The sequence below is a fragment of the Juglans microcarpa x Juglans regia genome, chromosome 2S (genome assembly GCF_004785595.1).
Source record: "Juglans microcarpa x Juglans regia isolate MS1-56 chromosome 2S, Jm3101_v1.0, whole genome shotgun sequence".
Taxonomy (NCBI): Eukaryota; Viridiplantae; Streptophyta; class Magnoliopsida; order Fagales; family Juglandaceae; genus Juglans; species Juglans microcarpa x Juglans regia.
Window position 1 is genome coordinate 18413995 of NC_054597.1, and position 72089 is coordinate 18486083.

At 36.8% G+C, this 72089-nt stretch overlaps 1 protein-coding gene across 3 annotated transcripts; it reads right to left on the reverse strand.

Annotated features, from left to right (window-relative positions):
- Positions 1-26172: 26172 nt before the first annotated feature.
- On the reverse strand, positions 26173-33345 carry LOC121251638 (ATP-dependent zinc metalloprotease FTSH 2, chloroplastic). Of its 3 annotated transcripts, none has more exons than XM_041150929.1 (5): positions 33191-33345; positions 30827-32010; positions 30441-30754; positions 27006-27246; positions 26173-26611 (listed from the first exon to the last, which is right to left on the reverse strand). In XM_041150929.1, the coding sequence occupies exons 2-5, from the start codon at positions 32006-32008 to the stop codon at positions 26273-26275; spliced, it is 2076 nt and encodes a 691-aa protein (XP_041006863.1). In that variant the 5' UTR covers positions 32009-32010; positions 33191-33345; the 3' UTR covers positions 26173-26272. The 3 variants fall into 3 exon arrangements, with proteins under 3 accessions (XP_041006863.1, XP_041006865.1, XP_041006862.1); XM_041150931.1 differs by having other exon boundaries at positions 30827-32018; positions 33191-33334; XM_041150928.1 differs by having other exon boundaries at positions 30827-32058; positions 33191-33312.
- Between the last annotated feature and the right edge of the window lie 38744 nt (positions 33346-72089).

Sequence of the window (72089 nt, forward strand, 5' to 3'; positions counted from 1 at the left end):
TTGGCGCTCATGCATGAAAGAAGTTAGTAAACTCTTCAGATTCTACAGCAGAATAATGATGAGAGACATAAAAAATAAGTGGAAGTAAAAAGACCTATAAAAAAGGTCATTTATAACCGGCATCCATACACATGCTAGAGGGAGATCAAAGGTTATTTTACATTTTTTTAGATTTTCTCTTCTCTCGTATCCTCTCCATCTCGTCCATACCCTAGGAGATAGCTCTTAAATTTTCTCTCCATCCAAACATCCCTTAGAGTTTTTTTTTTTTAAATCTAGTCTTTAATGGCGAGATAAGTGAGGAGAAACCTCTTAGATGTTGTTTGGGCATAACTAGGGTTTCATGAAGAGTTTTACCTAGTCACCATTTGAAGAAGCACAATTTTGGTGCCATGCACTTTTCGACCACTAAGATTTGATTGGAGTAAAACCACACTTGTCAATACACACACATACTCAGCTACTAGGGTTTCACACAAAGATATGGAGGGTTGACATTATTAAGCCCTAGGGTTTCTCATGACATGTGTGTACATGTTTATGAAAATCACAAGAAAGGGGCTCATGACTGATTAGGGTTAGGAAGTCTAAACCATAGTACATGAAACACATGCTTGGTTATTCACTTTTATTTCACAAATCTAATAGTAAAAACATACACTTTTAGCTTGCTTGATCATTGGAAAATCTTTTTGGAGCTTTGTAAGTTATCCTCCGTTGAACCCAAGGTTTCAAGCTCCATATAATCATATATCTACATATGAATTTTGATGATAACAAATGAATTGAAACAAAAAAGAGTCTCAAGCACAAGTTTTCTACACAATGGATCCTAGCATATCAATGAATCAAACATGAGCTAGAAATGAATAAGCTTACAAATAAAGCTCTTAGAGTAATTTTGTACATTTTTTGAAAAATTCGAAATTGGATTAAGGTTCAAAAAGGAATATTTTCTCCTAAAGTATCAAATTGCATTTTCCACATGTGCATGATATATTTGAAAATTAGAAGTTTCAAATTTGAATTTTTGAAAGATAATTGATTGTCATATTTCACATGTGCATAACATGATTAAAAATTTGAATTTAAAAAATTTGAAAGATGATTGATTGTCATCTCTCACATGTGCATGATAAATTTGAAAATTTTCAAAAGTGATTGATACTCTTTTTTACATATGCAAAAGGTAGTTGCTTTTATTTGAAAATTTTGGGAAAAAAAAATATTGCTCATTTTGACATATGCGAAAAGTAGAAGATTTGGTTCGAAAAATTTGAAAAGTGAATGATATTGTCTTTGACAATTGCAAAAAGGAGAAACTTTTATTTGAAAATCTTGAAGTGAGTGGTGCTCGTTTTTTACATGTGCATCCTTTTAAATTTGAAAATAAAGTCTCATATACCTATAAATAGCTCAATTGAGATTTTCAAATTTACAACAAGAGCATAGACACATCAATTGCTAGCTTTACAACATTCATTCAAAGCTTTCAATCTCTCTTCTCTAAGCATTGACCTTTAACCCTTGATCATTTTGAGAGAGATATAGTTTGCGTTGTACTGTTATATTTCACTCATTGAGGAGTATTCTCTGATAATCTACCCACTATTAATTATTGTATCAGTAAAAGGGTGTGTATAACCTTTGTGTGTATAGAAGGTGTTCTACACAGGTAATAGTTGAATCACCACGTGCAAGGTGATTGTAAGTGTAGAGGGTGTTATACACGGATTCTTATTAGCAATACTGATCAAATGTGTAATAGGGTTCTATCTCCATCTGAAGGAGCTTGAATAGTGAATTTAGGAATTCTCAAGGGGTAGCTTGAGGCGAGGACGTAGGCAGTGAGGGTAAAACTCATTAAGATACTGAGTTTGCTTCTCTCTTACCCTTACTCTTTATATTTACTGTTGTTTCGTATTTTATTCATATTTTATATTGTGTATTTGGTTTATAATTGTTAATTTTTAAATACAACTCAATTCCCTTCTCTTGTGTTAGTCATCTAGGCAACAATTGGTATCAAAGCAATTTCTCTTTTGTAACATTAACTATCTTTTGAGTTAAGATCTTATGGCTAACATTATAGCTACCTTTGGTAATCGTCAATCTAGCAGTCGGCCTCCACTATTTTGCGGAGGTAATTACATATTCTGGAAAGATAGAATGAAAATATTCTTTCAAGGTCATGGTCGAGAAATTTGGAAATGCTTTGTAAATAGACCTTATTCCCAACAAAAGTTGTTGATGGAGTAAAGGTCAAAAAGGATGAAGAGTTGGATCATGAAGACGAGAGATCTCTAATATTTAATTCAAAGGTTATAAATTTCTTATATAATGCTCTCAATGGGAATAAGTTCAATAGAATAATGACTTGCAAGATAGCAAAAGAAATTTGGGATATGTTGGAAGTAACTTATGAAGGAACTTCATAAGTCAAGCAATCAAAAATTTATATTTTTACTCTTGAATATGAAATGTTTAAAATGAACGATGATGGATCTCTTTCTACCATGTACACTCGCTTTACTAACGTTATAAATAGCTTGATAGCTCTTGGCAAGGTCTATTCCAACTTGGAGATAGTAAGAAAAATTCTTAACTCTTTACCAAAACAAGGGAATAAAAAATGATGGTGATTCTTAAAGGTAGAGATCTTAAGAAACTCGAAGTAAATGAACTAATCAGGTCACTTACCACCCATGAGCACACATTGAAAAGAAGAGAAGAAGAAAGAAAGCTAAAAAGAGCTTAGCACTTAAAGTTGTTCCTCATGAAAGCGAAAGTGATGAATATGAGAAAATTGACGACAAAGATGAAGAAGTTGCGATGAAAACAAGGAGAATTAAGAGATTCTTAAAGAGAAATAAAGCTCCTTCAAGGAAGTCTTTTAAAAATTTTTCCAAGAAATATACAGATAAAAATGACTCTTTAACTTGTTACAAATGCAATAAGCCTGAACATATTAAGGCAGATTGTCTTCTGCTAAAGAAAGATTGAAACAAGGACAAGAAAGTAATGAAAGCTACATGGGATGATGATTCAAGTAGCTCAGACAATGAAGAAAGCAATGGAGAATCAACAAATCTTTGTCTTATCGTTAAAGATGACCTTGAGGTAACAAATCTTTACAATATTGAAAATTCTTCATATGAGGAATTGCAAAATGTTTTGGAAGAGATATATGAAGAACTTGAGAAATTTGGTATAAACTATATTACTTTGAAAAAGAAAAATTATTTAACAAACCAATTTTATCTTTTAAGAAAAGAAAACATCGTTTCGAAAGATGAAAATCATGAGTTAAAGAAGAAAGTGACTAATTTAGAAAAGATTGTTGAAAACTTAACAAACAAAAAAAGAAATTTTAAAAAATCTCTTGGTAGTCAAAGATGTGTTTTTGACAAAGTAGGCTTGAAATACATGTCAAAACAAAAATACAAACCTTACAAAAACTTCTTTGATAATCCTTCTAAATCAAAATCCAGTATTCAAAGTTTTTTTCACAAAAATAATTTTTTTTCAAAGAAAGATACTATTACAATCACTCAAGTTATTCATATATGTCACATGTTATCTGCAATTTTTGTAATAGAAATAATCATAATTATCATACTTATCATATTAGAAGAAAACATACAATAACTATTAGGGCCATATAGGTACTTAAAAATCTTGTTTTTTCTAATACTAATAAATGAAGGACTCAAAGAATTTGGGTAGCAAGAAAAATTATTTTAATTATTTTTGTCGGTATGCACGAAGTCCTCCATAAGCAAAAGCAAATGATTTTTAGATAGTGGATGTTCAAGACACATGACGGGAGACAAAACTAAGTTCATTGATCTTACATCTAAAAAAATTGGTAATGAGTCTTCTCTCATTATTGAAAATGATCTTCTTATTGAAAGTCTAAAGCATACTCTTTTAAGCATAAGTCAATTATATGATAAAGAATTTACGGTTACTTTCGAAAGGGATAAGGGCATTATTTTGAATGATCATAATTGCAAAGTTTGTTTTATTGCTTTTGGAAGCAACAATGTTTATACAATCAAATTTGAAAAAATTGCCTCACAAGATGCTATTTGTTTTTCAGCTCAAAATGAAACTAGTTGGCTATGGCATAGAAGACTAGGTCATTCCAACAAGGAACTTATTTTCAAAATTTCAAAAAATGATCTTGTGAGAGGTTTATCAAAGGCAATTTTTCTCAAAGATAAAATCTATGATGCATGCCAGTTTGGTAAACAAACAAAAACTTCTTTTAAAACCAAGAAATATATTTTTCCTACTAGACCACTGCAACTAATACACATGGATCTTTTTGGACCAAATAAAACTACAAGTCTAGGAGGAAAATATTATGCATTTGTTATTGTTGATGATTTGTCTAAATATACTTAGGTTATCTTTCATGCTCATAAAGATAAGGCACATAATGCCTTTAATAAGCTATGCAAAAGAACACAAAATGGAAATGGCTATACTATTTCAAGTATCTGAAGTGATAAAAGGAAAGAGTTTGTTAATAAAGATATTGAAACGTTTTGTGATGAAAATGGTTTTGTACATAATTTGTCTAGTCCTCGAACTCCTCAACAAAAAGGGATAGTAGAGAGGAAGAACAGATCTCTTCAAGAGATGGCAAAAACAATGCTCAATGAGAAGAACTTACCTAGTTATTTTTGGGCCGAAGCGGTAAGGACTACATTTTATGTTATTAATAGAGTTATGTTAAGGTCGAAGTTAGATAAAACCCCCTATGAGCTTTAGAATGGGAAAAAGCCCAACATTGGTTACTTTCATGTATTTGGATGCAAATGTTTCATTTTGAATGATAGAGATAATTTAGGCAATTTTGATGCAAAATCTAATGAATGTATCTTTCTCGGTATTCTACTAATAGTAAAGCTTATAGAGTCTTCAATAAAAAGACTTTGACTATACAAGAATCTATGAATGTAGTATTTGATGAATTTAATCCTCTACTTTCCAAGAAATATGTTGATGAAGAAACAGAAGCTATAAATAACATGGAAAGCCTCAGACTCAATAAAGAGAACACAACAGAGGAAGTCTAACATGGAGACATCAGGAAAGATCATCAAAACTTAATGCAAGATGCAACCAAACAGTGGAAACTTGTGAAAGATCCTCCAACGGAACAAATTCTAGGAGAACCATCACGAGGTGTAAGTATTCAATTATCTCTTAAAAATGTTTGCAATCACACTGCATTTTTATTTCAAATTGAAGCTAGAAATATTGATGAAACACTTCTTGACGAATCCTGAGTCTTAGCTATGCAAGAAGAGCTAAATCAATTGGAAAGAAATGATGTTTGGACACTTGTTCCTAGACCCAAAAATCATACTATTATTAGAACAAAATGGATTTTTAGAAACAAGAAAGATGAGTTCGGAGTCATCACTAGAAACAAGGCTTGACTTGTGGCCCAAGGTTTCAATCAAAAAGAAGGAATCGATTATGATGAGACATATGCAGCGGTCACAAGATTAGAAACTATTCGAATGCTTCTTGGATATGCTTGTTACAAAGATTTCAAAATTTTTCAAATGGATGTTAAAATTGCTTTCTTAAATGGCTTTATAAATGAAGATGTACATGTTGAGCAAGCTCCAGATTTTGAAAATCATATTTCTCCAAATCATGTGTTCAATCTCACAAAAGCACTATTTGGACTCAAACAAGCTCCTAGAGCTAAGCCTGAGAGACTCAGTGGTTTCTCGATTGAAAAATATTTTTCAAGAAGAAAAATGGAAACAACCATTTTTATTAAACACAAAAAGGATGATATTCTTTTGATTCATATTTATGTAAATGATATAATATTTGGTGCTACTAATGAAAATATGTGCCATAATTGTGCTATGAGTATGCAAGAAGAATCATAAATGAGTATGATGGGAGAACTTAACTTCTTTCTTGGATTGCAAATCAAGCAAGTAAAAAGTGGAACATTCATTAATCAGTCAAAATATATTAAAAAATTACTCAAAAAGTTTGGGATGGAAGGTGCGAAGGAAATTGGAACACCAATAAGCCCATCCACCAAACTTGATAAAGATGAAAGAGGTAAGCCAGTGACTCAAAGGTATACCAAGGTATGATTAGTAGTCCAATGTATTTGACAACAAGTAGACTGGATATTATGTTTAGTGTATGCTTATGTGCAAGTTTTTAATCTTCTCCAAAAGAATCTTATATGACTACAGTTAAGCGCATTCTTAGATATCTTATTGGTACAATTGACCTAAGGTTATGGTATCCTAAGATGCAGATTATGCTGTTGCAAAGTTGATGTAAAAAGCACTACTGGAATATGTGATTTCTTATGCACTTGTTTCATGGTTTAATAAAAAGCAAAATTATGTTGCATTATCTACTGCTGAGGCAGAATATGTTGCTGCGGGTAGTTGTTGTGCTCAAGTTCTTTACATTAAGCAATAACTTGAGGATTTTGAGTTCGTGTACAATCACATTCCGGTCAAATGTGATAATACAAGTGCTATAAATTTTTCAAAGAATCCAATACAACATTTTGAGACTAAGCATATTGAGATTATATATCATTTTCTTCGAGATCATGTGCAAAATGGTGATATTGTACTATAGTTCACAAGCACACACGATCAATTGGCAAGATTTTCACAAAACCTATGCCAAAAGATAGACTATGCATGATTAGAAGAGAAATAGGAATGATGCATGCCATGAATATCGATTAACTATTTTTATTTTATTATCTCAAATAACTTACAAAAACTTGAGACATTTAGCCTCATTTTTCAAGTGCTCTTCTTCTTCATTTATCAATTGTTATCCTTATATAAAGGATTAGACAGTGGAAATGAAGAGATGAGCAAGGATTTGAAATCCTTATTCTCTTGCTTTAAGCCTCCTAATTTTTTGTTAGACTCGTGAACAAGTCGTTGAAAAACATAAATATTCTTGTTAAGCTTTTCAACCTCCCTAACTCTGGACTGCAACAACTAGGAAAATGCAACAGTGGACAATGAGTATCGAGTACCAAGACTCACAAGTTCATAAGTGGTGTCATCATTTGATTTATTAGTCAGAACACTTTCATGCTGCATCATGGAACCTATGGCAGATGCGGAAATAACTGAGAATTGAGGTGAAGAATACCTCATATATTGATCACGAGGGTTATTGAAAGAAGATTCACGAGCCATTGCAAAAGAAAATTTGCAGAATAAAAATGCAGATGAATTACAGAGAATTGCAAAAGAAAATTTGCGGAATAAAGAAGATTGGATGCGAATTATATGAGTTGAAGACTGCTTTTATAGAGATAGAAATAAGAACAAGACAAACTATCATCTCTTCATATCTTACTTAGTTATAATTACTTTGCTAAGCTATCATCTCTTCATATTTTACTTAGTTAAAATTTGCATATTGTCAAAAGTTATTTTGCTAAGCTAGCGAGATTAATTGCATATTGTCCTTGTTTTTCTTGTTTTTCTTGTAGACTCTGAACCTCTGTTGTTATCTACTGATGTTGACTTTGTATTTGAACTCTCTCTCATTCCAACTCCTCTATTCGTAGTTGCAGGTCACAAGCATACCAGTCTACAAAATTTTTCAACTCCTTGTTTTCTTTCTTTAACCTTTTATTCTTTCTATCTTTATTAGCAAGCTTCTGACGCAATTCATATACTTGATTGTTAAGCCGATCAACCTCATTCACCATCTCCAATAACCTCCGAGACATGGTCGTAACAGAGGCAACATATTGAGAGCTGAGAGTTCTTGATTATGCAACAACCTTATAATCAATCCTACCATAAAAATGTATCTCTGCTCCTATCATGGTGTTGACAGCCTCAGGAGAGAAAATTGGTAGTTGAGGCATAAAGGGTTCTTGATTCAAATATGGAACATTAATGGAAGAAAGTTTATTGGCCATACTATCGTTTTGGATAAACAGAAACTAGGTCAATGAGCAATGTGAGAGTTTTTTCGTAAGTATCCAATTGGTGAAAATGGTCATTTTTAAATAGAAACTCAAAGCTTTCAAATCTTTGCAAAATTTCGTTTGTCAAACATATCAAGCGTATTTGAATCTCTTTCCTCACTAAGTCGATAGAGCTAGGCCTCGTAGCTTTGCAACACTTGTTGAGGCTCAAGCAGCTCCAATTATCCAACTCTCCATAGTTTCTACTAATGCACCGTTTTCATTTGTCCACTCGTTATTGTAGCTCGTTTTTAATGATGCCAAAATGGGGAGAAGTTTTAGAATAGAACATTAGCATGTTATTGCCAATGCTTTATTTATATTAACATCCTTTGAATTACTAAGCTTGTTATATATGCTTGAAATTATATTTATCTATTGCTTGAAAAACTAACGCATATTCTTAGGAGGAGCTCAAGTATTATACAAGCCTCAAAGTTTTAATAAGTATTTGTTATCATAAAATAGGAGGAGATTGTTAGACCCAAGGTTTAAAGCTCTATATAATTATATATCTACATATGGATTTTGATGATAACAAATGAATTCAAGCATAAAGGAGTCTCAAGCTCAAGTTCTCAACACAATGGAGACAAACATATCAACGAATCAAGTATGAGCAAGAAACAAACAAAATTACAAATAAAGCTCTTAGAGTAATTTTGTACATCTCTTAAAAAATTCGAAATTCGATTAAGGCTAAAAAAAAAATCTTTACTCATAAAGCATCAAATTGTATTTTTCACATGTGCATGATATATTTGAAAATTAGAAGTTTCAAAATTGAATTTTTGAAAGATAATTGATTGTCATCTTTCACATGTGCATGACATGATTAAAAGTTTGAATTTTTAAAATTTGAAAGATGATTGATTGTCATCTCTCACATGTGTATGATAAGTTTGAAAATTTTCAAAAGCAATTGGTACTCCTTTTGACATATGCAAAAGGTAGTTGCTTTTATTTGAAAGTTTTGAAAAGAAAATAATGCTCCTTTTGTCATATGTGAAAAGTAGAAGATCTGGTTTGCAAAATTTTAAAAAGTGAATGATGTTGTTTTTGACAATTGCAAAAAGGAGAAACTTTTATTTTCAAATTTTGAAAAGTGAGTGATTCTCCTTTTTAACATGTGAATCCTTTTAAATTTGAACATAAAGTCTCTTATGCCTATAAATAGCTCAATTGAGATCTTCAAATTTACAACAAGAGCATACACATCAATTAGAAGCCTTATAACATTCATTCAAAGCTTGTAATCTCTCTTCTCTAAGCATTAACCCTTAACCTTTGTTCATTTTGAGAGAGATATGGTTTGCGCCGTATTGTTTTCATTTCACTAATTGAGGAGTGTTCTCTGATAACCTACCCACTATCAGCTCTTGTATCAGTAAAAGGGTGTGTATAACCCTTGTGCGTGTAGAAAGTGTTTTACATAGGGAATAGTTGAATCACCATGTGTAAAGTGATTGTAAGTGTAGAGAGTGTTCTACACGGATTTTTTGTAGCGGTATTACCCAAATGTGTAATAAGTTTCTATCTCCATTGAAAGGAGGTTGAATAGTGAATCTGGAAATTCTCAAGGGGTAGCTTGAGGTGAGGATGTAGGCAGTGGGGTTGAACCTCGTTAAGATACTGAGTTCGCTTCTCTCTTACCCCTACTTTTTATATTTACTGCTGCTTCGTATTTCGTTCACAGTTTATATTCTGTATTTGGTTTATAATTGTTAATTTTTAAATAAAACCCATTTCACCTCCTCTTGTGTTAGTCATCTGGGAAACATCCTCTAACTTACCCTTGGATAACATACTTATGTCTCTGTGTAAACTTTGATTCTTGTTGTTTGTATTGAATAAACAAATATTATGCTCAAATGGTGCATGCTATGGTTGGTTGACATCTTTGAATATTCATGCTATGTTCAAATGATACTTGCTGGAAATTCTGGTTTAAATGACATATTTGGAGTTTTGGAAAATGATATATGCCATGTTGAAGTCTTCATATGTTATATTCATGTATATGTATCTAAATGTTCTAATTATTTCAAGCTGTTCACGTGATGCATTCTTGGCATATTGAGCACAAGTACATTGTTAGATGATAAGTTGCATGGTTTCATCACAAGTACATGTCACATGTTTGGGTTGTGCATTGAAAGAAAAAGATTTTGTCACGAGCCCAATGCTAGGATGGGGGAATATTCTAGTGAAACTCTTATGTCTACTTTGGAGTGCCTAAATTGGAGTGTTAACCCCATGGTTGATGAAATACAGTCAACGGACCTCGAATGAGTTCTTTTTAAATGATTCCAAAGTGAAGTAGCCGCACCTAACACTAATGGGTGCTACACATTGAAATACAATGAAGGCAAATTGTGAATTTTCTTATCATATTGAATTAGACGTACTCACACTCGGTCAAGGGACAACAATGTAATGTTGTACCTAGCAGGCAGTCCACGGTTCCTAAAGGAAGCCATGAGGTGTTCACCAACATTATTATATGAAATAAGATTACAAGTGATTAATAAGAAATGGAACTTTGATATTTTTTACATCATTACTTTGTTATATGATTACAAGATCAATGTTTTGAAAAAGGAATCTAGATGGGACAAAAATGTGTTTTTTTCAAGGGAAGTTCAGCTTCTAGCTCTCGGCCTACGAATGAGGATAATCTCAAAGATGTTGTGACCCTTACAGTAGGAGTACTAGAACAAGTTAAGGAAATCCGAAGGATTTTAAATCAGAAGGACAAATGCACTTGGAGAATGGAATAAAACAATGTTATGATACATTTGGATGAATTGTTTTGGAAAAAGGGTTGTGGTTTAGACCCTTACTTTTGTATTGGGAGATTTCTTAAACAATTACTTTTGGGATTAATAGTATTTCATTTGGTACCATATTAAATTTCTCAATCTTTATAGTTTTGAGATTTTTCCACTGCGATTATTGCATACTACTAGAAACTTACTAGGTGCATTACATATTAACTGTCATGAACGAGGGGTACGTGACCTTGTGTTACATGTCCTGAAACTTCAGTCTCCGTCAAATCCCAAGTGGGGTCTAGGAGTGTCTCAATTGTATTCATTATAGTAAATAAAACACCCTTACAAATTGTTTCAAAACACTTCCAATAGACATCTAGTTGCATGTGTGAAAAGAGCTTCAATAACTGTTTTGTCAATGCATGTCGTGAGATGGCTAGGCTCTAACGTCCCGAAAGGAATTCGATCGATGAATATCTTTAGATTTTAGAAACGTGATTTCATGAATTGAGCGATCGATTAGATTTTAGTCTGGTAGTGCAAGCGGATCTCGGTCCACTATAGAGTTGAAAGTGCCGTTTTATTTAATTGAGGAACTTAGAGTATAACTTTTTGAAATGAATTGCACCATTAGACTTATATAAATATTTAGGATTTTATGATACAATAACAAATTTCGAGTTTCTTGGGTTAATAGTAACCCGTCAAGAGGGAGTCGCGTGGCATTTGGTTCAAACATATGTCAAATTTTCATGTAGGATGTACAAATTAGCTTAGAATCATCAGAAAACATTTTTGGAGTATGGCACAATCTCCATCCATTTTGAAGATCCAATGGACACTTGTCAAGAGGAGTACAAGTGTGTAAGTGATTGGAGTGAAAACCAAGCAAGTGAATCAGTTTCTTACACAATTCACTATTCCATCCACTCTCAAGTACTTTTTAGCAAACCAAAAAGAGGGTTTTAGCCCTTATGAAATCCCAAAAACTTGAGGGGAAACCGAAACCCTAAATCTCTAGGGTAACCAAAATCCCAAACTTTTTCCAAACCTTAAATGCCACTCGGTTTTGATCAGGTGATTGCCACTTGGTTTAAACCACTTTCACAAGCAACCAACTACTCAAGTACACTCTCTTATACCTCATCCACTACCTAACCGAAACCCCATTGAAACCCCAAATAGAATGTCATTTGCTTAGCCCCTCCTTAGTACCACCAAAACCCCTTGTTCCCCCAAGCTTCTTCTACAAACTTTCCTCCACTTATAAGGCCATACCATGGCTGACTTCCCACCTCATGGTAAGCCCTAAATAATGCCATTAAAGAAGGTCAACCAAGCAACCACTTACACCTCAAAATCATGACTCAGTAGCAACAAAATCCAGCCCACTCCATCAGCTTTTTCATTCTCCTTTTCACAAGTTAATATCACTTCTTGTGTCATAAACACAACCATCAAGTAACACCTTATACACTCCACACCCCACCCTCATTTCTTCTCCCACACTTTGCAAAATTTCCTTTCCTTCCAAAAGCAAAACCAAGAGAGCTAGAAGAGAGTTTTTCTGCAGCTTTGAGTTTCTTTGTTCCAGCCCTTTGTAAGTCTTCTCTCCTATCTAAAATCTCTAATAGTTTATTAAGTTATGAGTCTTGATTACTTGGGAGAGTATTGGTTGAAGTTTTAATGGAGTTTGATGGATGAATGTTGTTGTTGATGATGAAAGGGTTCGGTTTGGATGTTTGTTGTTGAACCTTGGAAGTTTTGAGTTGTTTTGATGAAACTATTTGTGAATCTCAGTTCTATCAAGTTTTCACATGATTTTTTTGTAAGTCATGGTTTGATTTATAGCATATTAGGTTTTCATAAAACGATTATTCATGATCTATTAAGTGCTTAGAACCGATTCCTTCAAGTGAGTTTTGTTTGGTTTAGATTGTTATTTGAGCCTGAGGATCTTGAATCTATGGTTTTATTTTTGTAAATATTGTTCTTAAAACTTAGATATATGAATTAAGTTGGTTTTTTTAAAAGCGTTTTGGCTTAGGCCTTGTTGGATTTTTGATAAACATGCAAAGAGTATATTTTTAAGTATGATTTAGATGCTCTCAGGTTAGGTGTTTGTTTTGATGGATTATTTGCTATGACATGTTGATTTTGATGCTTAGATCAAGTTAGATCTTGAATTTGAGGTATATAGATGTATTGTTTCAAGACTTATTTCATGTAAATCAAGGATTTAGTCTCTGTAATTCTAGCCAAAAGCATGCAAGTTTCAGTTTCTATGATTTCATTGTAAACCGAGTTTCATTTGTTGAGTTTTGTGATTTTTATTCTTAGTCAAGCATGCTATCAACTAGGTTTGAATGGAGAATATGTTATAATTAAAGTTGTGGACTTTTGGAGTCATTGGATTTTAAATGAAAGTATTAGACCAAGAACACCAAAATTAGGTTCGATTTGACCTAATATTGATGTTTTGTGTTATTGTTTGAAGTGGTGAGTTTAAGTTTTTATAAAATATGTGATTTCTTGGCATGGTTTTTGAAATAAGAATGCGATATTTGAGAGTTGCCATTTTCGGCTAAGCATGATAGTGTGTTGAATGGACAAGTAGCAAGCAAAAACATAGTTTTTAGCCTAAGTGCGAATCGGCCTAGAAGATTTCTTATAGTAGGATGTATTTTTTGTAAATTCTAAGCCCATATTCGGATTTAGGATGAAATGTACATGAGGTATTTAAATTTTGGTAAGTTTTGGGGTCCATTTGCAATTTTCTTAAGTTTAGGGGTTAATTTATAATTTCTCAAAGTTAAGGGGTAATTTTGTAAATTAAGCCCAAAGTTGGTAATTATGTTTTTATGAGGATTAAGTAAGAAATTCTTACCCTACAATGTATCTCATTTCAACTTATGCTACACTTACGTTACACATGACATTCTGTAAGTTAGCTTCTAATTATTGTATTTTTATGTATGTAAGGTGGTAAGGTGCGCTATTTATATTCATATTTTACTTTATGCTTATTTAATTGTTTTATAACATGCCATGCCATGTCATTTTAATCTGTTACTTGAATATCTGTTACATACCATGAATATAATGTCATAAGCATACAAGACGTATGTCTTAAAAATATTTCAAATCATGCATGAGTTGTTTTGTTTTATCACGACCTCAAGTGATAGGATGGGAGACTATCCTAGTGTAACTCTCATGTCCACTCTAGAGTATTTTTAATGGAGTGAAATCTCTTAGGTTGACAAAGTACCGTCAGCAGATTTCGAATGGGAACTAAGTAACTGGTTTCCAGAACAAAGTCATGCACCAAACTCCAATGGGTGTCAAAACATGCTAAAAGTACAAGTTATGGATTTACCTTCGGGTAAAACCTTCATGAATGACATACTCACAGCTGGTGAAAGGACCTATGATGTGATGCGGTACTGGCACGAGCACACGGTCTATGAGGAGCAGTGGAACGTCCATTTTTAAGTAATCAAACATGTATATGTATGGATGTCTCATGTTCATGCCAAGTTATTATGTTTCTAAGTATGCCATGTGCATAAGTAAGTTCATGTTCATGAAGTATACATGTCCCTTTACTGTCATGCATGCCTATTTATACTATTAGTAGCTTAGGAGCCTTACTTTTTGAAATTTATAAATATCACTTTAGTAGTCACAACTACCATCCCTTCCGAATGGTAGATGATGTGCCCGGGATCTGAGAACCCATGCACCCCAACTGGATGATGTCAAATAGGCCGAGAAGGAGCCTCGGGGGCTCATGGAGGTGATCCTCCAGCTTTTGGATACTATTTTGGAGCTTGTAACCGAGCTGCGTGAGCAACTTGGTGTTTAGTGTAGTCTCATATTATGTCTATACTTAAGGAATTCTGTCTCTAGTACTATGCGCTTTGATTACAGAATTGTTGGATGGATGTTATAACTTTTGACATGTGAATATTGATGGAAATATGTTTATGTTTTGGGATTAGCATTCTAGTACATTACGTATTGCTAAAAGAAATTATCCGTTGTGATTACTGCGTAATATTAGAAACATGCTAGGTGCATTGCATTATTAACTGTCATGAATGAAGGTATGTAACCTTGTGTTGCATGTTCCGATGCCTCAAGCTCCATCAAATCCCAAGCAGAGATTAAGGGCGTCAAACAGGCATTACAAACATATAAGAGATAATGCAGACAACACGTTTGAAGGATTAGAAATTCGGTGGAGTCGTCACCTCTAGAGTGGAGCCCCATGCCTCATAAAGGAATAGGTGAGGTATCATGGTGCCAATGATGCTGGCCGATTGGTCAACACCGAAAAGAATGTCAAGCATATAGTAATCCATAGGGATGTAAACGTGTATGTAATTTGGTTCAATCACAGCAAAAATATAAATGGAGCATATTGTAATAACAACGTAAACATGTATGTATGTACCAGAATCTAGACTTCATACAAAAGAGGCTTCTCGCACTTCATAACTTCAAACCATTATATCGTTTAGGAATACATAGAGTTAGTCGCCAAAGGCAACCGACTAGGTTACAATCGAGCACTTGACTCAGTTATGAACATCCTACAAAAGATATGAAGTAGCTATGACAAACATTGGTGCTAAGACAAGTCCTAGTCTCCTTAGTCAAGACTCAGGTGAGACTAACTCCTCTTCCTCAAGCATCATACCAAGGTTTGAACCTGCATAAAATTCTATGATCTCAAGAACGAAACTATAGGTAGGTTAGGCAGCTATGACAAGACCGTTAATGAAAGATAATGCTATTAAAGATGCAATAAAAATATTTATTGTAATTACTGGAAAAGCACATAGGTGCATGGGGTGGTATCACCCTCTTTCTTGCAAGCTTCGTACATCCTCAAAACCTAGCAAGGAATCATTCTCTTAGTGAAAAACATATATATAATACATAGGCATGATGAGGAATCACCCTTTTATGTAGCCCCATCATTAGTAGCAATAGCAGTTAAAAGTATCGAAAATATTGAAAGCATCAAAAATTAGTGAGTAAATATAGCTAGAAACAGAGTGCTGGAAATATTTATTTATGCCTGTAGAAAAAAAGGAGTAAGATTACAGATATGATGCAATGTCTCTCACACACAACATTCAGTCCCAATTACCCAACATTGTCTTAGAAGCTAACCTACCTTCCTACATTGGAAATCCTCTCGATGTCTCCCTGCTCCATGTTTTCCGCAACAGTCGCCCTCTCAAGCTCTTTAGTGAACCAGGTCTCAAAAGTGAGATCTTGTCACATCTAAATCCTTTAAATAGAGTAGAAATGCCATGTATCCTTTCTAATGTATCTCTAACTATAGATAAAGCTAGGTAAAAATTTGAAAATCCGACTCTAAATCTGACTTCGCTCTGCCTATGACAAAACAGAATTGGAGTCGGATTTCCTTCTAATTTTTCAGTCGGAGTCAGAGTTGGAGGTGTCGTTGGACCAACTCCGACTCTGAATCCGACTTCGATATTGTATATATGTTATAAAAGTATGTATTTATCTATATATTTATCATATATACTTGTATAGTTATATAACTAGAACTTATATAGTTAAATTCAATAATATACTAGTATGAGCTAATTATTATAAAATAATATACTTATACTATAATATAAATAGAATAATGATAGTTTAGTTTATATAAACATCATAGTATTACTACCATATATAATCAAGTATAGAATAAGTTAGACACTAGTATTTAAATAAGTCTAGTATAATAAGTTAATAACATATATATTAATTTATTAAAGTATAATAACATGTAATTAGACACTAGAAAGTCTAGTATATAATTAAGTTAGACATTAGTATAATAACATATCATACTAATATATAATAATATGTAATCAGACACTATAGTATAAGTCTTATTTAAGAATAAATTAGACACTAGTATATAAATAACTAATAAGTCTAGTATAATAAGTTATTAACATATAATACAAATTTACTAAAGTATTCTAACCTGTAATTAGATGCTAGAAATAAGATTAGTATAGAAATAAGTTATAAATAAGTTAATCACTAGTATAATATAATAGCATGTAATACTATAGTATAATAACATGTAATTAAACACTAAAAATAATATGTAATACTATAGTATGATAATATGTAATTAGACACTATAGTATAAATCTAGTATAAAAATAAGTTAGATTTTAGTATAGAAGTAAATTAGTAGTGAATGATTTAGTTTTAATTTTTGATTTTTTCAAAAAATTGATATTTGAAGGCCACAAAAAATTATTTTTTAAATAGGCTAAATATGCTAAATATGAAACTAAAAAAAAAAAAAGCCCAAATTTGAAAACCCAAATCCGACTCTGCTCCGACAAGTCGGAGTTGGAGTCTGATCTAAGCCTACACAAATCGGAGTCGGAGTCGGATCTAGAGGAATCCAATTTCGACTACGTCAGTGCTCACCTTTAACTCTAGATATGCTTGGGTGTCTTGTCATAATTCAAGATGACAGAGACAGGAGACCAAGGTATGATCTACACACCCATACGGTCCGCCAACTCTTCCATCCCTCCTTGAACAAGGGTTCTCCACGTGGTGTTGGGCCATAATTTTATGTCTAATTGAGATGACTCATCGTGCCTTCACCTTTACTTGCAGACCCACTCCTGACATGACCCTTCTGAATGATACTCACACCTTTCTAAAGTCTTCCATGTTATCCCAAAAAGTTCCCATGATTGGTTGTGTCAGTAGTTGTCCATAGTTCTTATTTGGCAAGTAACCCTCTCTCGCCTTGGACGGTTAGTGCGCAACTCACCCGAGCTAATCCTTCCTCCAACTCCTCATTCTCGTCCTCACGAGAGATGATTTTTCTAGCTTGTCTGCCATAGCCAAGTTGCTCATCTCTACCTCGCTCTAGGAAATATCAACTGGATTCTCACGTGGTGCATGCTCACCCAGATGTTGGACTAACCGCACTCGATGTCTCCTACTGCTAGTTCCTAAGACAATTGGAGTCCTTTCCTTCAACTCCACGAATGATCTATCCCTTTTCGCATTAGGTACGACCCTTAAAACCTCCCCTCCATATAAAATGATTTCATCCTTGAAATTCAATGAGAGCTCTCCCTTGCCTGGTCCTCTCAAGGGAGGTGAGTTCTGACGATGGGACTCGTCAATGACTCCAGTAGCTTCTGAACATAGATGGACTTTCCCTCAATTGCATCAACAGTCCGACCTTTATCATTTGAGGTTGATACATGAGATGACTCCTCATGTCTCCTCCATCTACTTCTTCAATCGTGTCCCACACCATTTTATTTTCCCTAAGGTTAGAAATTTTGAATTGAAGTATGGGGAGAATGATAGTCATTTTATAGATGCACTTGTTCTCGTGCTTTGTCTATTATGCTCCTTACTCGTGCGTTACATCTCATAATTGAACTCGAATATATATGGGAATTGCTCCCTCGTGATCCGCTCACTTTTCCATGTAAACTCATTGTTTCTCGCATTCCCCCACTGCACCTTTATATAGGGCACAATCTTTGACCTCAGTCTTTTCTCTTTTATGTCCATGATTTGTACAGGTCTTTCTTTGTACGTAATATTTGGATGTAACTAAACCAGATTTGGTTCAATTACTCGAGCCTTCTAGTTTCCAAAACTTCTTCTAAGCGATGAGACGTGGAACACGTTGTGAATAACTTTGTATTTTTCCAGCAGCCAAACTCGATACGCTACTGGGCCAATCCTTTCCATCACTTAGTAGGGTTCAATATATCTTGGGCTTAGCTTCCCTTTTAGCTCAAATCTCTTAACACCTTTCATTGTGGATACAATGAGGTACACCCATTCACCTTCCTCAAAAGCTAGTTCTCTCCTCTTAGTATTAGCGTAACTCTTCTATCTATTTTGGGCTGTAGCCATCCTTGCCTGTATGAACTTGACTTGCTCCGGTATCTCTTGGCCTTGAAGGATGGTAGAGACTGATGGGGACAAGGCGTTTACCCTCATTTTGTCCATCATGTTAGACTGTCCGCTTCTTTCCACCCTGCCTCAAGGCTTTGTCAACGTTATCCAACATCTCCAAGATCAAGACCATAACCCTATGATGATCCTCTTCATCTTGGTAGCATTCCTGCTTGATTCACTGGTGTTCCTCTTCGAACCTTGCTGCTTCGCGTTGCCTCATATTACTTCTGACGGTAAGGTTGCCTCTCATACAATCCTCTTTTCTCACACCATGACGAAGGTCTCAAGATTCTAAGTGTTGTGACTAGAGTGGGTAGTTCAAAAGTTATTTATAATGATGCTTCTGCCTTTCAATTGACCAAGCTACCCTCACTTAATGTGTTCTAGGTTAGTTACTAGAACTTGAATAAATAGGGAAAGTGCTCCTACATGACTTGCTTACTCTCCCATGTAAACTCCTCATTTCCTGAGCTTCCCCATTGCACCTTTTCCAAAGGTACGGTTTTGGACCATAACTTCTTCTCCTTCCAATCTATGATTTGTATGGGTCTTTCCACATAGATGAGATTTGGCTGCAATGGAACTAGAGTTGGACTAATTATGCGAGGTTGTTGGTTTCCAAAACTTTTTCTCAACAAGAAAGCATGAAACACACTAGGTAAATAGATGTCTCAAACTCTTGTGGCCCATGTAGAATCCTTGAATGAATCTCCTATAATAGCTTGCTAGTCCTAAGAAACTCCTTACTTCGTGTACCACTGTGGGACGCTACCAGTCCACGACTACCTCACTCTTACTAGAATCCACTGAGACTTCTCCCTCGGATATCATGTGATCGAGGAACTTGATTTCCTCTAACCAAAACTAACACTTGTTGAGTTTGGATAACAGCTGATGCTCCTTCAGTTTTCCCAATACCAACCTCAGGTGGCTCTTATGATCTTCGACACCTTTGGAATATACTACGATATCATCTAGAACACAACCACAAATATATTAAAAAATACTCTTCATGATATCCAAGAATGTTATTGGGGCGTTAGCTAAACCTAACGGCATCACCATGAATTTGAGGTGCCCATATCTCATTCTAAATGCAATTTTGGATATATTACCTTCCTTAATTATCAATTGGTGATAGCCGAACCTAAGATCAATAAGAAAATATCAAGGCTCCCTGCAACTGGTTGAATAAGTCATCTGTCATGGGCAAGGGATATCTATTCTTTATTGTTATCTTGTTCAATTCTTGATAATCAATGCACATCCCAAGTGTCTCATGTTTCTTTTTAACGAATTATACCGGTTCTCCCCAAAGCGATGAACTCAGCCTAATAAGTCCCTTTGCCAATAACTCTAGTAGTTGACTCTTTAACTCCTTTAACTCTGATGGAGCTATTCTATAAGGTGCCTTAAGTACTAGAGTTGTTCCAGGTTCCAGCTCGACTGAAAAATTGACTTCCGTAGTTGCGGTTAATCCTGGTTATTATTCAAACACTTCCAGAAACTCATCTACTATCGGTATTCCTCGTACTTGCTAGGTTCCCTCAACTTAAGTACTAGGTGTACTAGGTAAGCCTCACTTCTACTTGCCAAGTCTTTTTTGGCTTGTAATGATCTAATTATTCCAGGCATTGACTGTAATTTACTGCCCTGGAATACCTTTCCTTCCTCTCCAAGCACTTGAAACAGTACTGTCCATCATTGGCAATTTATACTCACATAAAGTCAGAACAACCAATCCATTCCTAGGATAATATCAAATCGAGTAAATTAAAACACTATCAAGTCTGCCTCCATAATGACTTCGCGACTCCGCCTATTTCGAGTGGGCAACTCGTAACTATATTATCTCCCTAGTTGGTAGTGCTACAAAGGCTCTCTGTTTCATCGGCTCAGTCTAATGGCTGCTTATCCTAGAAAAAGTATTTGACACGAATGACTAGGATGCACCCAAATAAAATAAAGTACTCGCGTAATACTCGAACATCCTAACTCGCCCTAAAACAACCAAACCAAGTTGACCCTTACAACTACATCTCTTAAATTACTATTCAGCTAGACTAAGATTGGGGTTTCATACCTATGATGACGCCCTCCTCCTAGATCTCTAAAGCATCCTCGTCAACCTCTCTTGGTGTTAAAGCGTACACCCTTGCTTTCACAGTCTACCTGTAGCCACCCTTCGTCCAATGGGGCCCATTCTTTGTCCTTGAATCACCTAAGGGAATTTTTGGTGTAATGTCCTACTTATCCACACCTATCTCATGAGAGTGAAGCCTAATGACACTCTGCCTTGTGAGGCCTATGGCATTGACCATACACTGGTGCTCTGCCTCCTAAATGTACTATGGGAGTAGTTTGTAGGTGAACCCCTATCCTTGTTACAAACTTCTCGAGCAACCCAAACCAATAACTGCTTCCTTCTCCCTTAAACGTTCTTCACTTTTGGCCTAATGCAATGGCCACTAAACTGCAATGTTTGTGCTCCATGATTGAGGCCACGTTCACTAATCTTTGTAAACGTTGTATCTAATGATAGGCCACTTATGTCCATATACGCAACTGTAATCCATCTTGAAACCATTCAACACACATCTCTTATATAGAGATGAGATGAGGGGCAAACCTTCCCAACTCCATGAACTTAGCAGCATACTACTTGACCGTCATGCTACCTTGGACCAGATTAGTGAAATACTTTGATTTCTGCTTTCTCATAATGGTGAGGAAGTATCAATCGTCAAACTTTTTCTTAAACCTCTCCCAATTAATGGCTTCCATGAGTCCATAACAAGCAACTGTCTCTCAACACTCCACCGAATTGCCGCTTCCACTCGGAGCAGATAGCTCCCATATAACACTTTTTGACCCTTTTAACCTTTATTGGTCCTTCATTTCCAAAGAATTCTAGGTATGGATAAGCCAAAAATTGTTCATACATACACCCTCGCTGCTCATCATGTGGGTGGTTGACCTATTGTATTTGCTTCTAACATTGGAAAACTATTGTTACTACTATAATACATCCATGATACGGTTGATAGCTCGTGCTACTACACTGTCCCCTTCACCACGAGATTGATCGCCCTCACGATCACCCATGGGTCATCCATTTCGACGAACTCTCGATTTCACCATAATAAAATTATGCCACACAACTCAAATCTATTACTTTCTAGCTTAACTCTCGCTTACTACAGATCAAGCCTACCTAACTAAAATTCAAACCTATATTAATAAGAATCAAATCCTATTACTTTGGTACTATTCCTAGATGACATTATGGATTTAGCAAGAGCTTTCAAAAGCTCTAATACCAAGTTGTGGCTCCCTTGTTCCTCGGTAAAGAGTTCGGCGAGGATCCGCAGTGACAAGAGTGTGAACTAGTTGGCAACAGCCCAAATCTTACTCAGCGCTAATCGGAGATTAAATCTTACTTGGGGCCTACTCCACGCCGTAAGTATTTGTTTTTCCAAGAAAATCAATTTTCAGCCAGATCTAAAATGCAAATGACAAATGGAAGCTTTTAGCTTTTGCAAATCATAAAGTTCATACTTCTTTGATCATTATTTCTCTGTTCTTTGTTTTGTCCATTTATTTTTCCAAAGTTTCACCATATATATATGTTTTGGTAATGATATGATATGAAAATTCTATGAATAGTAGTAAAATTATTTGTAAATAGTAGTGGAATGGTTTGAGTTAAGATGTTTTATTGAGTTTTGGGAAATGAGGGAGAAAAAATTGAATAAAAAAATTCAAGTTAAAAAATAGTTTGAATATAACTTTCTAATCTTATTTTTATTTTAAAATTTGAAAAAGTTGTATTGTTTGAAAATTTGAAAAAGTTACAATGATTAGGTAATAATTAGATGAAAAAGTTGAAGATGTGAATTTGAAAAGTGTTTTGTATTTGAGTGATATTTGAAAAACAAATATGGGAAGTTTTGAAAAGAAAATTATGATAAGTTTTGAGATGAGATGAGGTGTTCTCACTTCCCAAACATGACCTTAATCTTTCCCATTTTGTTGAAAAAGTAGAATTCATTACTTCATGGTTGTAATGAAGGGATAAATGTGAAAGGTGTGGTCCAATCCTCTCATGGGCAGTCATGGCCTCAAAGCACTGGCATTCATCGAATGCCAGTGAACTTCAAAATTTGCCTTATTTTACGTTAAAATTGCTGTATTGAATTCATCAAAGAGTAAAAGTTGAGGCTTTGAGCTACAATGAATCACTCTCCCCGGACATATTTGGCATGACACTGTTCACAGGCCAAACGTATATTTTATTCATTAATTCCCATCCAATTACCTGTAGTTTTTTTCCCACGTATTTCTCTCTATTTCTTTGGCCCTCGCGTTCTCACATTTTCTCTCCCTTTCTCTTATTTTTTCTCTTCTCTCACCATTGTCTCTCTGTTTCCTGAGCGATTTTAAGTGGAGCTATTTTCTCTCATTTTCTCTCCATTTTCTCTCTTCCCTTGAGAACTGTCTCTCTATTTCCCTAAGCGATTTTCTTTCGTTTCCTTTTGTTTCTCTCTCTTCCAACTACAAAGATTTTTCCAGTTTCCTTGAGTAATTTTCTCTCAAAAGTACGATCGAGCTGACAAGCTCTAATCGACCTAGCTTCTCACCCAGCATTGCGTTCCCCAGTCCAACCCAAGAAGATTCTTAACCATAATGATGAATTTTAATTAATGTGAGATATAAATCTTATGAATTTACTGTCCATATTTGATTGACATTTTAATGATTAAATATTTGACATTTTTTCTGTCTTATACCTCAGCTGGATGTTCAATATCTTTATCCTCATGCAACAATTGATTCTAGTATTGGACTAAACCCAACTCCTCCTTTGGAGTTTCAACTGCAACTGGCAGCAAGGATCTCAGTTAGCTTGGGTCAAAGTTGGATTTGATATAGCTTGTGGTTCCTTCCCTCATTAGTTTTAGATGAAATCAATTATTTAGTCTTTCCCATACTCATTATTTTTTGTATTTAGTCATGTAAATCATCAAGTCAATGGCTTGGAATTTGCAACAATGCATTCTTGATAGGTAAAAGAGTATTTTCCATACTCATTGTTTTAGATACTTGGTTGGTAATTAAAACACTTGCTTCATAGGGGTAAAGGTCATTTGTATGAAAAGAATCACAAACAGAACAAAGGCTTTCTTGCAATCATTTAAACAAATGTGTTTGCTGGTTTCAAAAATTATATATGTGATTGTTGGGTAGAAGAAGGATTGACAAAATATATTTGTTGAATTATTAGATTGAGGACAAAAATTAGTTGGCAAACAATAATTTAATTACAAATTAAATTATTAATTAACATACGGTTTGTATGATTGCAAAATATGAACAAAAAATTAAAAATATTATAATTAAAAAAATAATCTTATATTATTACGTTGATAAATCCAATGGCTAATTCAATATGGAGTTATAGATGGGAGGTTTTAGATTTATAAAAAATATGTATTTTTCATCAAATTTTAAAGATAGTTTTAATGAACCCAATGCCAATAAACCCAATGCCAATGCTCTCATAGCTGGATTTTCACTTCATGGCTATATTTGCAATTTTAATTTTAGTGAGATCACATTTTTGAAAATAAATAATATATCAAATTATACAAATTCTAGGACTACAAAAAAAATTGGAGACATTTTTAGGTATATTGGAATTTTATAAAATTTTGCAGAGCATATGGGGATTATAAATTTTTTTAGGGGGTGCCATTTTCTATATTTATAAAATTATGAATAAAAAACTAGGGTATATTTTGATTTTTCAAAAAACATTTGGAGGGGCCCCCTAAGGTAAATGTAGGTCCGCCACTGTGTCTTCCTCATGTCATCCATGGTTGCTGGGGAAGAAAAATTTTGAGGATATGAAAAAAAGAGAAATGATTCAAACGGCCATGTTAAAAGCTCAAACTATGAGCTTGAGTATTGTTTTGATGTTGTTAAAAGCTCAGACTATGAGCTTGAGCATTGTTTCATATTGAGCCCTTTTTTCTTTTTTTTTCTTTTTTCAGTTTGATTCAAATGCGTTGGATGCCAATGTCTTGATTGATATTAATAGTCTTGCCAATGTATTTCTTTTTTCCTCAAAATAAATAGGTGTGAATCTCTTAAAATAATGACTATCTCGAAACGGTACATCAAAACGTATCAGTACCAAAATATTTCCTTCCAGTATCTCAACCAAAACGGAATTCAAAACTTTGGCTGGTAGCCTCTAGAGATTACTCTAGAGAAGACAATTTGTAAACTAATTATTGTTGATAGTAAAAGTTTTAACTAGACCATATCTCGTAGTTTTTCCTTTCGCATTGGAGGGTTTTCTACGTAAAAATCTTGGTGTCTTGCTTGTAGGTTGCTTGATTTTCTTTATTCTGTCTATGAGTTTAGTTTTACTAGATTGCCAATTTAATTTGCATAAAGAATGGTATAAAATATTTCGTTGTATTTTTTGTGTTCACCCTAACAACCCTAATTTATATACCAAAACTGAAGTTCCCTAACAAAACTTTCAACATTTAATCACATATATATTCATCTATAATCAATGGTAACACTAACAAAAAAAAAAAAATTACACAAGTCTAGAGGTATAGAAACTTACAAAACTAGCCCCTCAAAGCTTGAGCAAAAATACTAATTTGATGGTTTTTAGGCTATGGGACTGTTTACAGCTTGATAGCTATGTGTTGTATGGTGAGTTTTGGTGTAATTTTGATGAGATTTCACTTGAGATGCTCAACAGGTGTTTAGTTTATGTTTCGGCTTTGGAAAGGCTATGGAAAGAAATGGAGCAGAAAATTTAAAAAAAGAAGAAGAAGAATGGGCTACGCATGAAAACAAAGGAAATGTAAATGGATGGACATTTGACTATAGAACTTGGACATGCATCCATGTGAGAGAGTGGGCTAGCTTGATTTACAAACAATGCTTTAAATTTCATTCCCGTGATCATTGGAGGCTAAATACTAATATTTCGATATCAGTGTACTATTTTAGGATTATATATATATATATATATATATATATATAAGGTAGAATTGAAGGATTATATATATATATATATATATATAAGGTAGAATTGATGATTTATAAAATAAATATTAGTTGAAAACATAAGAAAAAAAGGTAGAGATATTCGTCTTAAAAGATATTTTTTTAAGCCATGGGGTTAATCATACGCCTATGTTTTACTCATTAAGACTGCCGATGGGTGTTATAAATCCTCTTATATGTGTACGTACACCCAAACAGTATATAATATATGCGTACGTGCGAGTGTGTGAGAAGATATGAATATTGTAACTGTGAATTCAGGTTAGAGTGCTTTTCTTCTGATCTAAAAGCAAAGATTACAAATAACTTGAACTATTCTTTCGACTTCGATTATAATATAATACATGTAACCACTACAAGGCGTATGATTAAGAGTAATTGACAATTGGTATGATCATGCAATTTAAACAGTTACTGGTGAGGGTGACGATGAAGGGACACGATTTTCGGCTGGGATTTCGACAAACTCCGAGAGAATTGCCCGGAATTCATCTCCACTCATTGTTTCCTTCTCAAGGAGGACTTCCACTATCTTGTCAATGGCCTCACGGTTGTTCTTTATGTGGCTCAATGCAATTTCATACGCTTTGTCTGATATCCTCTTTATGGCAGCATCAATGTCTTCAGCAAGCTTTTCGGACATTGAGTTCCTGGCCATCATTCTCATGATAACATCACCACTCTGAGCTGCGTCCATAAGCGACCATGGGCCAATTTCGGACATTCCAAATGTGGTTACCATCTGCAAACAGATCAATCAAATCCCTCCATTAACTTTTTATGGGAAAAAACAAGGAAACTAAGGTTACTTTTGAGACCTGATGGTTTGACACAAAATCAAAGTAGGAATGGCATTAGACATTGCCAAAAGTGGAGCGGGGAACCAAGCAACATTATGTAATTCTGATCATCGGCCAATTCTAGCAAACACCAAATGGACCCTATTTTAAAGAAAACAAAAAAGCCTAAGAACTAAGAATTTGTACTCTAAATTCATACTTGAAACATCCATCCAACGGCCTTGCCTGCCAACTCCCTCCCTCCAACCCAACAAAACCACAAAAGAAATAAAAGATCAAAACTAATGGTAATTTGGCATTGCACAATGCTTGGAGCATATGTAAATGCTGAATTACCTGTTTGGCCAAACCAGTAATCTGCTGCAAATCACCAGCTGCACCTGTTGTCACCTCTGGCTCACCAAAGATCACTTCTTCTGCAGCTCTGCCACCAAGTCCACCAACAATTCGTGCAAACAGCTGCTGCTTGGAGATCAGGGTAGGGTCATCTGATGGAATAAACCAGGTAAGACCCCGTGCTTGACCACGTGGAACTAGGGTCACCTTTTGAACAGGATCGTGCCCTGGAGTCAAAGTCCTTCACAAAAGAAAAAATAAACAAATAAATGAAATCAGAAATTACTTGGGGGTGGCAGTAAAGAGACCAACAATAGCTATGAAGGGCAGAGAAAGTAAAAGCAAACAATAAGATATGTGGGAATGATGGGACAGTCCACAGGCTATGGAGATTCAAGATTCAATAATAATCATGCTGTTCTAATTCAACGGTTCAACTCCAATCCAATTATTAAGAACTGAATTTAGATTTTAGAAATTCAATCATATTACAATTCAAAAGCAAAAATAAAGATTCCGCATTTAAATCATTATTCTTCATTTCACATCAATAAAATAGCCCTTTTAACAAATAAAATCAGTATCAATACAAAAATGTAAGTACCACTGCGTAAGTGTATATATTCATGCACCCTAATGGGACTGAACCCATATTTACCTCTCTTTCTTGCTTAATTTTATTTTTTGTCATTAATAATTAACCTCTAATCATTCTTTTTATGGGCACCAGATGAAATTTGGTCCATGGATCATTGACCATGCTTTAAATATTTAATAGTAACACGGTTTTAACCTTTTGACATATTTATTAAGAACTCTTCTGACAAAAGATGCTGGCATATATAAACCCTTCAGGTGGTAAGAGCCTTGGTCTTGGTGCTACACTCCCTCTAGGTTGAAGGTCCAAACCTCGAATGCAAACAATTTCTAGGGACAATTTTCCCTTAAATTACTCAAAGTGTAACTACGGGAAACTCCTTCCGAGGACCCGTGCACCCGTAAGATTTGTCAAGGACTTTATTTGGGACACCCAATGTAAGGAAAAAAAAAATACTGGCATATGTGATTAATTCTGCAGTGAGCACCAGATTGAAAGTGCATACATCCAATTCAAATGGTCTGCATCTGTCACACATTCTAGAAACACCCACGTGTGTGAGAGTGTGTGTGGGTCCAAGCAAGTGTTGACGCATGCAAGGAGGGAGGGAGAGAGGCAGGCGGCTGGGGGGTGGGGGGGGGGGTGGGGGTCCAGCTGGGATAACCATAATCTACTGAACCACAACAGTACTGTGCAAACAACAAAGAAGCAGGGTGAGCATATATTTCTGAGTAGGCAAAACTAAGAGCTGGGGAATTACTGCATGATCCAGATTTCTTAGAGGATTCAGAATGTGCACCTCTTCTTCCCCTAGACAGGATATAAGGGAACTTATTTCCATTTTGGAACAAATGATAAATAACTGCTCTACTTGTTGGAAGTATTGGGAATCAATGATCTGTTTGCCTATCCTAGCTGCATGATTAACTGTAACAAACCAGCAATGCGCTACTCACATCAGCGAGGTACTCATTAAAGACTAGACAACATTGGTGTTTCCTGCAACAACTTGGAAAGTTAGTTTCCACTTCCATAATTAAATCTAGTCTAGTGTAGTATCACAATCTCCATTCAAATTCCTACATTTCTCATAAATGCCCACATTAGGCTGCACTGCAACTGAATCACCTTCAGGGGCGGAACCACATAGATGGTTGGGGGCGCCATGGCCCCCACAAAATTTTTTTAAAAACCTTACCATGTACCTAATTATTTTGAAGGAGCCCACAAAATAAGATTATTTGGCCCTGCCAAGACAACTTCAGCACATTAATCTCATTTTGAAAACTTTTTATTTGTTAACAAGTTTTCCATGCCCTTTTTTTGTTTTTATTTATCATTTATTTTTTCAGCTTTTTAAGGTTTCTTCTGTTTTCTCAACAATTTTCCCATACTTGCACCTATTTTTTTTGTCATTAATAAAACTTCAAATTCTCTTGAAAATTTTTTTTATTCTTTTTCTACTCATCAAAAAAAATTATTCTTTTTCTTTGGTGCCTATGCAAGTAGATACATTTTGAAGAAGAAAAAACCATCTAGTAAATTAACAATGTCATTTCCCCAACTTGTTTTACACTTTTCCTTTCAAGTCTTCCACTAGCTTATTTTGACTGGTTTTGTTAGTTACATCTATACCACCATTAAGTTAACAGATCGAGTGAAGGCAACAAATCTCTAGTGGCTAACATGCCTATTCCCAGTCTATATTATATAGGCTTTGTAATATTCAATCTGAACATTCAAAGAAGAAATTTATTTTTTGTTTTCATAATTTTTATCTTCACTTGTGCATCACGATGAATTTGTGGAACATTGTCAGGTTTTTTTATTAAAATGATCAGCTTTGAATGAGTTCAGTAATGATTTTTTACTTAAGGATTTTGAATAGATCACTAGTAATGTGAGCATAATCATATAAAGGGAGACCACATGAATCTACATGCTCTTTTCACATCGATTGCCCCCACCCCCCCAACAAAAAACTTCTGGTTCCACGCCTAATCACCACAGTACCAAATTGACCTTAGTACTATTCAACACTACCCAAGTAAATTAATCACATGCCTGATTCTCCAGGATGATTAATCATTATAGAGACTCCAAGTAATCACTTATAAAGCCTAATTTTACCTCGTATATGACAAATATTGCACTTAATACAACACCCAAAATTAAATTTCATATATCAAATTAATAAATATAACATATATCCATAGTAAATGTAACAACATGCACTACACATTAGCTGTCAAAGAAGGAGCAGTTTCTTAAAATATATATATATGTCTACATACACACATGCACACTAGACTATTGAGAGACATATATAAGGAATACACAAATGATCTTCAGTGTAATCAAATCAAATTTTAGTACAGAAGCAGTCTTTAAAATAACAATTAGAAACGATATTATTCTTTATTGTAGGTTATGAGAAATGAAATTCTTGATGCACATTAATGAGACTTTGTGGTCAAAGGGCGAGCTTGGGATGAGATGTAGTCTCAGACACTGTGTTCAAGTCTGCACCAGAACTTCCCCTACATTACTTGATACAAGGTATTTGTTTTCTTTGATAAGTTACTTGATACAAGGTACTTAGTGGGTAGAATCGTGTCTGTGGGGTTTACTCCCCAAGGGTGGTAAGGTGGTGAGGCTCCACATCATTAAAAACAAAATGCCCAAACAGCTCCCAATATAACGAGCTAGTAACTTAAGGGGAATAATCTACATGGGAATAGTGAATAGATAAAATAATGTTAACATTTGAACATGACCTTCTACAAATTGTTCAATTGCCAATATCTAAAATACGCAAAAGCCATTACCACACTTACCCACAAATGGCATGCCCGACTTCATGATATGCCACCAGACTTTTGCTTTTCCCATCTGTCATTACTGTTCCTTCCATTCCAGCTACAATCCTATCAATTGAATCATCGATCTCTTTTGACGAAATTGCGGTCTTCCCACGCCTACCAGCCAATATAGCTGCCTCATTTAAGAGGTTTGCAAGATCTGCTCCACTAAAACCAGGCGTTCTCATGGCTATAACGTCAAGAGAAACATCTGAATCAAACTTTTTGTTGCTACCATGAACCTTTAAGATCTCTGTTCTTCCACGTATATCCGGAACATCAACAGTTACCTGTCAAAGAAACACAATCTGAGTAATTTACATACTAATAAGAGCAAGAATCATTTGATGAAAAACCCACACCTGTCTGTCAAACCGTCCAGGCCTAAGTAACGCAGAGTCAAGAATGTCCGCCCTGTTAGTTGCTGCAACCACAATGATACCAGTATTACCTTCGAAACCATCCATTTCCGTCAAAAGCTGGTTAAGAGTTTGTTCTCTTTCATCATTCCCTCCACCAATTCCAGTTCCTCTTTGTCGTCCAACAGCATCAATTTCATCAACAAATACGATGCAAGGAGCATTCTCCTTGGCCTTTTTGAAAAGATCACGAACTCGGGAGGCACCGACACCAACAAACATCTCAACAAACTCTGAACCTGAGATGGAGAAAAATGGAACACCAGCTTCACCAGCAATCGCCTTGGCTAGCAAAGTCTTCCCAGTTCCAGGAGGACCAATAAGAAGAACCCCTTTTGGAATGCGAGCCCCAATTGCAGTAAACCTCTCAGGCTTTTTCAGAAACTCCACCACTTCCATGAAATCCTGCTTAGCTTCATCTACACCAGCAACATCATCGAACGTCACACCAGTATTTGGTTCCATTTGGAACTTTGCTTTAGATTGACCAAAGGAAAGGGGGAACCCAGGTCCCCCAGGACCACCCATGCCTCCAGATGAACGCCTTGAGAGTAAAAACAATCCCCCAATTAAGATTAGAGGGAAAGCCAGATTCCCAAGCAAGTTGAATAATAGAGAACCTGAGTCTTCTTGAGCATTATGTGCTGCAAAGTCAATGTTCTTTTCCCTGAACTTCTGAAGGAGTTCTTGGCTGAGTCCTGGAAGTTGCACACGAACTCGTTGCACCCGGTTACCAAGTTCAGGAGAAACAGCCTCAACAATAGCTATGGTTCCATTCTCAAACAAATCTACCTTTTTAACCCTGTCATTGTCCAAATACTCCAGAAACCTAGAATAAGACATCCTGGAGGAAGAAACCCCTTGGTCATCAGCCTTAGCATTCCCACTCCCCAATAAAGTAGGCACGCTGACTCCAACATTTCCAAGCAACAACTTTAAAAAGTCTCTTCTCTCTTCATTTTGGCCCAAAGATGCCTTAACAAAAACTGATTTCTTTGCCTTATCAAAGGTTCGAAGGTTTGTAGGAGGCAAAAGAAACCTCCTATAGAAGTCCTTGCTCAAACTTTGTTTTCCACTGTGTGTAGATAAACCATTACCCACAAGACATGCGGATGATGCTGCCATCCCTGTAACACTGGTTTGATTTAAAAAAGTACTATATATAAACATGAAGTCTGCAAGATAAATTTATATTAAAACAATGTGGTCCAGTGAATGTGCCTGAGCACAAACTTTTTTTTTTCTTTGGATAGCTGTGCAAGAGCACAAACATAGAATTCGAGAAAAACCATGCAAAGAGGAATGAGCTTAGGTTAATATCTTAAGAAGCGTGGGCACTTTAAGGAAGTCATCCAATACTAATAGGTGGTAAACAGCTTAAAGAATGAAGCATTCCTTCTAATTAGAGAGCAAGATTCAATGCAGAATCAAGGGACAGGTTGAGCATGTTCATCCAAAGTGTAGTGGTTGAGCAAGTTCAAACTTTTCAAAAAAAAACAGAGAGAGAGAGAGAGAGATAAGCAACCACAAGAAAGAGATCATACGCTAGTTTGAACAAGACCAATGAATGCCATAGGTTATTCTTTTCGTGGAGAGGGTGGAAATCGCGTGGGAAATTAATTTTATTTAAAAGTTAGCTCTTACATGTACAATAGTTGGCATTTCTTAAGTGATTGACCCCAGATTGAAAGAAAACTCATCTTCAGACAACAATATAAAAATTTGAAATTGGCATTGCCATTTCTTCATCATTTTCCATTATCCTGAAAGGGCTATTTTTTTCTTCAAAAGAAATACAAAAAAATATTTACGCGTGAAACACAAAATTAATCGAGCACCAATAGATAGATATATGAATAAAGGAGAGAAAAACTTGGAATATTACTCATAATTTTTTCACTTTTTATTAATTAGATTATTATTCAATCTTTTTCTTACCAGCGTAGATTTCTTACTGTATGTAATTGACTTATATTCGGAATTTCATTTTATTTCATTCTCTAAGCCACTCGTATACTGAAATTTATAGACGCACTTTACCCACGAGAAAAGCTTGAAATTTGAAATATGCGTAGCACGGGGAAAACATCCACAGAACCAAACCCAAACTGAACAGAAACAAAAACAAAAATCTTAAAAATACTTCTCCATTTCCAACACCAAAATGTCACTTTACGAAATTGAACCAATAAACAACAAAAACCAACTCCTGTCTCGCAGATGTGAAGCTGAAACAATCTGAATGTAAAACCCATTTCTGATACCAACCAAAATTGACAAACGAGAGAAGAGAAAAAGAAGGAGTACCTCGAAGGCAGAGTATTTCTTTAGATGAATTGGGAACGGATGTAGCGTGTATATGCGTCTGTGCGCTAGATAATAAGCTAAGTTCTGGTCTATTTGGACAGATCCTGGACTTGAGAGAGTGGATGTGGCTTGCGAAAGTTATACGTGGCGCATTTATGATGGCTGCCTCGCCTTCGTGAGATTGTTTTTCGTTTTTCTCGTTTTCTCTAGCACTAAAATTGTAGGATTTTTTCTTTGGGAACTAGCCTTGGCCTAGCATTTGGAAGGAAATGGTTCATCCACGTTATTCGGACATCCCAAGTGGTTTCATACTATGTAGGACATATAAATACAAAAATATATTCTAAGTGATTTTTCCTATAATTATGTTCCTCCCCATGATTTTTCTCGTTTATTTTTTGAGATAAAAATTAAATAAAATATTATTAAAATATATATTTTTAATATTATTTTTATTTTGAGATTTAAAAAATTGAATTATTTATTTTATTTTGTGTGAGAATTTAGAAAACTTGTAATAATTAGAATAGATGAGATGTGTTAATGCCAAAAATTGCACAACAGGCCGGAATGGAGAAAAAAGTCATCCCTGACCCACGAGGTTGATTCGAGCTTCGATACGGTGTTGTCCGTGTTCATTCATGAAATAAATAATAAATAAGCATAAATAAATAAATAAAATAGAGACACAGGAATTTACGTGGTTCGGTATAAAAGCCTACGTCCATGGGTTGGTGGGGGCAAAATCCACTATATCAGGTGATGATTTTATAATATCTTATGGCCTTACATATTGCTCAATACAATAGGAGAATTTAGTCTCAAGAGAGTGCCTATAGAGAATTGGTGCAGAGTGCCTGGAGTGAGCCTGTTAGGTTTTTGGAGGAGTTGCTCCTTATATAGAGGTTATTTCCTTGGAGTGATAGAGCTCAATTTATCTTGTAAAGTCCTTTTCTTTTAAGAGTCTAAGTCTTGTGAAACCTTTTCTTTTTAGGAATCTAAATCAACTTATTTATCTTATCTCTTTCCTGTCTTATCTCTTGGCATTATCTCTTGGGTTTATCTCTTCCCTTAATAATAGGTTTCCAATGGGTTTGACCTAATCAATTTAGTCCCTAACAAATGCCCTCAATTCTTAAGATCTTTATCAAGAGGGCTTTGAGAATCTTCAAGTCATCCGTGATGAAGGTAACCTGCAGAAAAAGAAATTCCGGTAGCAGGTTCGTAGTTTTTCACTATTATGCAATGAAGATTTCCATTAGTGGTCCTTAAGAAGAATTTATAAAATTTGTAGTAAATGCCTTCAAGGATGAGCCTTTGTGAAGTTTGTTTGTAAGAACGTTTGCTTAGTGATTGTATGTGAATGTTTATCGTTAGTAAAGTGCTTATATTTCCGTGCTCGATTATCGTTTTTGGTGGCCTCAATGGATTTTGTCCCGTGCTGTATTTTTTGTTTGTGTTTTTCCGTTTTGATGTGGATGTAAGAGTTTGTTTATAGTAACCCACGCTTAAGTGATTAGGATGCCTATCGACTCATTCCCGAAGGACACCCGTGCGAGATGGTTATAGAGTTTGGAAGCTCGTTCCAGAAGGTAACCCGCTGCAGACGATTGTAGAGAGTGGAGACACTTGGATGTAGGTGTTAATGGGAGATCACCTCGACCATTTTACGTTTAAATTTGAGGCTAGTGGGAGATCCCTTGACCACGTCACATTTGGCGAGAATGAGTCAATGGGAGATCACATCGACCGGTACACCTTGTAAATATGAGCTTCGTGGGAGATTACCTCGACCACGTCACCTTTGGCGAGAATGAGTTAACAGGAGATCACCTCAACCGTTTTACCTTGTAAATATGAGGCTAGTGGGAGATCACCTCGACCACATCACTTTTGGCGAGGAGTTAACGAGAGACCACCTTAACTGGTTTACCTTGTAAATATGACGCTAGAGGGAGATCACATTGACCATGTCACCTTTGGAGAGAAGGAGTTAACGGGAGATTACCTCGATCGTTTTATCTTGTAAACTTGAGGCTAGTGGAAGAGTGGGAGGTTCCTCGACCACGTCACCTTTTGGAAGAAGGTGTTAACTGTATATCCCTCGATTGTTTTAACCTTTAGGAATTAAGCTATCGGGAGAGTGCCTTGATCGCGTAACCCTTTGAGGTGGGAGACAAAGCATGACCGCAGTCTGTGGCGGGAGCTAGAGATCGATTGTACCAATAAAAACAAACACGTTAGGTTAAATAATCCAACCCACAAGTTTGAAGTTTGAAATCTGGGTCCATCCCGCTTGAGTGGTGAAAGCTAGTGACATATGGGCGATATCCGTTGGCCACATGCTTTGGCAACGATGAGGACATGGGATGCCTGTGATACCAAACGGTCTGTTCTGATGTTAACAATTTAAAATGGTGAAGAATGCTTGAGAGGAGAGGCAGCTAGTGTTTCCAGCCACGCAGGTGTTTTCCAACAAAGTATATTCTCGATACGTATAGACACTAAGTCTTTGTGAAACCTCAAGAAATTTTGTAGAGAAAGTTTTTCAAAAATCAAATTTGTTAGTAAAAATAAAATAGCAAATTTGAAAGAGACAAACTCAAGTAATTTGGCTGTTGCATCAAACTATTCCTTTATTGAAGTTGTTTGCTGTTGAGTATTTTTTTTTAATTTTAATCAGCTCAAACCCACCCACCCCGTGTTTACGAGATCTTTCAGTTGCTTCACCAAGACCAGATTGTGTATTTGCTTTAGCATCCGCCAAAAAAGTTTCTTGGTGGAACTTTAAATTTATGCTATAGGATTATATAACAAAGAAACAATCCAAGACATATGCAGCTACTTTTCCACTTCTGCCCAATTATGAACCTTTGTCACAAGAGGATGTTGATTGACAGACTCCGTCTTGCACCAAGGATACGAGTTCTCATAATCGAAAAGTAGAACCCTGATTCCAATTTCAACGCACTCAATAGCATATATTGGATTATACACGCAGCAAAGGAAAAATACGTAAGTAAACAAATATAGAGATATTTATTGGAAATACATTTAACGGGTCCTTCCACACACACAGATACATATAATATATATCTGAATTTTTTTTTATTTTTTTAGCTGATGCGTTAGAACGTAAACAACAAGAAAAATAGCAAAGTGGATGAAATCTTATCTGATGTTTCAATGACGAACTTGTGAGTGTAGAATTCACATCGTGCAAAGGTGTGGCGGGCAGCATATAATAGAAATATATCTTTTTATTTTTTGGAGACGATCTCACTAAGTAATTTGAACTTTTGTAGATGATTCCGTGAGTCGGAAAATATCATTCTCCCAATTCCAAGATAGAGAAAAAGTCGATCCAAAGATGGCACAAACTGTTGATGCCAAGAAATTGCATAACAGGCCGAAATTGAGGAAAGAGTCATCCCTGACTCACGAGGTTGATTCGGACTTTGATATGGTACTTTTCGCATTTATCCATAAAATAAATAATAAATAAGCAAATAAAAATAAATAAAAGAGGGACACAGGAATTTACATGGATCGGCATAAAAGCCTACGTCCACAGGTCGTTGGGGGCAAAATCCATTATATCAGGTGATGATTTTACAATGTCTCATGGCCTCACATATCGCTCAATACAATGAGAGAATTTAATATCAGGAGAGTGCCTCTAGAGAATTGGTGCAGAGTACCTAGAGTGAGCCTGTCAAATTTGTGGAGGAGCTGTTCCTTATATAGAAGTTATTTTCTTGGAGTGATAGAGCTCAATTTATCTTATGAAGCCTTTTTCTTTTAGGAGTCCAAGTCTTGTTAAACCTTTTCCTTTTAGGATTTTAAGCCAACTTCTTTACTTTATTTATTTCCTGTCTTATCTCTTAGTTTTATCTCTCCACTTAGTAATAAGTTTCCAAAGGGTTTGACTTAGTCAATTTAGACACTAACAAGATGAGTTGAAATGAACTATGAAAACAAATGATGCCTTAATTATATTTTTAATTTTTTGGAAAAGATTAAATTTGTCTTTTCAAAATGAAAATTTATTAATAAATAAATAATTATATTTAAATGTCTTTATATCACACATCATCTACATGTCTATATAAATGATATGCAGTGTAAAAAGCTTCGAACAACACTACATGTGACCACATCAATTCAATGACAACTCTAAACTCTACGTTCGACTTTTAAAAGGTCACATGTGCAACGTGTTTATAAAACGGTAAAAAAGATATAATAAATATTTTTTAAAACAGATCTAAGAACCTAATATTTAATAAAAAAATTATAAATTTCTTAAAATAGAAAAAAAAACAACAATAAATAATTTTAAATAATTTTAAAAACAAAAACAGAAATTTGAAAAAAATAGGCGTGTGGCCATGCAATAGTCATCTCTTGGTTCTATTAGGGGTAGCTATATCAGCCAATCATTTACCTGCCAACCATGGCTTTTTTTTTTTTTTTCTATTTTTAAGTTTCATTTTCTTTTTATAAAGTTCTTATTCTTTAAGCTTTCTCTCATTTCTTTTTATATTAAACTGATTTTTCTCTTTTTTCTAATTTTAAAAAACTTGTTCTAATGTTTTATACACGTAGCACAAATGTGGTCTGGTGAATGAGATGTGGCGAACTGTCATTGATGCTGATATTGCAGTAACAACGGTTTACTAAGGGTATTTTAACGGATGGACTAACTTCATATTTCTTAAAATTAAGGAATAAAAAGCCCACTTAAAGTGGCTGGCAGTAATTGAACTTTAGAGCAAAACAAAAAAATTATTTATGTATTCCCTTTAAATTAACGGAGTTTATACTCTAGATCCCAATAATAAAAAATAAAGGAAAATGATTATATGACTCCCAAACACGTCCCTCGTATATTTTAATTTTTTTAATAGTTAAAAAAATGACTATTAATGATTTTGTATTTTTTTTCTTAATGACTACGGATGTTTAAAAAATATTTAAAAGAAAAAAAAATCCATTTTCACTCGTGTGCATATTTAGGATGCACATTTGGTGTGCACTTTAACATTGTCCCAAATTAAAATGCTGCATCTTTAAAATACTAAAAATGGACAGTTTGCAACTTCACTAATAGTTGACATTAAAAATTGTATCATGTCGCATATCTTTGTAATACCTAAAATAGTATATACCTATTTTGTAGTTTAACTAGTATTCTCATAATTAGAATATATGCAATAGAATAGAAAAATGAAGATAGGATAGACAAATGTAATAGAAGGAAAAATCGAAGATAGGGTAGAAAAATGACAAATGAAGATAAAATATGTAACACTCCACCTATTTACCCTTTTAGATCAATACTAGAATTTAGAAGACTAGCTCATTAGAGTAGTCCATGACCCTTAGAGCTTTAGAAAGAATTAAATTAAATTTAGAATCTTGGTTAAGAGCATTGAGCGATCACCACACGATTAGTGATCTTGAAACCATGTTTTAAGCTTGATTTTTATTCTTATCATTTCTCATCCTTTTGTTCTAAGATTTCCTTGTGTGGTTATCCATTCTTAGCTCATATTAGAATTTTAGATAAACTTTTACACATGTCATTTAGGGTATGACATGTCAAACCCTAAAAAACACCATACCAATCGGCACCCATGCATACTTTTGTGTGCAATGGACTAATGAGCCCCTAGCTTGAATATTTTTATACCATTTTTATCAAGGACATTTTTGTCATTGGCCCCTCAATTTTATTCATGAAATTTCCTACCAAGATTTTTGAAAACCCTAGCTAAAACCCCAAATTTTGTCCAATCCGAAAATGCGCTTGAATTTTCGGCAACCACCTATGAAAGTTTCCCATTTTTTTGATTTTGTTTGATCACCACTTCACCACCCAATCCCCACCCTCTACCACCAAAAGAGGATACTCAAGTATGCCTTAAACTAGCCACAAATTCCAAGAGGATAGTCCAAATGAATAAGACAAAAAAGTTTTGTCTTGTGAATTACCCTATACCCAGCAGCATCATTAACCCTCAAGTATTGCATTAATTGCATCACCCTTTCACCATTACCACACGGCAAAGCCCCTCTTCCCATAACCATTTCAGCCTACTCTAAGGTGCAATGATCACCAAGTTAGCCAACCACCCAAGGAGGATCTAGGCTAGGCGGCATCACCACCACCGCCCAAACCCCCCAATGGGAGGCCACCTTGCCAACACCACACGCACCCCTTGGAGTCTATATAAACTCCACTCCACCCCCACTTCTTCCTCACTTCACTTGGTCAAACTCCCTTGAGTGTTCTTGAGAGTTCTCATCCTTTAGTTCTTTGAAGTTCTTAAGTGTTCTAAGTGAGTTCTTGAGTTGTGAGCTTTGAGTGGGAAGCTTTAAAGGCTACGACATATTTGTAAATTTTCTCACTAGATCTTAGTTTATATGTTAAGTTGTGTTTTTGAGTGTTAGCATTAATTCTAGGTGATTATAGCATGAGATACCATATTTAGCTAGAAGCTGAAATATTGGTGGATAGATGTATTTTTAAATTATTTTGGTTAAAATATTAGTTATGGCATGCCTTGATAATTCATGATATGATTTGATTATGTCTTAGAATAATTTTTGAAGGTTCAGTTTGAGGTTAGAAACATGGTATAATAGGTTTTAATCTCTATATTGTGTTTATCATCAAAGCCTCTATGATTTGACTTTTAATCATGCTTCATTTGAGAAAATTAACTTATTTTACTTAAGCTTGAAATACGAGCATTTAGAAAACCATCTAATTGGGATAAGAAGAAATGCATGATTTAATTCTAGCATGTCATTAATAGAAAAGTCATATCATGCATCACTTGAGGTTTATCTATAATTTAAAGATTTTATTAGGTATGATTAAGTGTTGGGATGAACTTGCTTAAAGTTCTTTTATTTCATCATTGAGGATTTATAGTGATCATCTTTTTTATTGGAAGAATTTGTCATGCATGCATTCATGAGGACCAATAGTCAAAATTTCGTATAGGTATCAACTAGAGAGCATGCCACAAATTAAGAATGAATAGGCTAAGATTACTTTGATTTTTTTTTTTAAGGTATAGATGGTCTTAGAATGTGCAAGATATGAGGACTATGAATTTTGGTTAAGATTGGAGAGCATTTGCATTAGTAGCAATATGTTGAAGTTTAGGGGTATTTTCGTAATTTTTCCTTTATCTAGAAAATTATATTTTTCCTTGAGCTCGTATGGATTCTAACTTAGTACAATTTTTATCACAGCCACAACACAACCTTACTTCCAACTTCAACAGTATGTAAGTAGGCCTCTAACTTACACTTTGATGATTATTTATGATATATTGATAAATGCCGCATTCATTTTATAACTGTCATTTTGAGTGTGAAAGGTCATATCTTATGTTCCATTTTTTTCCATTTCGCATAAAACTATTATTTTTGAAATATGTCACATACAAACATATCATGAAAATCATTTTTAAAAGTATTGCGTGAAAAATTATTTTATCACAACCCTAAAGGCTAGGATGGGAAGTATCTTGGTAGAACTCCTCAGTCTACTCTGGAGTGATTAAATCTGGAATGGTAACCCTTGGGTTGGCGAAGAACAATCAATAGACTTCAAATAGGTTCCTTTTAAAGAACGTCGGAGTGAGGTCATATGTTACGACACCTAATGCTGGTGGGTGTACATGTTATGATTTTTATGATGTTATGTTATCAATGCATTGAGAACAAGCCTGTAGATAACGTAGTTTCAACGTGAGTTGTACTATGGTCATCAGTAGGTAGTCACAGTGCATATGGAGAACTATGATGACAACATACTTTTTTTCTTTTCTTTTCTTTTTTTCTTTTTTGGGAAGAGGACGAAAGTGAATTCTATGTGATGATACCATACCTTACTATGTTGATACCATATGTTATGTTAATTCTTTGATTTTATGTGATTCATGATAAAAAACTAAGTTTTTAGCGACAAAAGTGACATTATGTTCTGTGTAGGAAAATGTAGATTCTTGAGAAATCTGAATAGGAGACAAATACAGTTTTTCTGCAGTGCTTGCATTTCATGTTTATCATTCTTCATGCATAGTCTATCTTTGTGCACGTTGGTTGTCTAACATGTTGAGATTTCAAGTAAATCTCACCTTTGGTGGACCCACGAACATTCGAAATGATAGAAGTTGCAGATGCAGATGGACCCAATGCACCAGTGGATCAAAAGGATTGAGGAGGAACCATATGTCGACAAGAGACTTGATCTTATTTTGATATTTCTAGGCCTGACCCTTTGTGCCATAGAGCGCATGAAGTAGCTGGTTTAGATTTCTTTTGGAAACTTGGTATTTTGTATTAAAATTAAGCTACCTGATAATTTGAACTTATAGTTTAATCAATATTATTGGGATGATTTTAGTTATTCTGGCATGAGTTCATTTTCACCCTTACTTTCCACTACGATTATTGCATACTACTAGCTGCATTTTTAGAATGCATTACATATTAACTGTCATGTACGAGGATATGCAACTTTGTGTTGCATATACAGACGCTCTAAGTCTTTTTTATATCCCAAGCGGAGGTTGGGGGCGTCAAAAAATGTAAAAATACAATAAGACGAGGGTGCAAGCACTTTGTCTCCCAAAGTGCTCCCTTAGGTCACGAGCATTTTTTTTCCCAAGATGTTCGCATTGGGTGCAAGCACTTTTACAGGAGTGGGAGCACTTTGCCTTTCGCGGTACTCACGCAGATACGAACACTTTTTCTCATGTGGTTGCTTGTCGAGGTGGCGAATTTTCCTAGATGGTGCTTGTAATACCCAGATGGTTAATCACTCATTTTATTGTTTAAGTAGTACTCCCAAAATTAGAATTTATAATAGACCTATATTTGATTAATTATCCTCTAATAATAGTTAAAACAATCTTTGTTATATTTTATTGCAAGTAATTCAAATTAGTAACGGGTGATGCATGTTCTTTTGTCAAAATGAAATAGAGCTCATTTTTAATTTATTAGTTTTATATTTATACACAGATAATTTTATTTTTAAAGATTTTATTTTTAAAAAAAGGAAGGTGGGCTGTGTAACACCCCGTATTTTAGTGTATTTTTACTGAAGGAATTATTTTTATGTAATTAAAATTTATTCTCTTATTTTAAATTGGTTGGATTTTTAGTGAGTTTATTTCTATTATTTTAATTTGGTGAAAATTATTTTTATGTGCTTTCTTAATATTTATTTATTGTTATGCATTTAAATTGCTTTTAATATTTAAATTAATTACCGTGGGATTTAATTATTTCGATTTGACTTTACCATTACGTTTAAATTATTTTATTTAACTTGAGATTTTGAAATCGTTTTCGTTGGATCATTTTTGTGACCCAAGTTATGAGGATTGGACCTCATTTCTTTTCCCTCTATTTTTTCTTTTCCTTTTCTTTTTCTTTTCTTCTTTTCTTTTCTTTCTTTTCTTTTTCTTCTTCCTTATTTTTTCTCCCCGTGCGCACGATTTCTCTCTCCTTCTCTCTCTCCCCGCGTCCGTTTCTTCCCCACCAGCAGCGCCGCCGTCCGTCAGCGGTGGTCGACACCGCCCAGCCCACTAGATTCCCCAGCCGCCGGCCGTCCTACCCCACCAATATCACCTCCGTTCGTGCCGCCGGTAGCCCCCACGAAGCCCACGAAACCCACGAAGCCGCGGCACACTTTCCGCCGTTGCGCCGCCGTCGCACCGCCATTGGCCACCATCCTCCTACCACTTCATCCCCGGCCTCTTGGCAACCCATTGGACCCAACCCCAGCTCCGATCCGTCACCGGTGAAGCCCCACCAAGTCCATCTCCGATTTGCACATTTTTGGCCTAAAATCACCCCTTGCGCCGCCACCCACGGCAAACCACCACCACCACTAGCTTCACCGACCTCCCTAGGCCCTACCCTATCAATCTTGGGTCTTCGTTTGTCCTCGTTGAAAAGTTGGTATTTGTGACTCACGGCCACAGTGTATTTTACACTGTGGTGTTGCTCAAACGTCGCATTTTTCAACTTCGTGATCCTCGGAAAATTATTATATTGCACTGTAAGTATTTCTCCAAAGAACTTTCGTAATTTAAATGTATTTTTGCACTAACCCATTTCACTGTGTTTTTGGCATGCCGGACTGAGTCCGAGGAGTTCAGGGGTCGGATGGATTTGTGATTGGAGTTGTTTGGTTGATTTGGTTGAATTGGATATTGGTTGTTGATGGGTTGGTTGGATTTGATTGGATTGGTCATTGTTGGTTTAGATATTGTGTTGGTACATGTGCATTTCATTATTTCATGCATGATCATGTTTGTAAAAGAAAACTGGGTTTTCGTGTATTGCATTCATGTTCATGTGATTTAAAAAACTATGATTTTATGTGTTAATATTTTTCGTGCGTGTGTATCACGACCCCAAGCAGAGATGGGGCATTAACTCGGTGGAGCTCCTCTGGTTACTCGGGAGCGGAATATACTGAGTAACGTCTCCTGGATTGTCGCCGGGCAACAATGGGATCGGACGAGATGGTCTCGTGCCGACTCCGTGGTCCTTCTGCTGGCGGGGACTAGAGGATGTCTGGCCACGTACGCGCTGGGCGCGGAACTGGGCATCGCTCGTTGCGTAGTGTGGGTGCTTGGCCATGTACACGCTGGGCGCGGGACTGAGCACCGCTGCGAAGCCAGGACGTGCGGATGGTCCATAGGGGAGGCCATGGTGCATATGGAAATAATGCATGGTGCATTGGGAATTAATGCACTATTTTCTGGGAAAATAGTGCGAGTTGAATTTTGGGTAAATCATTTTCTGGGAAAATGTTTTACGGATAATTTAGACCAAAATGGGATTTTGGTGTGTGTTGGAAAATTATCATTTTCGGGGAAAATGATGTTTTGTGGAAAATGCATATTTTTCATGTGCATGCATGTTAGTTGCATTTAATGCATTTTATATTACGTTGTTGTTTTGGGTTATACTTACCTACGATACCATTTTGTGGTAACGCAGATTTTGATGCTGATGAGGAGGAGGAGGGCGAGCCTGAGGAGACGGCTCCGCCTGAGGAGTGATCTGGGATCACTCGTTTGTTTATCTAAAAAACTATTGTAAATTATTTTATGGATGACTGTATAACTGCTATTTAAATCTTTACTGATGTTTGATTGTAAATAAATTCTGGTACTTAGTTGACTATCCGCTGCGTTATTTTATTTGTACACTGTTGCATGTACACACACTGGCACTTCGTTGGGATGTGTGACCGTGTTGTCACCATCCTGGTGTCTCAATCCCTGTGTATTTTTATAAGGGGGATTGGGGGCGCCACATGTGGTATCAGAGCAGTTCGGCTCTGGGTAAAACCACATGTCCCTTAGGATAGTACCAGAAAATTATTTTTATTATTATTTTAAAATAATAAAATTTTTTTTAAAAGTGATGTAAGTTAAGTTATTTATTTTATATTATGAGTTTGTTGCTATGTCATTTTATGTTAATTGATGTTATTTGAATTATTTTATTTATCTCTTTAATTATTGTTTATTTTTGGTTGAGTATAAATTATCTGGATTTAAGCGGGGTTGGAGAATGTTCTATGACAGGATTATGGTGAGACCAAGAAGGCAAGCTGAGGTGCCTGAAGATGAGTTACCTAGAGGTGATGGAAATTATGCTATGGCAAGAGCATTAAATAGAATGACAGAATTTCTTCAACAGAATTTCCGACCGCCGCAGGGAGATTCAAGTAGAGGAGCCCAAGTGGGGTGTCCCTATGAGCGCTTCCTAACGCATAGGACCCCTGCTTTCACTGGGGAGGAGGACCCAATGCGAGCTAGGAGGTGGATTCAAGATTTGGAAAGAACATTTGAAGTTTGTGGATGCACGGAGGCTCAGATGGTATTATATGGAAGTTATATGCTGCAAGGTGAAGCGGCAAATTGGTGGGAGACCAAGCGGACATTATTAGAAATGGAGTTGGGTTCCTTGGCTGCTGTGTCTTGGCAGCGTTTCAAGAAAGAGTTCGATGACCGGTTCTTTCCTGCTTCAGTGAGAAGGCAAAAGGCTCGGGAGTTCAATAATTTGGTCCAAGGTGGCATGACTGTGGAGCAATATGCAAGAAAATTTATGGAGCTTGGACGGTTCGCTCCTCACCTCATTACTACGGAGGAGTTGCGGGTCGAGCGCTTCCTGGAGGGTTTGCGCCATGAGGTACGTAAACAAGTGGCCTGCCTTCGGATTAAGGACTTTCAAGAGTTAGTGGATTTAGCCAGCATTGCAGAACGGGAAAACAGTTTTGGAGCAGGTTCCCCTCCGGGTCAGAAAAGGCGGAGTTACGTTGGCGAATGGAGTAGTTCTGGGTCGCCTCATAAGTTCGTGCAAAGGACTAGTGCCCGTCCGCAGACGACCACCGGTGTTCGTGCTGGAGGTCGAGCTCCAGTTTGTAACAGGTGCAATAGTGCCCATGAGGGAGAGTGCGGCCAGAGAGGAATTCAGTGTTTTAGATGTGGCCAGCCGGGTCACTTTGCTCGGGAGTGTCCTGGTCAAGTTCAAGGAGGGCAAGGAGCGCGAGGAGCGCGAGGAGGTCGACGAGGTGGAAGGGACAACCAGAGACAGTTGGTACAAGCTCGGGTTTATGCAGTGACCCCTGGTGATGTGGATTACGGAGCTCCAGAGACCCACGATGCTGGGGTTATTACTGGTATGCATTTAATTATTTTAATTTGATTTAATATTTGATATGGTTGGATTATTTGGAATTGTCTGGTGGATGTGTTTGCTTCAGGTAGAGTTCGCCTATATGATTTCTATGCATGTACTTTGTTTGATTCTGGGGCGTCTCGATCTTTTGTGTCTGCCACTTTTGCACGGATGTGTAATCTGGTCACGGAGCCTTTATCGCAATCTCTAGTAGTGGCACTTCCAAATGGTGAGATGGTGTGGTGCTCTAAAGTTGCTTTAGGCTGTCCTTTGGATTTTGGAGGGAGGACACTGGATGCAGATTTGATTGTATTCAAGTTGCTGGGATTTGATATAATTTTGGGAATGGACTGGCTATATCGATATTCAGCAAATATTGATTGTAGAAGTCGGGTAATTGGTTTTCAACTCTCGGATGATGATTATGTGGAATTCGCGGGAAGTAAGTTGAAGGCAAAACCAACAATTATATCAGCAATTCAAGCTAGGAGAGATATAGCTCGTGGAGCAGATGCTTTTTTGGTCCAAGTTGAGTCTACGCCATCTGAGAAGAAGTCGTTAGTAGATATTCCAGTTGTGGGCGAGTTTCCTGATGTGTTTGTAGATGATTTGCCCGGATTGCCTCCCGTTCGCGATATGGAATTTGTTATTGATTTGGAACCTGGTGCGGCTCCTGTGCATAAAGCACCTTATCGCATGGCACCGGCTGAATTAAGAGAGTTGAAGACTCAATTGCAAGAACTGGTCGACAAGGGATTTATTCAGCCTAGTACTTCACCGTGGGGAGCACCCGTGTTGTTTGTCAAGAAGAAAGATGGTACTCTCAGAATGTGTATAGATTATCGGGAGCTTAACAAAGTGACTATTAAGAACAAGTATCCTCTACCAAGAATTGATGATTTGTTTGACCAACTTCAGGGAGCGGCTATCTTTTCGAAGATTGATTTGAGGTCAGGGTACTATCAGTTGAGAATAAGAGATAAGGACGTGCCCAAGATTGCTTTCAGGACGAGGTATGGGCATTATGAATTTAAGGTGATGTCTTTTGGGTTAGCTAATGCCCCTGCTGCTTTTATGGATTTAATGAATAGGGTGTTTCGGCCTTTCTTGGATTCTTTTGTGGTGGTGTTTCTCGACGACATTTTGATTTATTCTCGAGATTTGGAAGAGCATGCTTGTCACCTTCGTCTGACACTTGGGAAATTAAGAGAACATCAATTGTACGCTAAGTTGAGCAAGTGTGAATTCTGGTTAGAAGAAGTTAAGTTTCTTGGACATGTGATTTCTCAAGAAGGGGTGGCTGTAGATCCTAGTAAAGTAGAAGCTGTTTTGTCGTGGCCTCGCCCTTCGACAGTTCGTGAGATACGAAGTTTCTTGGGACTTGCCGGTTACTATCGAAGATTTGTGGAAGGTTTTTCTCGGCTATCAGGACCTCTCACTGCCTTGACTAGGAAGAATACTGAGTTTGTATGGTCTGACAAATGTGAGAGAAGTTTTCAAGAGTTGAAGAGAAGATTGACAACGGCACCTATTTTGGCACTTCCGGAGCCACACAAGCCATTTGTGATTTTCAGTGATGCATCCAAATTCGGGTTGGGATGCGTTCTTATGCAAGAGGGACGGGTTGTTGCTTATGCATCTCGTCAGCTGAAGATTCATGAAAGGAATTATCCCACGCATGATTTGGAGTTGGCGGCAATAGTTTTTGCGCTTAAGATCTGGCGGCATTATCTGTATGGCGAAGCCTGTGAAGTTTATACTGATCACAAGAGCTTGAAGCATCTGTTTACTCAGAAGAATCTAAACATGAGGCAGAGACGGTGGTTAGAGCTAATTAGCGACTATCAGTGTGAAATCAAGTATCATCCAGGAAAGGCAAATTTAGTCGCTGATGCCTTGAGTAGGAAGTCACAACAAGTGGATGAAGCGGAATCTTCAGATGTGGACTCTCTCCTTTGTGGAATGAGGAGACTTCTTATCGAGAGTTCACAGCAAGAAGAATTATTATCTTCAGTCTTGGATGTCCGAGTAGTGGATTTTGATGAATTAAAGACTCTTCAAAGAAAGGACCCTAATCTGTTGGCTATCAGGAAAAGAGTCAGAAAGTCTAGAGGACCCTTGCATTACAGCTTGGATAAGGATGGCATTCTTAGGTTTCAGGATCGTAGAGTGATTCCCCGAGATTCTGAATTTAAAGAGCGAATTTTAGCAGAAGCTCATGCAGCTCCTTATTCGGTTCATCCAGGAAGCACAAAGATGTATAGGGATTTAAAGAAGAATTTCTGGTGGGAAGGAATGAAGTCGGACATCGCCCTGTTTATTGAGAAATGTGACACATGCCGACAGGTGAAGGCTGAACATCAGAGACCTGCTGGTAGACTCCAACCTCTCCCTATTCCGGAATTGAAGTGGGATGATATTTCTATGGATTTTGTGGTAGGGTTGCCGAGGACTCCTAGTGGGAAGAACTCCATTTGGGTGATTGTGGATCGGTTGACCAAGAGTGCCCATTTCTTGCCTGTTAATAATACTGACTCGTTGGGTAAGTTGACTCGGTTATATGTCAAGGAGATAGTGCATTTGCATGGAATACCCAAGAGTATTGTGTCAGATCGGGACTCGCGATTCACGTCCCATCTCTGGAAGAGTTTGCAAGCGGCATTAGGCACTAAATTGAAGTTTAGTTCGGCGTATCACCCCCAAACGGACGGCCAATCAGAGTGTACTATTCAGACTCTAGAGGATATGTTGCGGTCTTGTGTCATGGAATTCCAGGGAAGTTGGGAGAATCACTTACCGCTTATTGAGTTCTCTTATAATAACAGTTTTCATTCCTCCATTCAGATGGCCCCGTATGAAGCTTTATATGGACGGAAGTGCAGATCGCCTTTATGTTGGGATGAAGTTGGCGAGAACAAATTACTTGGGCTCGAGTTAATTCAAGAAATGAAGGATCAAGTTCAGTTTATCAGGAAGAAGATGGCTGAAGCGCAAAGTCGCCAGAAAAGTTACGCAGATACAAGAAGAAGAGACTTATCCTTTGAAGAATGAGATTGGGTTTATCTTAAAGTCTCTCCTATGAAAGGCGTTAAGAGCTTTGGTAAGAAAGGAAAGCTTAGTCCAAGATATATTGGCCCTTTTCAGATCGTAGAGAAGGTTGGACTTGTTGCTTATAGAGTTGCCTTGCCAGATTATTTTGGAGATGTTCATGATGTGTTTCATGTGTCCTCATTGAGGAAGAGTTTTGGACAGCAAGAGCCACGTTTTGTGGATCCCGAACGCATTCAACTGCGGCCCAACCTTACTTATGAAGTTGCCCCAACCCAGATCGTGGATTGGAAAGAGCAAGAGTTAAGGTCCAAGGTAATACCTATGGTGAAAGTGGCATGGGGTGATCCGTTGGCTCAAGATTTCTCTTGGGAAAGAGAGGCCGACATGAGGGAGTAATATCCATACTTGTTTGATTGATTTTGACGGTATGTTCTAAGTATTCTCTTGGTTGAATCTTAATCTTGTCTTGGTGCAATATTTGACCTTGCCAATTTCGTGGACGAAATTTTTTTAAGGGGGGGAGGATGTAACACCCCGTATTTTAGTGTATTTTTACTGAAGGAATTATTTTTATGTAATTAAAATTTATTCTCTTATTTTAAATTGGTTGGATTTTTAGTGAGTTTATTTCTATGATTTTAATTTGGTGAAAATTATTTTTATGTGCTTTCTTAATATTTATTTATTGTTATGCATTTAAATTGCTTTTAATATTTAAATTAATTACCGTGGGATTTAATTATTTCGATTTGACTTTACCATTACGTTTAAATTATTTTATTTAACTTGAGGTTTTGAAATCGTTTCCGTTGGATCATTTTTGTGACCCAAGTTATGAGGATTGGACCTCATTTCTTTTCCCTCTATTTTTTCTTTTCCTTTTCTTTTTCTTTTCTTCTTTTCTTTTCTTTCTTTTCTTTTTCTTCTTCCTTATTTTTTTCTCCCCGTGCGCACGATTTCTCTCTCCTTCTCTCTCTCCCCACGTCCGTTTCTTCCCCACCAGCAGCGCCGCCGTCCGTCAGCGGTGGTCGACACCGCCCAGCCCACTAGATTCCCCAGCCGCTGGCCGTCCTACCCCACCAATATCACCTCCGTTCGTGCCGCCGGTAGCCCCCACGAAGCCCACGAAACCCACGAAGCCGCGGCACACTTTCCGCCATTGCGCCGCCGTCGCACCGCCATTGGCCACCATCTTCCTACCACTTCATCCCCGGCCTCTTGGCAACCCATTGGACCCAACCCCAGCTCCGATCCGTCACCGGTGAAGCCCCACCAAGTCCATCTCCGATTTGCACATTTTTGGCCTAAAACCACCCCTTGCGCCGCCACCCACGGCAAACCACCACCACCACTAGCTTCACCGACCTCCCTAGGCCCTACCCTATCAATCTTGGGTCTTCGTTTGTCCTCGTTGAAAAGTTGGTATTTGTGACCCACGGCCACAGTGTATTTTACACTGTGGTGTTGCTCAAACGTCGCATTTTTCAACTTCGTGATCCTCGGAAAATTATTATATTGCACTGTAAGTATTTCTCCAAAGAACTTTCGTAATTTAAATGTATTTTTGCACTAACCCATTTCACTGTGTTTTTGGCATGCCGGACTGAGTCCGAGGAGTTCAGGGGTCGGATGGATTTGTGATTAGAGTTGTTTGGTTGATTTGGTTGAATTGGATATTGGTTGTTGATGGGTTGGTTGGATTTGATTGGATTGGTCATTGTTGGTTTAGATATTGTGTTGGTACATGTGCATTTCATTATTTCATGCATGATCATGTTTGTAAAAGAAAACTGGGTTTTCGTGTATTGCATTCATGTTCATGTGATTTAAAAAGCTATGATTTTATGTGTTAATATTTTTGGTGCGTGTGTATCACGACCCCAAGTCGAGATGGGGCATTAACTCGGTGGAGCTCATCTGGTTATTCGGGAGCGGAATATACTGAGTAACGTCCCCTGAATTGTCGCCGGGCGACAATGGGATCGGACGAGATGGTCTCGTGCCGACTCCGTGGTCCTTCTGCTGGCGGGGACTAGAGGATGTCTGGCCACGTACGCGCTGGGCGCGGAACTGGGCATCGCTCGTTGCGTAGTGTGGGTGCTTGGCCATGTACGCGCTGGGCGCGGAACTGAGCACCGCTGCGAAGCCAGGACGTGCGGATGGTCCATAGGGGAGGCCATGGTGCATATGGAAATAATGCATGGTGCATTGGGAATTAATGCACTATTTTCTGGGAAAATAGTGCGAGTTGAATTTTGGGTAAATCATTTTCTGGGAAAATGTTTTACGGATAATTTGGACCAAAATGGGATTTTGGTGTGTGTTGGAAAATTATCATTTTCGGGAAAAATGATGTTTTGTGGAAAATGCATATTTTTCATGTGCATGCATGTTAGTTGCATTTAATGCATTTTATATTACGTTGTTGTTTTGGGTTATACTTACCTGCGATACCATTTTGTGGTAACGCAGATTTTGATGCTGATGAGGAGGAGGAGGGCGAGCCTGAGGAGTGATCTGGGATCACTCGTTTGTTTATCTAAAAAACTATTGTAAATTATTTTATGGATGACTGTATAACTGCTATTTAAATCTTTACTGATGTTTGATTGTAAATAAATTCTGGTACTTAGTTGACTATCCGCTGCGTTATTTTATTTGTACACTGTTGCATGTACACACACTGGCACTTCGTTGGGATGTGTGACCGTGTTGTCACCATCCTGGTGTCTCAATCCCTGTGTATTTTTATAAGGGGGATTGGGGGCGCCACAGGCTGCAAAAATGTCGGCCTGGCCTATCCAATGGTGTAAGGGTGCCATGGATAAGGTTCCTAACGCAACCGATTTGAGAAAAAGAAAAAGAAGATGGGCAGTCGAAATGACCACCCATCCTATCCAGTAGAATGTGTTGTACTTGCTAGAGGATAATATTTCCTTGACGCAACAAACTTGAGTACTAAGAAAAAAAATAGATGCTTTTTCGGTTTCCTCTCGACTTTAGTGCTTTCTAGTGAGGAGGAGGAAAATCCTTCACCCTGGTGGAAGGTTTTTTTGCCTAGGGCAAAGTTTGAGATCAGAGATGCAGTGTTTGAGTCTTAAGTTACATACTCAAACTGACCAACAGAGATGGTTTCAAGATGACTGAGGAATTAGCTGAGTTATGGAATAAAATTTCATTGATAAAGGAAGAAAATGATGAAATTGTTATAACAGGAAATGATATCAAGGATACCATGTAAAGAGGTAAGCTGTGTATCGTGGGGAAACTCATAGAAGATAAGAAAATTAATCGAGAGGTCTTCAAGAATACTATGAGTAAGATATGGAAATTCTATACAATATTAAGATCATAGAAGTGGGCGAGAATTTGTATATTTTTGAATTCCAATCTGAAACTGACTTAAATAGAATATGGGAAGGTCAGCCATGGATGTTTGATATGAACCTACTTTGTTTGAGGAAATTTGATGGCTATACACCACCTACTGAACTATCATTCACTCATACTAATCTATGGGTCCAATTACACAATTTACATTTGGGATGCATGAACAAAGAAGTTGGAAGCAGAATTGGATCTTCAATAGGTACTATTTTAAAGGTGGATTCTGATTTAAATGAGAATTGTTGGGGAAGATGGTTAAGGGTTCTAGTTGAAGTGGACTTAATGAGGCCTTTGGCAAGAGGGAAACTGATGGACTTGCTTGGTCATAAGGGTTATGTGCAGTTTAAATATGAAAAAATTCCTAAGTTCTATTTCACGTGTGGTGTAATTAAGTATGACTCGAGTGGTTATGCAGGTCAAAATATTCAAAGAGATACATCCAAGATGTCTGGTACTAATCAATATGGAGTATGGCTCAGGGCTACTAATTCTGGAACAAGTCCAACTAATTCTGGAACCAGTTCAAGTTATGGTAGCTGCTCAAGCAGACAACTTATTAGTGGTAATCAATCCAGGTCTGAAGAGAAGGATAAAGGGGAACAGATGTTGACACTGTCTAGGGCAACTATTGATAAGGATGGTGAGAAGTTTGAGATGCAGACAACAGCAAATGAAGATATACAAGAAAGCATAACAGAACTTCAACCACAGCATGATGCACCTAAGCTAGCTCTGGAGATGGAAAATAATCTGATGAACAAATTTGTTATGGAATTCACACTAGACTTGACATCTAGCCAGTTGGAGACCACGTCTATTTCAAAAATGACTCTAAGTAATCCTAGAAATTCATGTCAGTTGGCTGAGGTGATTGTTAATAAATGGAAAGGAGGGCTAGGGGACAGATTAACAGTGAAATGGGGACTATGACTCCTTATGCTACAAGGAAAAGAAAAAAAGAAAGTGAGAACACTATTTTTGCCTTGGAAACTAATCAAGAGGCTAGGGGCAAAAAACCAGCTTTGACAGCTGTAGTTAATGAATCGGTGGAGGCTGTTAATCAGCCCCGCCAGGATCAATGAGGCTTCTAAGTTGGAAGTGCCGAGGGCTTGGCAACCCTCGGACAGTTTGGGACCTTAGCCTTATGGTTAAGGCCCATAAGCCTAGCATCTTGTTTCTCATGGAAACTAAGATGCATAAAAATAAGTTAGAGGTTGTCAGAATCAAGTTGGGTTTTAAGAATGTTTTCTTAGTTGAAGGGATAGGCAAAAGTGGTGGTTTGGCTTTGTTTTGGGAGGAGGATATAAAACTCAAGATTTAAAATTACACTCAAAGACATATCAATTCCTGGGTTGATGAAAAGGACTTCTCTTGCATGCTAACATGCTTCTATGGCCATCCTGAAAAAGATGGCTTTGCATAGGAGCTTTTAATGAAATCCTCTTTCAAGGTGAAAAGTTTGGAGGGGCAAGAAGAGATAAAAAATAGATGGAGGCTTTTAGAACAGTGTTGCAAGATTGTATGCTTACTGATCTAGGCTCGACAAAAGGTAAGTATACATGGACTAATAATAGATCAGATCAAATGTGGCGCCCCCAATCCCCCTTATATAAATACACAAGGATTGAGACGCCAGGATGGTGACAACACGGTCACACATCCCAACGAAGTGCCAGTGTGTGTACATGCAACAGTGTACAAATATAATAACGCAGCGGATAGTCAACTAAGTACCAGAATTTAAATACAAATATTTAAAACAATTTATCTTTAAAAAATTATACAGTCATCCCAAATATAATACAAAAGGTGAATACATAAACTGATAAAAACACATAACTCACTAAACAGGAGCAATCCCAGATCACTCCTCCAACGGAGCCAAGCTAAGGCTCGTCATCACCATCTGCATCAAAATCTGCGATACCATAAAATGGTACCACAGGTAAGTATAAACCAAACAACTCTCGGGATAAAAATACATTAATGCAACCAACAATATAGCAAAATACAGTTAACCATAAAATACCATTTTTTCTCAGAAAAATGATTATTTCCAACACACGCCAAAAATCCCATTTTGGCCCAAAATATCCGTAACACATTTTCCCATAAAATGATTCACACAAACAATCCAGTTATCGGACACTGTAGGCGGGAATCGCAGGCGGGACTCTACCACCGTCCCTGCTTACCACCATCCCTACCGCGTGCACCGTAGGCGGGAATCACAGGCGGGACACAACCACCATCCCTGCTTACCACCATCCCTAACGCGTGCACCGTAGGCGGGAATCACAGGCGGGACTCTACCACCATCCCTGCTTACCACCATCCCTACAGTTCCTTTACACACAATAAATACTTAACAGAGCACTGTAGGCGGGAATCACAGGCGGGACACAACCACCATCCCTGCTTACCACCATCCCTACAGTCTCTTTTCCTTTTACTCACATGAAAATCCAAATCCAATAAATACATAAACATGTATGCAATACACGAAAACCCAGTTTTCTTTACAAACATGATCATGCATGCAATATGCGATGTACGTGAACAAGTCATAACCAACAACCACAATTCACAATGCAAACAAACACAACTCCGTCCACAATCCATCCAACCCCCGAAACTCCTCGGACTCAGTCCGGCAAAACAAGCCAATTCACAGATAATATGCGTTAGTGCAAAAATATATTTAAATCACGAAAGTTCTTTAAGGAAAATACTTACAGTGCAATATAATAATTTCCGGAGGATCTCGAAGTTGCAAGTGGTGATTTCTGAGCAACACCACAGTGTAAAATACACTGTGGCCGCGGGTCACAATTACCAACTTTTCAACGAGGACAAACGAAGACCCAAGATTGATAGGGTAGGGCCTAGGGAGGTCGGTGAAGCCAATGGTGGCGGTGGTTTGCCGTGGGTGGCGGCGGAATGGGCGGTAGAAGACCAAAATGCCCAAATCGGAAATGTAGTTGGTGGAGCTTCACCGGTGACGGATCGGAGGTGGGGTTGGGTCCAATGGGTTGCCAAGAGGTCGGGGATGAAGTGGTAGGAAGATGGTGGCCAATGGTGGTGCGACGGCGGCGCTACGGCGGAAGGAGTGCCGCGGCTTCGAAGAGCTACTGGTGGTTAACGGCGGCACGGATGGAGGTGAGATTGGTGGGGTGAGGTCGCCGGCGGCTGGGGAAGCTAATGGGCTGGGCGGTGAGGGCCACCGCCGGCTCACGGCGGCGCTGGCGTGAAGGTGGCCCGCGGCTTCGTGGGGGGCGTGTGGGCTACCGGCGGCGAGGTAGGGGCTGAGGTTTGGGAGGTGAGGTCGCCGGAGGGAGGGGGAGCTGGTCGGCTGGGCGGTGTCGCGCACGGCGGCGCGACGGCGGCGCTGGGAGGAGACGAAGGAAACGGGCGGAGGAGAGGAGAGAGAGAGGTCGCGCGGGAGAGGAGAGGAAATGAGGAAAAAAAAAGAAAAGAAAGAAAAGAAAAAGGAAGGAAAGAAAAAATGGAGGAAAAGAAATGAGGTCCAATCCTCATAACTTGGGTCACAAAAAGATCCAACGGAGACGATTTTAAAACCACAAGTTAAATAAAATAATTTAAACGTAATGGTAAAGTCAAATTGAAATAATTAAATCCCACGGTAATTAATTTAAATATTAAAAGCAATTTAAATGCATAACAATAAATAAATATTTAGAAAGCACATAAAATTAATTTTCACCAAATTAAAATCATAGAAATAAACTTACTAAAAATTCAACCAATTTTAAAATAAGAGGATAAATTTTTGAACAATCAAAAATAATCCTTCAGTAAAAATACACTGAAATACGGGGTGTTACATCCTCCCCCCCTTAAAATAAAATTTCGTCCTCGAAATTTGTAGGGCCAACCATCACTCTAAGGCAGGATACCAAGTACAACCAGAACACTCTTAAGAAAATCACACAACCTCCAACACCCAACGGGCATGGATACAACTTGCATAACTTTCCAAAATCCAAGAATAAACCACACATGGCATCCATTACGAAAGGTAAGATTAGACCCATACCTGCCGTAACTCCAGCGTCCTGAGTCCCTGGAATCTCGTCGCCAGCACTACCAGGAGTCACTGCATACACCCGAGCCTGAACTAGTTGCCTCTGATTAGTCCTACCACCGCGATGACCACCCTGATTCCCTTGGGTCCAATTAGGGCACTCACGAGCAAAGTGTCCTGTCTGACCACACTCAAAGCACTGGTTCCAACCCTGACGACACTCGCCCTCGTGGGCTCTATTACATCTACCACAAACTGGAGCTCGACCCCCAATACGTATACCGGAAGCTGCCTGCGCTCTGGCCCCGATCCTTTGCACAAACTTCTGTGGCGACCCGGAGCTGCTCCCTTCACCATCAACGTTCAGTCGCTTCTTACCCGGAGGGGAACCTACCACAGCACCTCGCTCTCGCTCAGCAATTGAGGCCACATTGACCAACCTCTGAAAGTTCTGGATTTCCAAGCATGCGACCTGCCTGCGGATTTGAGGGCGCAATCCTTCTTGGAAACGTTCAGCCCGCATCTCTTCCGTAGCAATGAGGTGAGGAGCAAACCTCCCAAGCTCCATAAATTTCCTTGCATACTGCTCGACAGTCATGTCTCCTTGAACCAAATTATTGAAATCCCGAGTCAATTGCCGTCTCACCGAAACAGGAAAGAATCGATCATCAAATTCTTTCTTAAAACGCTGCCAAGACACAGCAGCCAAGGATCCCAACTCCATCTCTAAAAGTGACCGCTTGGTCTCCCACCAATTCGCCGCTTCACCTTGCAGCATATAGCTCCCATATAATACCCTCTGGGCCTCAGTGCATCCACAGACTTCAAACGTTCTTTCCAGATCTTGAATCCACCTTCTAGCCCGTAATGGATCCTCTTCACCAGAAAAAGCAGGGGTCCTATGCGCTAAGAAGCGCTCATAGGTGCACCCGGCCTGCATCGCCCTGAACTGCTCTCCTTGCTGTGGACGAAAATTCTGCTGAAGAAACTCCGTCATCCTATTCAACGCCCTCGCCATGGCATAATTTCCATCACCCCTCGGTAATTCATCCTCGGGCTCATTAGCTTGCCTTCTTGGTCGTACCATTTTCCTGCCATAGCGTAACCCTTAACCCCACTATCAGTTTAAAACAAACTAAAAAAATATAATTATAGTAAAATAAATTAAAATACAACCATATCACATAAAATAAAATAAAATAAAACCAACAAAATAAAATATCATAAGATAAAAGGAATAAAACAAATGAAATAGTACACAAGAAAATAATTGAAACAAGTAAAATTGCCTGCCATATAATAAAATAACTAAATAAACAAAAATAACAAAAATAAGATAAATAACAAACAATTAACGTACAATTAAAATAAATAAATTAAAATAATGTACTCCCAACAAAATAATTTCAAATCAAAATTTTAAAATTTTCTGGTACTACACCTATGGGACATGTGGTTTTACCCAGAGCCGAACTGCTCTGATACCACCTGTGGCGCCCCCAATCCCCCTTATATAAATACACAAGGATTGAGACGCCAGGATGGTGACAACACGGTCACACATCCCAACGAAGTGCCAGTGTGTGTACATGCAACAGTGTACAAATATAATAACGCAGCGGATAGTCAACTAAGTACCAGAATTTAAATACAAATATTTAAAACAATTTATCTTTAAAAAATTATACAGTCATCCCAAATATAATACAAAAGGTGAATACATAAACTGATAAAAACACATAACTCACTAAACAGGAGCAATCCCAGATCACTCCTCCAACGGAGCCAAGCTAAGGCTCGTCATCACCATCTGCATCAAAATCTGCGATACCATAAAATGGTACCACAGGTAAGTATAAACCAAACAACTCTCGGGATAAAAATACATTAATGCAACCAACAATATAGCAAAATACAGTTAACCATAAAATACCATTTTTTCTCAGAAAAATGATTATTTCCAACACACGCCAAAAATCCCATTTTGGCCCAAAATATCCGTAACACATTTTCCCATAAAATGATTCACACAAACAATCCAGTTATCGGACACTGTAGGCGGGAATCGCAGGCGGGACTCTACCACCGTCCCTGCTTACCACCATCCCTACCGCGTGCACCGTAGGCGGGAATCACAGGCGGGACACAACCACCATCCCTGCTTACCACCATCCCTAACGCGTGCACCGTAGGCGGGAATCACAGGCGGGACTCTACCACCATCCCTGCTTACCACCATCCCTACAGTTCCTTTACACACAATAAATACTTAACAGAGCACTGTAGGCGGGAATCACAGGCGGGACACAACCACCATCCCTGCTTACCACCATCCCTACAGTCTCTTTTCCTTTTACTCACATGAAAATCCAAATCCAATAAATACATAAACATGTATGCAATACACGAAAACCCAGTTTTCTTTACAAACATGATCATGCATGCAATATGCGATGTACGTGAACAAGTCATAACCAACAACCACAATTCACAATGCAAACAAACACAACTCCGTCCACAATCCATCCAACCCCCGAAACTCCTCGGACTCAGTCCGGCAAAACAAGCCAATTCACAGATAATATGCGTTAGTGCAAAAATATATTTAAATCACGAAAGTTCTTTAAGGAAAATACTTACAGTGCAATATAATAATTTCCGGAGGATCTCGAAGTTGCAAGTGGTGATTTCTGAGCAACACCACAGTGTAAAATACACTGTGGCCGCGGGTCACAATTACCAACTTTTCAACGAGGACAAACGAAGACCCAAGATTGATAGGGTAGGGCCTAGGGAGGTCGGTGAAGCCAATGGTGGCGGTGGTTTGCCGTGGGTGGCGGCGGAATGGGCGGTAGAAGACCAAAATGCCCAAATCGGAAATGTAGTTGGTGGAGCTTCACCGGTGACGGATCGGAGGTGGGGTTGGGTCCAATGGGTTGCCAAGAGGTCGGGGATGAAGTGGTAGGAAGATGGTGGCCAATGGTGGTGCGACGGCGGCGCTACGGCGGAAGGAGTGCCGCGGCTTCGAAGAGCTACTGGTGGTTAACGGCGGCACGGATGGAGGTGAGATTGGTGGGGTGAGGTCGCCGGCGGCTGGGGAAGCTAATGGGCTGGGCGGTGAGGGCCACCGCCGGCTCACGGCGGCGCTGGCGTGAAGGTGGCCCGCGGCTTCGTGGGGGGCGTGTGGGCTACCGGCGGCGAGGTAGGGGCTGAGGTTTGGGAGGTGAGGTCGCCGGAGGGAGGGGGAGCTGGTCGGCTGGGCGGTGTCGCGCACGGCGGCGCGACGGCGGCGCTGGGAGGAGACGAAGGAAACGGGCGGAGGAGAGGAGAGAGAGAGGTCGCGCGGGAGAGGAGAGGAAATGAGGAAAAAAAAAGAAAAGAAAGAAAAGAAAAAGGAAGGAAAGAAAAAATGGAGGAAAAGAAATGAGGTCCAATCCTCATAACTTGGGTCACAAAAAGATCCAACGGAGACGATTTTAAAACCACAAGTTAAATAAAATAATTTAAACGTAATGGTAAAGTCAAATTGAAATAATTAAATCCCACGGTAATTAATTTAAATATTAAAAGCAATTTAAATGCATAACAATAAATAAATATTTAGAAAGCACATAAAATTAATTTTCACCAAATTAAAATCATAGAAATAAACTTACTAAAAATTCAACCAATTTTAAAATAAGAGGATAAATTTTTGAACAATCAAAAATAATCCTTCAGTAAAAATACACTGAAATACGGGGTGTTACATCAAACCTTTACTAAAGAAAGGCTGCATAGAGCAACTGCAACTGCTAAATGGTGTGCAACATTTGGTGGTAGAGAGGTGCAAGTGTTAGCTAATTCTACCTCAGACCATAGTCCTATCATTATGTCAATTGGTCAAAAAAATAACAAGATAAACAGAATCTCACAAGTGAGAAGATATGAAGACAGTTGGTCCATCTTTCTTGAATGTGAAAATGTGATTAAAAAGGCATGGCAGAGTGGAAGAGGCAATTCTTGTGACATGCAAAAATAAAAGATAAGTTAGAAAGGTGTATGCGAGAGAGTTAAGGTGGTGGAGCGGTAAAAAAGATTATGAAGCAAATTAAATTTTACTGCAGAAGACCCATAGGCTGCAACAAATGCAACAATTTCTTACTGCAAATACAATTCAACAGACAAAACAACTTCAACAAGAAAGAAATGAGATGCTGGAGAGAGACCACTTGAAATGGAAACAAAGAGCCAAGGTGACATGGCTTCAACATGGGGATCGAAATACAAGATATTACCATCTGTGTGCAAGTCAAAAGAAGAAGAGAAATACAATTGAGCAAGTTATGGATGGCAATGGTGTTTGTATAACAGAATCTAACCAAATTGGGAAGGCATTTACTGAGTTCTATAAAGAATTGTTCACATCCTCAATGCCTACCAACATTTACAATTTTCTTAGTGCAACAGGAACAAGAGTCACCCAACAAATGAATGACAGATTGCTATTACCTTTCAGCAAAGACGAAATACAAGAGGCTATTTTTCAAATGGGTCCCTAGAAGGCTCCTGGTTCGGATGGCTATAATGCTTGTTTTTATCAAAGCTTTTGGCCAGTGGTGGGGGATGAGGTATGTGAGGCAATCTTAGCTTGTTTGAATTCCGAGCAAGATATGTCTAGCATAAACCACACTTAGTGATGATTCCTAAGCATAATAGTCCAAAGAGTATCACAGAATATAGACCCATAAGCCTATGTAATGTGTTTTACAAGATTATTACAAAGACGTTGGCCAATCGTATGAAGGATATTTTGCTTGCTATTATCTCTCAAAACCAGTGTGCTTTTGTCCTAGGAAGGTTAATTACAGACAACATATTGGCATCATATGAGACTCTTCACACAATGAAGACAAAATTGCATGGACAAACTGGTTATATGGCATTGAAACTAGATATGAACAAGGCTTATGAAAGAGTTGAGTGGTGTTTTCTTAAGGAGGCAATGCTCAAGATGGGGTTTAATACAAAATGGACTAATTTGATTCAAAGATATATTTCTTCTTCTACTTTCTTAGTTTTAATCAATGGAGTGGCTCGGGAAGTGTTTAAACCCTCTAGAGGGTTAAGACAAGCCTGTCCTTTATCCCCTTTTCTTTTTATTATCTGTGCTAAGGCTTTGACAGCTAAGTTATACCAAACTGAATAGATGGGGCTTATTTCAGGAGTACCAATAGCTAGAGGAAATATTAAAATGAACCATGTTTTCTTTACTGATGATAGTTTATTGTTTTGCAAGGCTTCTATGCAAGAATGGGCTGTAATAAATCAAATCCTCCATGGTTATGAGCAGGCATCTGGACAACTATTAAATAGAGAGAAAACCTCATTGTTCTTCAGCAAAAACACCAAGCAAATTACAAGAGACTATATCATGACAATAGTAGGTTTAAGAGCTTCTTCTAACCTGAAAAAATACTTGAGTTTTCCATCCCTAATTGGAAGATCGAAAGTAAGGGAATTTCATGGTATAGTGGAAAGGGTCAACAGAAGATTAGAAAACTGGAAAAACAAGTTTCTTTCACAGGCTGGCAAAGAGATTTTGATCAAGGCAGTTGTTCAAGCTATCCCAACATATAGCATGAGTGTGTTCTCTTTACCAAAAACTTTGTGTAACAAGCTCAATGCTTTAATGGCAAATTTCTGGTAGGGAGCTCAAGAGAACTAGATGAAGATTCATTAGAAAAATTGGAGTAGTTTGTGCCTGAGCAAAACAGATGGGGGAATGGGTTTCAGAAATCTGGTTAGTTTCAACTTAGCTCTTCTAACGAAACAAGTTTGGAGAATTATTAAGTCTCCATCATCTCTGGCAGCTAGGATTTTGAAAGCCATTTATTTCCCAACTCCTCAATTTTACGAGCCAAGATAGGTTCAAGACCCTCTTTTGCTTGGAGGAGCATACATTCAGCTATTGATCTAGTAAAGGAAGGAACTATGTGGAGAGTGGAAAATGGGGAACATATTAATGTGTGGAAAGATAAGTGGATCCCAAGATCTGGACTGAGCAATATTCAATCACCAATACAAGCTTTACCAGAAAATGTAAATGTGGCAGTTTTGATAGATCAGTCCAGTGGATGGTGGAATATACAATTGCTCAAAAATACCATTTGTCAGGAAGAGGTTAAACAAATTTTGAATATACCTGTCTCACAGTGTTCTACTGAGGATAAGATAGTGTGGAAAGGCACATCAAATGGGGACTTTTCAGTCAGAAGTGCATACCACCTGCATAATCAACAACAAAGATGTAGTATGAGGGAGTGCTCATCAATAGAGGATCAAAGCAAACTGTGGAAATTGGTATGGAATTTGCAAACAAAGAATTATGTTAAAGTGTTTATTTGGAGAGCTTGTAATGATGCATTACCTACAAAACAGAACCTGTTCAAGAGGAAGGTCACTGCAGATCCACTTTTTCCCATTTGTCAAAGATCGAATGAAACTCCAACTCATATTCTATGGTCTTGTCCATCTGCACAAGATGTATAGAATTTTGGAAATATAAAAATTCAGAAAGCAGTAATAACAAAGGATGATTTTGGCTCTATGTTTCTCTCTATGTATAACAGAATTGGCAAGGAGGAAATAAGTTTTTTTGCAGAAACAATAGGGGCATTGTGGCTTAGGAGAAGCCATTTGGTTTTTCAAGGGGATCTTTTATCACCAGCATGGGTATTCACTAGATCCCAACAGTCAAAACAAGAGTTCATTCAAGCACAACAGTTGGATCGAGTCCCACAAAGACCACAACAGCAACAGGTTAGAACATCATGGAAAGCTCCTCCTTCAGATTGGTTAAAAATAAATTGGGATGTAGCAATCAGAGAAGCTGATCATAGAATTGGTATTGGAGTGGTGATTCGAGACAATGAAGGGGATGTTCTATTCACTCTAAGGCAACCACTTTATTTTTGTTCTCAACCATCTACTACAAACAGTGTTTCAAATTCCGTACCGTACCGGCCGGTACGGCTGAAATTTTTCATTTGTTTTATACCGGCCCAAATACCGGTAGTACTGGCCTCAATTTCGACCTGTACCGGCCGATATTTCGGCTTGTGTTTTTTTTTTCATTTTTTCAAACTACAAGCTTATTTTTTAATCTCCAATTCATACTAGATTATTTATAATTTATATATATGTATTTATATATAATTTATTTATATATAGACTATTATTTAGGAATATAATTTTTATATATATTTATATATATAATTTATTTATATATCGACTATCCCGAAATGCTACCGGTATCGAAATATTTCGTTCCAGTGCCTTGACTGGTACAGCGTCTGGTACGGTATTCAAAACATTGACTACAGAAGCAAGGGGTTTAGTAACTGCTGCATTGTTGTGTATGGAGTTGGAGTTGAAGCAAGTCATCTTAGAGGGGGACTCAAGTCAGGGTGTTAATGCTATGAGACAATGTAAGGATCACAATGGGATGCTGAGTTGCATGGTGGAGGATGTAAGGCTGCCTTGAAGAAAACAAACTGGGAAATTCAACATGTCAAAAGAGAAGCAAATAAGGTGGCACATTACTTGGCTGAAGAAGCAATCTCATTGGATTGGGAAATGCTTGATATTGATTATGTAATCCCAAATATTTTGTCTCTTGTAATGGCTGATGGCCAACATACTGTTTGATGAAATGGAAATCGAAAGTTGAGTTCAAAAAAAAAAAAAGATAAATATATAATATAAAATATCCGAGAAATCTAAGAGTTTAGGCTATTGAGTCTTCTATAAATTGAAGCAGAGTGATGTTATTTAGAAATGGGGCACATTTGTAAAGTGTGAAGGAAATATGAGAGAATGTGAGGATCTGGGTAAGAGAAAAAGGAAGAGAGAGAGAAGAAGAAGAAAGAGAAGAAAATAAAAGAAATGAGAGGAAAGATAGAGGGAAGGAACATACGTAGGGGAAAGAAATGGAGATTTTTGGTATGGTATGGCCATGATTCTCTTGTCATAGTTATCATTTTGTTTTATTTTGGTATGGCCTCATGTTGGACTCTTATTGATATTTAATGCATATTATCATACTTGTATTTATATGCCTTTATTCAATTATTTCAAGATAAGTGAAAGGACAAATTGTGTTCTTTTTCCATCACTCATCAAAAGTTGCGCATGTTCACATAGATAACATTGCTTTTGAGCATGTCTTTATAATAGACAGATGGAATTATGAACACAATTGGTCATTTTGTAATAAAAGACTCAACAAAAGATGTTTCGGTCCTGAGATTGGTATCAAATATGATTATGGAGCAGTGCACTACATCTAATGGAGGACGTAGTCCTTGGGAGAATGCGTACCCTATGAATAAAGACCATTAAGTCCTATGAGAGAACAACCCTAGATGGTTAAGGGGAGTAAAGGGCGCACAAACCACTAGGAGAGAAACCAAGCATGCAGGTAGGATACCGTGAACAATGAATAATAATAAATGTGAAAATTTGGGATAAGGCCAAATAGAATAAAAATATATATTGATAAATGAATTCCAATTTGTTGACTGTTTCTTATCAAATTTTGCTCTATAATTTGGTTTTGCATCATTTGGTATTCTCTTTATGTATAGTTCAATTATAAATATTAAATTTTTGGTACAGCTCATTGCATTTATTGGCATTATACCTTTGTTTGAATCAAGGCTCATTTCTACATATTAAATGTATATTTGTTCATCATTGCACGTACATTTATCATATCAATGTTATTTGTGCACTAATATATGCTCATTTGTTCATACTACTCGCATTGGATCTTTCACTTACTGAGTTGTTGAACTCACACATTCCATTAATATAACAGATGCCACTAGTAATGAAAAATAACTGAAGGAATGACTCTGAAGCAGGATATGACAGTTATAGAAGCCTTAGTAGGATAGTGGGGTAGCTGTATGAGGAAGAATGAGCGATAACAATGCAGTTTTTTCTATATATTGATTTCACTTTATTAGGAGAGAAACAGAAAAGGAAAAAGTGAAATGAATTTTAAGAGTGAGTTGAATATTGTTGTATTATTTTTATATTACTGTAATGTTTTGTGAATATTCAAAATGACTTGTTATAGGACCCTTCTTTTTGAACTTCCACTATGTAACGACTTTAAAGAAATTCAATAAATGAATTTATTTAGACCTTAGAAACATCATGTATTGAGTGATCGATTAGGTTTTAGTCTATTAGTGTAATCGGATCCCGATCCACTAAGGCACTTAGGAGCAAGTCTAAAAAAACGATTCAATTCAACCAGATTCAAATTGAATCGATAAGAAACCAAACCAATTTTAGTGAACATTTTGAATCGTTCATTAAACCGCTTCAATCAACCAATTCAGACTGATTCTAACCTATTTTAAACTGATTTGAACCGAATCCAACCGATTCAAAACTATATTTATTTTTAAGTTGTCTAACAACTGTGTTTTTCTTTTAACTTTTTGTATAAAAATATGATAGAACTAAATATATATATATATATATTAAATTTTTCAGCATTGTATTCAATAAGAATTGAAGAAAAATTGAAAGATAAAACATGTAATTCTTTATTTTTTTAGTTGAACAAAAAATCAAGGAGATGAATAAGTATTTTATATTAAATTTATGGTTGTGCATAAAATACTACATTTTCCACGTGTTTATAACTTAATGTCTTTATATTTTTCGAATATAAAGAAAAAATGTTTACTATTGAGGTTAAATACATAAATCACATATTTATTAAAACTATTTAGATTTATATCATATTTTTATTGAAGCTAGTCAATAAATTTATATTTTATACACTTTTATACATGATATATGTAACAGCTGCCAGAAATTCAACGGATGAGTTTCTTTAGGCTATAGGAACCTCATGGAAACCCCGGAAGATTTTATAAATCGATCAATCGCTTAAGTTTTAATTTGTCAGTATAGTCAGTTTTACTACTCATTGTGGTGCCAGAAATACGATTTTATTTATTTGAGGTACTTAGGAGTGTAAGAATGAGAAAAAATCTACGCCATTAATCTCAGATGAATATTTAGAATTTTATAGCGCAATAAAATAATTTTTTTTTTAGACAACAACTATTCTAAAACGCATTTTGAATTGTTTGAGGCACTTAGGAGTTGAATTTCATGAAATGAAGTATGCTCCAAGTTTGATATGAATATTTAGAATTTTATGGTGCAAATTTATTTTCACCATTATTCGAAGTGAATAGTGACTCCAATATAAGCGTCACGCTGCACTCAGTTCAATGTTTTTAAAATCACAATGTGAAATGTCTAAATTAGGTTAGAGAAGTTTTATATGGATACTTGGAAAGATCTTAGCCTCACTTGGTAAATAATATTGAACACTTGGCACCAAGAGGAACCATGAGATGGAAAGGAAATGTGAAAGAGATCAAGCTTTGAAATCATGCCACCTAAACAAAACCATATTCCATCCAACCATCCAATTTGTATCAAACCAAAGTTTCAACTCTAAAGAAACTCTAAACACTTGGAATCCAAGTGCAATACCAAAATATTGGTGAAAATTGAAACCCCAAATGATTTTCCCAAACCCCAAAAATTTACCTCCGAACCCTAATTGAAACCACTTGTAGCTTAGTATTTAATCACTTTATTAAATCACTTCAACATGATATTAACCACATCCTTATTTATTCTTTTATATCTTGGTAATTTTATTATGCCAAGAAAAATGAAATTTGGGGCTTGATAGAAACCCAAACTCCATTGAAACCCTAGAAAAAGGCTCATTCGGTTAAGGCCCACGAAATTACACCACCAAGGCAAGGCATTCGGAGGAAGTTTTCCCTGCCAAGGGTATCCTTTCAATGCCCAAGTCAGCCCCAAATAGTGTTTGATGGGAAGGCTAAAAGCCACCTCACCACCTCCATCTCACTCGGTAGTAGTAAGGCTAAAAATCATGGGCTGTAGTACTTGGTTTTACATCTGGTTTTACCTGACACTATATCACCCAAAGTGTCTTTCACACATCTCCTATTACCCCTCCAGATGTATAAGTTTTGTCCTTGTCCATTTCACTAGCCCTTGAATCATTTTTGAAGCCTTTTCTTGGAGAGAAAATCGGAGGAACTCTCAGACAATTGTTGTAAGTGTTTTCTATGGAGCTACCATCATATAAGTTGTTCATCTTTGAGTATAGTTTCTTTTTGCATCTTTTGTGTAAATTTTCATGGTCATTTGATTGGTGAAAAGTTTATTTAATCATGAAGAGGTCATTCTGGGCGATTGTCTAGACAGTGTGTGATTCTTTAATTTTTTTGACTAAGTTATTGGCAAGATCTTGGTCTGATATTTTTATGGTTTATAGTTAACATTCTAATATACAGTTTTGATGAATATTCCTTGCATTTTATGAGTTTTTTTATATGTGTTTTGCATAGATCTAAAAAGTTGAAGATTAGGAGTATGAAAACAAATTATATTTTGAATAAGCTTAGGTCTTTTGTTGTTAAAACATGCTCCAGTGGCTTTGAAATTCACATATGATGTTCCTATGAATTTGACTACATGTTAGTATATTATTTTGAGGATTTATGATATTTATTTTAAAGATATAAGATTTTCTACATGCAAAGTCCGAATAGGTCTTGTATTTGAGGTTTTCGGATGGATATATGTTTTGATGCAAATTTTGCCATGTGATCTTAGGTTTGATATTTAAATCTATTCTAGGACTTGATTATTAATCATATTATGTTGTTCATTTATGATGTATGTCATGAAATCTTTCAGATATAATTGTTTGATCAAAACCAAACAACATAGCTTTCAGTTTTAGTGAAAGGGTGAAAACCAATTGTATTAACTTTGATTTGTGACTTTTTGTGGGTCTGGATTGATGATTCAAAGTATGATAGTTATTAGAAATGTGTTATAAATGTATTGAGAGTGTGTTATTGAAATTTTGGAGTTCTTGGAATTGTTTTGAAAAGAGATAAAACCTTGAACATCAAGAGTTGTTCTTAAGGTTAAATACTTGAAGTTTTATATTGAAGAAATTTGTAATTTTTTTATGTAAATTTTGTTGGTTGTTCTAGTATGTTATTTGAGCATAGGTTGTATTTTTGTATGTTGCATATTTTGGTTTTAGCATGAGAAATAAGGTTTGAAAAAATTGTAACAAAAACTAAGAGTTAACCTATACATGTTTCGGCCTATTCATGTTTGACCTAGTTGGGTTGTGTTTTTAATTTTTCTAATTAGATATTTAGATTTAGAACAAACTTTACATGAAGAATGTAAATTTTGGTGAGTTTTGGAGTTAGGATGTAAAATCCTTAAGTTAGGGATAAAATGGTCATCATCCCTCATGTAGAAGGGTAAAATTGTTATTTTACTCTAAGTCAGTATTTTTATATTTCTAAGTTGTTAGTGAGTATTTTTTTACATTTAGAAATATCTCCTTACAGTTCTCATTTATATGCACATTTTATTCGTTATGATATGCTCACTGTAAGTTTGCTTCTAACTTACTATCATATAAATGTGTATGTTTGTTGGTAAGAGAACAATTGTTCATGTTCTTATGTTTTTATATATGACTGCTATGCCATGTCACAAAATGTATATTGTTACACACTTTACTATGTCACGAAATGTATATATGCCATATATTATATTATATCAAGAAATGTATATCTGTTACACATCATATTATGTCACAAAATGTATATATGTTACATATTATATTATGTCACAATTTTTATCTGTTACACATTATGTCATGTCACGAAATATTTATATAGTACATGTTATGTCATGTCACGTCATATCTCGAGTACTGAGTGTGCCTTGAAAATAGTTTTCCCACGTCAAGTCAAGTCTGTTTATGTTTGTTAAGACCCTAAGTGCTAGGATGAGATAATAAATATTCTAGTGAAACTATTTTGTTCATGCTGGAGTGTCTAAACTAGTGCGAAGTTTCCTAAGTTGATAAGGTAAATATCAATAGGCTTCGAATAGAGCCTAAATAACTAGTCATTAGAGCGAAGTTAGGCACCAACGCCGATGATGTCACCCACATATCAATTTCTTGTTATCCATACTTGTGCGGGTGTAGGTATCTGCATGGGATACGTACATTACGTTTTTCATAGCACGTGTAGATACTTGTGAATTGATACATATGTTAACGCACTCATAGCTGGTGCAGATTATGTTTTTCATAGCTGGTGCGATATCAACATGAGCACGTGACTCTGGGACTTGTGTAGCATCCATATTTCACGTTTATTAACCATGTTTAATTATTGAACAAGATTTCAAGTTCATATTCTTTCACATTCATGTTCATGTTCATATTCAGTTCAAGTTCATGTTCATGTTCAATTTAAGTTCAAGTTCATGTTCAGTTCAAGTCATGTTAGTTCAATTCATGTCAACACATGCCATGTTATTTATCAAGTCACATCAAGCTTATTTATGATCACATTTTGCATTCATGTTTTTGCTGTCATGCATCTTTAAACTATCAGTTTAAGTTGTTTGTAAATTTGCTGAGATTTGTAATCAAATCTCATTGTGGTAGTCCCAACTATCATTTTCCTCGAAATATTAGACTGGAGACGGTCAATTAGATAGTGACGGCACGCCGCGAAGCTCAAAGCCTCAATCCTCCGATTTATCAAGAATATTATGGCATCATTAATGAGTTGCACGAGCTAATCAATGGATTAGCCTAATAGTTGCTTTAGTTTCTACTTGTACTTAAAGAGCTCGGTCTCCAGTACTCTTATGATTACAAACATTTTGGATTTATGATGTAATCTTGAATGTTTATCACATTTAGTTTATGAAATATGTTTCAATGTTTTGGGATATATTTTATTTGGTACATAGTATTACTTAAAGAAAAAATTGCCTGTTGCGAATATTGAATATTGCTAGATGATGCTAGGTAGATTGTATCTTTAATTGTTTTAAACACGGCAAATAAGATATTTCAAAGTCCATTGGATCCCAAGCTAAATCTAAGGGTGCCACAATATAAAATTATTGAATTGCATCAAATATGATTTTTAATACTTTTTTTCTTTTATCAACATTGAAATATCTTATTCAAAATTTTCATGAATTTCTTGATTCAATTTATTGAATCGCCCAATTCATTGAATCGGTCCTTACCCGATTTTGATTTTTCGAGCATTGCTTAGGAGTATAATTTTACAAAATAAATTGTACCATTAGATTTGCATGAATATTTAGGATTTTATGGTGCGATAAAAATTTTAAATTTTTTGAGTGAATAGTAACCCTTTGGGAGAGCGCCACGTCGCAACTGGTTCAAACAACTATCAAATCTCCATGTAGGATGTCCGGATACACTTAGGATCACTAGGTATACTTTTTAGTTAGACACATGGCACAATCATTGTCATCCACTTGGAAACCCTAGGACACATGTCAAGAGGATGACAAAGTGTATAAGAGATAGAGTGTGATTCAAGCTTGCCATCATGCCTCTTATACTACAAAATATTTCATCCAACTAAACACTATTTGGTAAATTCAAACCTAATGAAACCCTAAATCATTGGAAGCCAACCAAAATCCTAAATCTTTGGAGGAAACTGAAACCCCAAATTGGTTTCCAAACCCTAAACCAATTGGTTGCAACTAAGTGATTTCTCACTTTGTTAAATCATTTCCATATGCAAATAGCCACTCAATTACACACTCATATAACTTTAACCACTTTCTTACATCTTGGTGATTACATTTGGCCAAGAAAAATTACATTTGGACTTAATCCTATTCATAACCCTAACTAAAGCCCATTGAAATTCCGAATGAAACCCCATTCAGTTAGCCCAACTTTGGCCCAACTGACACCCCTTTTTGGCCCAAGTCTCTTGAGCAAGCTTCCTCCCCCTTACAAGTCCATGCTTTGGCTGTCTTACCACATCATGACTAGCCTCAAATAGTGGCTTGATGGCAAGTCAAACAGCCCCCCATCACACCCGACCCACTAGGCCAACCACAACAGATTTTTAGTTGCATCTTGCAGCCCACTTTCTTCCTCTTTTTTCACAAGTCAACCTACATACAAGGGTAATTCATTTACCCACTATGTTAGCCCCTCTTCTATACCCATGCCCCTTGAATTTCACTTCACACACTAGCTCATTTTCTAAACTTTCCAGGAGCAAACCAAGAAAGAGTTGAGAGAAAATTATTAAGTAGTTCTTGTGTTCTCCATTCCAAGTTTTATAAGTTATTTTTAATGGTCTAAGCTCTTTTATTTTGTTCAATTATGAGTCTAGAATCTAGGGTGTGTATGGTGAATTTTCCTTGAGTTTTGATGGATGAAAGTTAGTGTTTTTGGTTGCAGTGTTGACAACTTTGGTATTTGTGAGGAACTTTGATAGTTTTGTAGAGTTTTTGATGAAACGATGGGTAGATCTTGATACGATGAAGTTTTAACATGTTTATATGCATGTCTATGGTATGATTCAAGTATGTTAGATTTTTATAAAAGAGTTTTGCATGATCTACAAAGTATTAGAAACCGATTGTCTCAAAATAATTTCTGTTTTGACTTAGTTTGTGATTTTGGTTATAAGAACTTGACCCTATGGCTTTGATTTTCATATATGTTTTTCT

Bases quoted from the DNA above. Each gene is read 5' to 3' on its own strand.
- LOC121251638 (XM_041150928.1), bottom strand. From the start codon at position 32,053: ATGTTTATATATAGTACTTTTTTAAATCAAACCAGTGTTACAGGGATG. The intron at 30,755-30,826 runs GTGTGGGTTTTT...TTTCTTTGACAG, and splicing joins CTGGACGGTTTGACAGACAG to GTAACTGTTGATGTTCCGGA. The intron at 27,247-30,440 runs GTAAGTGTGGTA...TCTTTTGTGAAG, and splicing joins GTCGGGCATGCCATTTGTGG to GACTTTGACTCCAGGGCACG.